This window comes from Silurus aristotelis, assembly GCF_946808225.1.
Source record: "Silurus aristotelis genome assembly, chromosome: 7".
In the NCBI taxonomy this organism is placed as follows: Eukaryota; Metazoa; Chordata; class Actinopteri; order Siluriformes; family Siluridae; genus Silurus; species Silurus aristotelis.
Window position 1 is genome coordinate 24,765,014 of NC_139580.1, and position 72,089 is coordinate 24,837,102.

Consider the following 72,089-nt stretch of genomic DNA (forward strand, 5'->3'; position numbering starts at 1 on the left):
CTTACTCATTTCCTGACCAGTGATCTTAATATTTTGCCATTTCTTTTTGTATATCCTGTACATTTTCACCAGTTTGTATACCCATTTAACCTCTACCACCACACACAAAAATGCCCAGCACCATTATTGTTGTACATTGAAATCTGTTTTTGTTGTACAGTGTAATATTAAGAATGTATCAGTGTCATGCTTGAGCTCAGAGGCGTCGTTTACATGACCTTTGTATTCGGAGGAACCGTTTACTAACTACGTCTGCCGAACATTTCTCTTCTGTTGTTGTGTACAAGTCCTGACCTAGCGTAAATTAGTGTCCTGGTGTTTTCTTAACTTATATTTTGTCTATGAAATATGTTCTTTCAGTCTTTTCTGCCTTGAAAGTGTCGTAAAACAACAACAACAACAAAAAATGTGTGCCACTTGCTCTTAATAATCTGCTGGTTTTGCCCCAAAGGAAATGAATGTACACACTCTGACAAGGCTTCTGATTGTAATGTGAGTAATAAAGTCTTATCTTATCGGAGGCAATGTTTGTTTTTTCCATAAATTCGATTAAATCGTGGTTACTAAAGGCTTTCGCCTAAATTGTTATTCCATCTAATTAACATTTTCCACAGAGCTGTGGTTTTAATGGACTGAATGATACAGTGCACATTAATATCGATATGGTAGTTTGTATTGACATACATATTATAGCCAGAGCACCTTTTCAGGAAAAAGGGTAATGATTTAAAGTATGCATTATAGCAATAGTTGAAGAAAAAAATATGGACTTTGTATTATTGTTAGCAGATAAAACAATGCAGAATATAGTATTATTCTATACCTCTAGTAGGCTTTCATCATCATCATCATCATAAATCTGATCTCTTTAAAAAAATCGAAGCACTAAAAACTTCTTCTGACATTGCACAAACATTCAAGATCCCGATTGTGATTTCCCCTTCACAGACCCCACGCTCCCACGCTTGGTGAATAATTTGACCAACCGGCTTCCTGACAGGTACTTATCAGTAAAAGTGTTTTTGTACATGTGTGTCTATTACAGATGGTATTTTTACTGCCATGATTACTAGCATGTTGACAGTAATGTGATGCCTGTTCTAAGATTTAGAGCTTTATTAGCGCTGTGCTCTCTATTAGAGTTCGCATTTGTGTCCGGTATTGCTTGTATGAGTAAAAAAAAGGTCAAATAAAAGTGTTAACATGATTTATCTTTACAAACAAAATAGCAAAAGGGTGATTTTGTATTTCTACATTCTCTTTATCAGTTATTTACACTCACACCTGGATCACCAAGCATGCACAGCTGTCTTTTTCAACAAATCACATTGAGAACCAACTCAATGATTATAATGGTTTTGACACGCATGCACCCCCACACAGTATTTCTTATATACTAATATATAATATATATTCTTATATATTTCCGATATTCTAAAATATAATACTAATATAGAAACATTTATACATTATTAATCCTCAGTAAACACTTTCCGCAGGATCGTTGTCCAGATCCAATCCAGAAAAATCCTGTGTGGGATAAGATATGACAGGTCTCTATAGTGCAGAATTCCATATACAAGAAAGAGAAAAGTCCTAAAATATGAATTGACATAAATAGATCAAGTGCAGTTACAGTACAAATACTGCACACCAGCTGTCCTTGTGCCTTTGAGAATGTTGCCAGCTGAAATTTTGTACTCAAATAGATAAAAGTATACAGAAACCTGAACATTTAAAGAATGTAAAGCAGGGTTTTCGAATAGTCACATTTCACTTTGACACACTTTCAAATCTTTTAGACTTTTGGGTTTTCTGTCTCTCAATCTCATCATATGTACTGTATATATTCTCAGTAAGTCTTTCATTCTGTTCCTGTCCCAGATTCTCTGAAGTCTGGATAAACTTTTCTCTTAGACTTTTCTCCTCAGAACATGCATTCATATTCATCTTCTACTAGTAAGAGGATCAGACCTATAATTTGCTTTGGTTTAGTGATGAGCGTTTAGATGTTTTGCTGAAATTGCTTACTTCTGCCTGGGAAAGTGGGACAAAGTTGTGAGAAGATTGGCATTCCCAAAATAGTGTCTATTAAAATCCTACATTAACTATGAAATGCCACATTATTTCTATTAAATGGACGCTGAACTTCATAATTCCAGTAGAGACCGATGACATGAAGATTTTCCAGGTTATTAAATATTATGATATTATGATAAAAAAAAGAAGCTTTAAATGTATATTATATAATCTAACATTAAAAAATGTCTAATATAGCAGGTAAGACATGCAGTTGAGAGAGATGCCATTTAAACTGCTGTCAAAGTGCAGAGTGTTTGCTGTCTTGATAGGATAATAGTTGTTTACTTTTCCACAGCAAGAGAACTGCTACGTTTCCGTTCAGGGATACACATGCTATCGCGTACAGGGGAAGGCTTGCTGAAATTAGAGTACAAATTTTGACCTTGTTTATGAGTGACAAGATAATTATTGTTTACATCATTTAAAAATACATACGGCTCCACTACACCGATAAGCGTTTCTATGGAAAAATCTTACTTAGGTTTATACTTAAACACTAATCTGAGTCACTATCCTTGCTTTCTTTTGGCAAATAGAACATGGTAGTATAGTAGCACCATTTATAGTTCAAAACTCCTAATAATGTTTGATGACTAGTGACAGGATGTTGAAAGCAGTGGTGGACAATACCAAGCAAATTTAATTTGTTAGTGTACTTGAATAGTTTATTCGAATATCTGTACTTTACTGAAGTAATTTCAATTACTTTAAGTTCACTACATTTTAAATATCGTACTTTTTACTCTATACATTTTGCGAAATCAGTCGTTCAATTTTATTTACGAGTGGATAAAAACTTTTAGGACTTTCTGATGAATGCAGTAGTAATTGAATGAATGCAGGATTCTTTTTTTTACTGGTGAACAGTAATGGAGTAAATGTAAATCGTTACTGTACGTCAGTAGCTTTTTTGTGTATCTGTACTTAACTGAAGTATTTCTTTTTGGGAGACTTTTACTTTAACTTTACTACATTTCAAACTCAAATATCTTTTTGCTCAACTACATTTTGCAAAATCAGTCGCTCCTTTTTATTTACGAGTGGATAAAAACTGGTCAAGCACACAGCGAACTGCCAATCGGGGTAGAGCCCATGCTCTGTTTTGAATTTAGCAGAATGTAACATACAGTTCAGCATCAGTTCAAAAGCAAGCAGAATATATAAAGAAGGTATAAATGATGAAAGAAAATCCTGACTCGAAATTGCTACGACACCAGTGGTTTTGGGCTCATGATCATTTTAATAGATACAAATCAGTGTTTAACAAATTAATACCTTTCTATTAATAATTGTCCTAATAGGCGGTCTGCTAAGAGTTACATTAGAGTCTTTTCACATAAACTGTAAGTTAATTAAGCAAAGAGTCGTGTGCCAAAAATGATAATAGGAACATTATAGCCATGATAAATCAGAGTACTTAGGATACTAAAGTACATTTGAAGGCAAATACTTTTGTACTTTTACTTAAATTAAAGTTTAAAGGGAACACTTTTACTTTTACTGGAGTCATAGTTTGCCTAGTGTAGTATCTGTACTTTTACTCAAGTACATGGTTTGTGTACTTCGTCCACTACTGGTTGAGAGATGTACATTAGGTGTTTTGATCAGCTGATGTATGTGAAACACCCAATAGCAGATCATGATATTCAAAGTGTCTCTTATGATTTGATCAAATGCAGGAGATGTCGTACGATAAAAATCCCATGGTTCAAAGATATTGCAGGAGAAGGAGAGGTCATCTGAGATCAGCAGGCATTTATGAATGACCTTTGATTGTTAACTGCTTGAAGCACCTCAGTGAAACCTGTTTAATTCACATGCTACTTCCGACCTCCTTTCTCTACCTTGATACCCTTGTGCAAGTGCTTTTATAAGCCTTGTTTTAAAGCCTGATAATTCGGAACTGGGTTACGGAACTCGCGGCTCGAAAATTTGCGGGTTATCATTTGGAACCGAACTAACAGCAAGTTGTGGATTATCTACAAATTCCTGGGAATCCGTAGCGGGACCGAATGTTCAGGAACGTTAGGAATAAAATTTTAAACTATGTATTTGGTCTATATGGAGTGGTAGCTCAGTGGTTATGGTGCTGGATTGATGATCGAAAGGTCGAAGGTTCAAGCCCTGGTATCGCCAAACTGCCACTCTTGGGCCCTTAAGCAAGGCCCTAAACCCTCCAGGCGCGCCATATCGTGAACCCTGCGCTTTGACCCCAGCTTCTAAGCAAGCTGGGAAATGTGAAGAACAAAATTTCACTGTGCTGTAATGTATATGTGACAAATAAAGGTTATTATAATTCACTAAGGTACCATAGGGGCTGCAGGGGGCGTGTCCAAAATTCGCAGATTTTCGGAACTCGCTTAAAACGTAACCCCCACAACTTCCACTGGCCCCCTGTATATGATTTAAAAACAACAACTTAAAAACAAGACAGCTTTATTTTGTCAGAATATAGCTGCATCAGGTAAATTCAGAAGATGTTAAGATGCTGAGTAAATTCTAAACTTGAAGTGTTTATTCAGCAGTGCAAACATACTGACCTTAAATGAGCTTCTGACCTGAGAAAGTTTACTAGAACATCTTTTGGAGAAAACATCGACATCAACACCCACTTAAAGACATGTGTGCACTAGCCTGATAAGTATTCTCAGATTGTTTTTAGTGTGGTAGGTCCATGCTTTTGTAATGTGGGAATTGAGTCATATATTCGAGTCATCTTTTCCTTTCATCTGGTATGTGGATGCTATTACATTCCAGGCACTTAATTAGACATAAAAAAACTCTTTTAAAGCTTTTTTTTCTGGTATATGCATTTACATGTACAATTATGGCATTTCGCAGACATTATTATCTAGAGCTATGTACAAAAGTGCTTTGAGTCCTAATCAAGGAATAGATCTTGATGCTGGTCCATTAGGGCAATGACTGAGAATACCTGAGTCTATAACTCTGTTTGGGAGAGAATATGCATAGAAGAGCAAATATATTTTTGATAGGTGAAGCCTTTACTTACAAGTCCCTTTGAAAAATTTAGGGCTTTAGCTGTCATTTAAAACTGGCTAGTGAATCAACTCTTTTGACATCTAGTGGAAGTTTGTTTCTCCATCTAGCTGCCAGAAGAGAGAAGAATCTTGAAACATGTCTCCAATGTACCGTGAGAGATGATGGGAACAGTTGAGCAGTGGTTGAAGATTAGAGAAAGTCTTAAACACTTCAGGCTGAGGTAAATGCTGTGAGGTAAAGGGGTGGTGGTCCATTGTTGGCGTTGAAGGCAGGCATTAGTGTTTTAAATCTGATGAAGGCAGCTACAGAAAGCCATTAAAGGAAACAGAGATGGAGTGGTGTGGAAGAACATTCGGAAGTGATGTACATTAGAAATATACATTTTCCAGCCAATCTAAAAGGAACTGCTGATTGGTACAGTTAGTCATCTTATTTTTACAGCACAATGCATACAATCAGGCAGATACATGTAAAGTGGTACAGATCATGTTTACATCAAACAAAATGAAGAATGTGATCTCTATGACTTTTATTTGGTGCTGGATGACTGGATAAAGTAGTTTAGAAATGCTAATGTCTGTGGATTTCTATGCACAACAGTCTTTATGGGGAAAAAGAAACATCCAGTGAACAGTAGTTGTGCAGCACAAATTCTTTGTTGATAAGTAACATTCATGTGGTAAAGATATGATATATGATATATGAGTAATATATTAAAAATACAATTAAAACTACATGGCCAAAGGTTAGAGGACAACTGACTCATATGTGCTTTTTCTTTTATTGAGTCCATATTGTGCAGATGAAATAACTTATTCTTCTGAGAAGGCTTTCCACTAAGAGTGTGAATGTGAAGATTTGTGCTCTTTCAGTAAAAGAGCATAAGTAAAGTCAGGCGGTGATGTTGGGTGAGGAAGTTTGGGATGCAGACAGCATTTTAGTTTGGATAGGGTAAGACACTTGAGTTCTTTGACTTCTAAGTTTTTAGAATATTTTATATATTTGCTCCACAGCAAGGTCAAATGTCTAAAACATATACAAATAGTAACACTGACCCTGTTTGGACACATTTCAAAAGCAAATCAGTTCATCTGAAGTTCACAATAATAATTCATGAAAAAAATCCTACAAACAATTTATATTGGAGAGATTTTTTCACCTCCTAGTGGTGAAGGGATAAAAGTACACTCACTGAGCACCCACAGGAGCACTATAGTAATATATGTAGGTCCTTCCTTTGCTCTCAGAGGAGCCTGTATTCTTCTTGGCATTGATTTTATACAATGAGAGAAACATTTCTTTAAAATTGGGTTTGAATTCATTTTGAGGTGATTGCAATTTCTATTTCTTCAGGTACACATTATTGTCAAAGAGGCCCCAAAGTATGCCATTAAACCATTCTTCAGACTATTACATCAACTTTAGTCTGGACTGTTGGCAAAGCAGGTTAGGAGCAAAGATTCATACTGTTGGTCCAAAATGCTTACCTGACTATCTGTGTGCGTTGGGAGAAATCAAGATTTATCAGACCAGTCTTCAGCTGTCAAATAATGGTAAGCCTGTGCCCAATGCCCAAAACCGCCCACGATAAACGAAAAACCGCGATAAACAGACGCCACCCAAAAATGATAAATATTTGATGTATACAGTACTGTACTGTATTAACATTTTACTTCATTTTATAATTAATAATTATATTTTTTGATTAATAAATGTCATTATTTCAACATAAAACTCCATAAAACAATTCCCTATAAGTTTTTTGGTCCATCGTACTATCCGCAAGAGACTGGGAAAATCAGCTAAACAAATTAGTTATGTGGCAAATGCGATTCCGGGATAAACCGGGGGCACGAGATTTGGGTATTACTGTACGCATTTATACAACTTTATAACCACTTTATCTCTGTAAAGCTTCTTTGAGACCATGTCCATTATTAAAAGTGCTATACAAATAAAAATTGATTGAATTTATTTGAATATTTCCAGTTTTGGAAATTCTAAATAAACATACTTCGTTACTGTACTAAGGTAATTTTTGGCTACTTGTAAAGAGAATCAAAGATATAAGCAACATTTACTCTGTATACAACTACATTTATGAGTCCATATATGTACTTTTTACTTCATTATATTTTAGCTGACAATGATCGTTACAGTTTTATCTGCCATGGCTTAATTATTCTGAAGAAGAGGCGGTCACCATTGTCATTTTATTTGTCCATTGGATATTAATGCTTATTCTACTTTGTCACCTGATAGTGTAATCATATTTGTTAATTGAAAATACCTTTTTGAATCATTGCTTTACTACTTTGTCTTTGTTTTTGACTGACTTATTTGATCTTTGTTTAATTCTGTGGTGTTAAAGAGGCTGTTGTGTTGATGTTTGTTGCAGTGTTGAGGTGTACAATTTGATTTGTATTTTAGGAAATAAAACCTCACAAATCAAGTTTTGTTTTGCTTTTTACTAACAGCTGTCTTAAACATCTTTGGGCCTTCTTCTTCTTCTTCTTTCGGCTTCTCCCATTAGGGGTTGCCACTGGGGATTATCTGTCTCCCCCCTGTCCTCTACATCTACATCTGCCTCTTTCAAACCAACTACCTGCATGTCTTCCCTCACCACATCCATAAACCTCCTTGTTGGTCTTCCTCTTTCCTCTTTCCTGGTGGATCTATCCTCAGCATTCTCCCACCGATGAACCCCATGTCCCTCCTCTGCACACATCCAAACCATCTCGCCTCCCTCACCTTGTCTACATGCGCTGTTCCTCTAATAAACTTGTTTCTAATCCTATCCATCCTCGTTACTCCTAACGAAAGCCTTAACATCTTCAGCTCTGCTACCTCCAGCTCCACCTCCTGTCTTTTACTCAATGCCACTGTCTCTAAACCATACAACATCGCAGTTCTCACCACAGTCCTATATGAGTCAAATACTCAAGTACTGTTAGGTATCAATGGGTTAGAGTTAACCTTAAGCCTATTTTCAGGTCCTCTTTACACCTGAATATTTCTAAAACTCCAGTTCATTAGCAACCAGACGTTATTTCTTTAAATGCATTTGCCACACATTCTTAATGAGAACCATCCCAAACACAATCTAGTTTTACTTTGTGGACAGTCATGACTAGGACTGCCAAACGTACCGTATAACACGGAATCGTCCCATATTTCACACATAAATACAGCATTCTGTATTAAACGCCTACGGTTTGTCCCATATAATCTACATGTAGAGTAGAAAAGTGTATATGGGCTAAACATGCAGTTAATGTCTGTGCAGTGTAGCACTACAGCAGCCTAATTAAAGCGTGTACTTATGTATGTACAAGAGGTGTGTGGGTGTGTGTCTGTTTGTGCATGTCTACACGTGCACGCTCGTGATAGAGAGCTCTCTGTCATTGGGTGTTGCTACGTTACCTGGACGCTTCCTAAAGCTGACAGCGTGGCCGCGGGAGGTTTAACTTTACAGCAAGGAGCTTAAGATGGCAACTAGTCCCCCTTGTGAAAAGAGAAAGAAGAAAGAAAAAAACGTCTACACAAATATAAATCAGAATGGGAGACACAGAACCCATGGCTTGGAGAAATATGTCTGGGGAAATATCTACATGGTAAATTGTAAATTATGTAGGATAAATTTTTCTGTAAGCCATGTGTCAATCGATCTCCAGATTTTAAAAACTGGAATTTATTACTAGATCAGAATCAGGTTTATTGGCCAAGTGTGTTGACACACACAAGGAATTTGGTTCCAGCTGTTAGTGACTATCAAAAGCACAGACATAAATATGTATTTTTTTGTATATGTACCTACAATGCATGTATATGTTGTGCATTCAACATATTGACAACATAAAGTACAGTGGTACCACGCTTATTGACCTTAATCAATTCCTTAAAACCGGTCGAAATGCGAAAAGTTCGAAGAGCGAATGTAATTATCCCATAAGAAATAATTTAAACCCAATTAAACCGTTCCCGACCTCCACCGATACCCATTTATTAAACATTTTTGCCCTGTTTTTAGCAGTATTAATACTAAATAATACATAAAATAATACAGGTACATAAATAATACTGTATATAATACAGTAAAAAGTATAAATTATTTTCACAAATTTTAACAAAAAAAAGACTTTACATTTTTAACAAAGTATAATATATACAATATACACGAACTAAATTGTTATATTGACCGCTAAATAACACTTTATTGTTCACAAACTGAAGTTTAATTAACGATAAATGCTCTCTCCACGAAGGCTGAGGCGAGACTTGGAAGATCCTTTCCCTCGCTCCACGTGGGTCGGGGTAAAAAAAGGTTGATAAGCGGGCATTTGGTCGTTCAGCGGGCGAAAATTTTGGTCGGAAAACTGTTCGCTAAGCGAAAAGGTAGATGTCCGAGCCGGTCGATAAGCGGAATACCACTGTATATGCTTTCTGATTCGATTTTTTTTCCTATTTAAATTTAAAATATAAATATTAAAATAAAATTTAAATATTTAATTATTGCTTAGTCAGGTGATGGGTTTACACATACAGGCAGTTGATCTTCCTTGTATTATACAGTTCACTTTGATGCTAATAACTGCTAGCTTAATCCTCATCTCTGGATTTTTTTATTATGGATATTCTCCATAATGAAAAACAAGTGGAGTGACTCAAAGGAAAGATGCTGTTTTGAACTCATTGAAAGTGAACTGCTTATCACCATAAACACACCATGTTATGAATTTGACAAAACTGTACTTCATGATTTTGCTGTTGCAAGAAGCGAGAAGAAGTGCTCATGAAAAAAATGAGTGTGCTCTGAGAAAGCAAAGAAAGGAAACGTTAAAATCGTTTTGCATCTACATTGACTGTAACATTTCCACATACATGTCTACATTTAATCAATGGCTGCCTTTATATAATTTTAGCTGAACTTCTCAAAACCTGTACGTTTCATTGCACATTACGAGTTACGGTTGTTAAAAAATGAAACACTTTAATAAAAAATAAAAAAAGAAAGCTTGCATTTAAAAGAGATTAATCTGTTTCTCATTGTTGCGGTACAATTTTATGGGGGTACAATTTGCTCATGCGGGTGGGTTATCTGTAAAGTGTGTGACATTTTAATGTGACATTAGAATTGTTTTTGAATAAAATTGTACATAAGTAGGTTAAGAAAAACGTGTTGGTATCGGATATTAATTTGAGCATTTAATTCAAGCAAAAAAACACTTGAAATGACATACACTAGGTGGTAAGTAAAAATATTTTGAGCGTCCCTCATAACGTCCCTCATTTTCCTATAAAGAACAAAGTTTTTCACTGATTGTCCTTTGCGGAAGTTGGAAACCCTGACAGTTTTCTCAACGTGTGTCCAATGTGTGGCTTGTTTATACATTGTTATCACCATTTGCATCTTAGATATACTGATTTTGATACTAATCACATTTTGATTACAAGATAAGATGTGAAACACCATAAAGCAATCAGGTCATGCTGAAAAATCACTGAAGGCCCATTTCACCTTCATCCTGATGCCTAATGGGACATGCCATGTAATTGGGTTTGAAACTTTTTTAAGCACGATTTATAGGCAAAAAAATGCGATAATTCATTTTATATTTAGTCAAATTTATGCCTATGAGGACATCAGGGACTGTTGACATGTGGACCGTTGAATGCGCACTTTTATTTTGAAAGATGCTGAACGGAAACCGGAAGTAAACGTTGGTGCTAGTTTATGATTTTTTTCCTGCCGACTTCCGGAACAGCTTTATGGCTAAATAACATAAAGGTTAAACGTTTACACCGGATGTATTTACGGGTTATAACGAAAAATCCCTCGGTGCTCGGAATCAGTTATCAATACGCAGGACTGTCGCGTCTTCCGGTGTGTCTTGAGTCTATTCTAGATAACCGGCTAACAACAACTAGTTGTAGTATGATCTGTATGTTAGCTAGCTAACTTCTCACACGGCGTCTGGGCGGACAGATGAAAGGAAAAAAATACCTAAATGGAGTTTTATTGTATTTTATTATATACTTTCTCTAGCTAAGCTGCAGTGAGAGTCAGTCTTGGTGAATTGGTTAGCAAGTGTGCATCTCGGCTGGTGTTATTTCGGTTCATTGGGAGGCAGCCATGGATCCAGTGGAGCACCTGAGGATGTTCTGGATGAGCTTGTGAGCTCTGGGGGTTTGATTTCTTCTTATTATTTATTGATTTTTTTAATGGGAGCCGCCTGGTGGCTTTTTTGCCAGAGCTGTGGGCGATACTCTCGCAGACGGAAGAAGAACCGGCGGCCCGAATGGAGTCGTTGGCAGGTTACGTTTATAAAGCGGCCAGTGAAGGCAGAGTCCTGACCCTCGCTGCCCTATTACTCAACCATACTGCTGCTGAGACTCGGTACCTGTTAAACTACATCACACAATTGGCTGGCCAACGCTCGACCCCTCTGATCATAGCAGCACGGAACGGCCACGACAAAGTGGTCCGCCTTCTTCTGGATCACTACCGAGTGGACACCGAACAGACCGGGACGGTCAGGTTTGACGGGTAAGACTCATCTTGAATACGTCTTCTACCGATTTCTTATCTTGAATCTCAAATTCTCTATTCTCCTGCTCTTCCAGGTACGTGATCGACGGAGCTACGGCGCTCTGGTGCGCGGCAGGCGCCGGCCACTTCGAAGTCGTGCGTCTCCTCGTGTCTCACAATGCCAACGTCAACCACACCACCCTGACCAATTCCACCCCTCTCAGGGCGGCTTGCTTCGACGGCCGGCTGGACATCGTGCGCTACCTGGTGGAGCATGACGCCGACATCAGCATTGCCAACAAATACGACAACACCTGCCTGATGATAGCTGCTTACAAGGGACACGTAGACGTGGTGCGATTTTTGCTAGAGCGGAGCGCCGACCCGAACGCAAAGGCCCATTGCGGCGCCACGGCGCTGCACTTCGCCTCCGAGGCTGGCCATCTGGAGATCGTGAAGGAGCTGGTGCGCTGTCAGGCAGCCATGGTGGTGAACGGACACGGAATGACACCGCTCAAAGTGGCGGCGGAAAGCTGCAAGGCGGACGTCGTGGAACTGCTTCTCTCGCATGCCGATTGCGACCCTCTCAGCCGGATTGAAGCTTTAGAACTGCTCGGAGCTTCGTTTGCTAATGACCGCGAGAATTATGACATCCTTAAAACGTACCATTACTTGTATCTGGCCATGCTGGAGCGCTACCGCGACCCTGAGAGGATTATTGCCAAACTGCTCCCGCCACCCATAGAAGCTTACGGCGGTCGCATGGAGTGTAGGACCCCTCAGGATCTGGAAGCCATCAGGCAGGACCGCGACGCGATGCACATGGAAGGTCTGATGGTCCGTGAGCGCATCTTGGGATCGGACAACGTCGATGTTTCGCATCCCATCATATACCGCGGTGCCGTCTATGCTGACAACATGGAGTTCGAGCAATGCATTAAGCTGTGGCTACATGCTCTGCACCTGCGCCAGCGAAGCAACCGCAACACACACAAGGACCTTTTGCGTTTTGCACAAGTTTTTTCACAGATGGTGCACCTGAAGGAGCCAGTTCTGGCAGTTGACGTTGAGCAGGTGTTGTGCTGCAGCGTCTTGGAGATCCGTCGCAGCATGGCGCGCTTGGAACCCGCCGCCGAGGCCGAGCGTCCGGCTTGCACGGACAACTACGAGTCCAACATTTTTACTTTTTTGTACCTGGTGTGCATCTCCACCAAGACGCAGTGCGACGGCGAGGACCGCGCGCGCATTAACAAGCAGATTTACGACGTGATTCGACTCGACCCGCGCACCCGAGAGGGCTCGACGCTGCTCCACCTGGCTGCCAGCTCCAGCACTCCCGTGGACGATTTCCACACGAACGACGTGTGCAGCTTCCCCAACGCACAAGTCACCAAGATACTGCTGGACTGCGGGGCGCAGGTGAACTGCGTGGACAATGAAGGAAACAGCCCCCTGCATCTTATAGTACAGTACAATCGGCCCATCAGCGACTTCCTTACTCTGCATGCCATCATCATCAGCCTGGTGGAGGCTGGTGCTCACACAGACATGACCAACAAGCAGAAGAAGACACCGCTGGAGAAAAGCACCACGGGGGTCTCGGAGATCCTCCTAAAAACGCAAATGAAAATGAGTCTAAAGTGCCTGGCTGCTCGGGCCGTCCGACAGCATCACATCCTCTACCGAGATCAGATTCCTAAAAGCCTGGAGGAGTTTGTTGAGTTTCACTAACCGATATTTAATTTTTTTATTTATTTTTTTTTACCTGATCTGATGGTGCTGGGAATTCATGATTACATTTTTAAAACTCTTTCCCAATTTTGTTAAAAGTGCTAGTCACATGTGCAAATCGATTTTTGATGTACAAATTTGTCCGAACTGATCGAAGATTTTCAAAGACAAATCTTTTTTTCCATTTAAAAAACAAAACAAAAACGAAGGCATGATGTACTGATGTGATGATCTTTTTTTTTTTAGGTTGGCTATTGTTTACACTCACTCCATACAGAAATATGTGATGTGATCTACGCTATTGAAACTCATCAGTTCTTTTTAGGGGCCATAAGTAACTGAACTGAAACGGTCATGATTAATTTTATGTGAATTACCAAAAAAAAAAAATCCTCTGCTTTTTACTGACTGCACTTTGCGTAGGATCGTTGTTTTATTAATGTATTTTAATAAAAAGGTCTATTTTCTAAGGAATCTTTAGCAGAGGAAGAGTGTACTACTAAATTCTAACCCCCTTTTTTTTTGCCAGGTTCTACCCAGATTTCTTTTATAAATACACTAAGCTGTGCCTGTGAGAAGTTCTGTCAATAATTTTTTTTATTTGTTCCGACTAATCGTGCCATAGTAAAGACATTTGATGTTTGCGTGACCGTGTGCCTTGTGTGGCCTTATTCTGGATAGTGCTTGAATCTTTTTGCTGAGAATGTTGCATGTCTGTCTGTGTCAGGAAAAGGCAAAGTCAGCAGCTTTGACTTGAGAGCATTTGTTTTCTGGTCTTTGAGAACCGGTGATTGTAACGATTTTTTTTTTATTATTTAATCCGTTGAATTGATAACAATTCGACATTAAATGTTTTGTCATCTCTGCTTCACATGGTCTGTTTTTACACCTCATTCATTTATTAATTCAGTAGGTGCACCTTTTAAATATACTTCATACTGTAATGTGTGTGTGTGTGTGTGTGTGTGTGTGTGTGGTGTCAATTCAGTCATGTAGAAATGTTTATACAAACAGATGCATTTTGCAACTTATCTTAATTTGGTATCTTGGGTGTTTTTTCTTTCCACAAGTTATTAAGATAAAGTTGAACATTAGGCTTTGTGTTTATAAATGTAACCAGCTTATTAATGGTTTCCTTTTTCTTCTTCTTTAAATTGGTGTATTTTCATACAGAGCCAAAATACAAGCAGTTCAGTTATTTATGGCAAGATTTATTACAGATTTCCTCTAAAGTACACATTACCAGCTATAAGATCAATGTCATCTCTTTCAAAAAGTATGTAAATGTTTGCCTTCAAATCACAATACCTGCACCTTACAGTATGGCAAACACTGAATGCAACTTACATGTGATCAAATATGTTAAATATATTCTATTTCAGCTTCGGGATCTTCTTTATAAGTGCAAAAGTATTGGAGCACCGGACTTTTTCATCTATATGTTCCCCCCCTCACACAAAGTTGGAAGCACCCAGTTGTATAGAATTTATTTGTATGTGGTCCCATTACATTTTTCCTTCACTTGAACCTAAACCTGTTCCAGCATGACAATGACCCCGTGCACAAAACAAAGATATGGGTTGAAGTGGATGATTTTGAGTAGTCTGCTATAGAGCTCTGACTTCAACCCTATAAAACACATTTGGGATGAATTGGAATGCTGACTGTACGCCAGGCCTCCTCACCTCACCTACATCACTACCGGACTTTACTAAGACTATTGTGGCTGAATGAGTGTAAAAAATCTTCCCAGATGAGTAAAATATATAATTGTAAATGGTTTTTTTATGTGGAATGGGTCCTGAATTATAGTCAGGTGTCTATAAACATTTGTCCATTTAGTGATTATCAATTTGGGAAGAAACAATTTCATAATAACTAAAGGAAACAATGCAAACAAAAATACCAACACGGAAGTCGTCCCCATGGTTGGCCTTTATTTTGGCTAACAGTAGCTCTTGCATGTTAAACATTGATTTATCTTCTTGTGCTGTATCAAAAAAAAAAAAGCCACTGATAAATGTCAAAAAATTTAAAAAGCTTGAAGTATAATAACTGTTTCGGTTTCAGGGGTTAGACAGTAGACACCAGCTTATAGTACATACGATGTGTCCATCGAAGTTCATTTAACTTTATTTAACGAATCTCCATTAAAGTGGATATAAAATGTGTATTTTATATAAAAGTCGCTATACTCCATTTCAAAAGGAACTGTTTATTGTCAATGATTACTTACTAGTTCAAGTGCATTCACATGAATTAATACTCTAGCGACTATTAAGCGTCTATTGCAATCACTATGATGCAAAATGCATTCTAGTATGCCCTATTTAAGCATTTCTTTGTACTTACATCCTTGACTGTACATTTACATTTACAAATCCCACTTTATTTTCAACTATCATTATTCAAATCCTACAAAAGCGTCTTGTTTAGTCAAGGCCTTGCATTGTTCGGTCATAAGTTACGACTTGTCAGAGATCCGCGTCTTTACTGCATTAGAGCGTTTGGGTTTTGTGAGAAAGTGGGAGGGGCTCAGCAGTGCATGACAAAGTGTCAAATAGTTAGAGTGCTGCAAAGTCGGACCCATGCTCCTGGAGCATCCCTGAGTAACAGCCTCGCGCAGGAATAAGGACGATGTGGGTTTACCGCTGCTCGGTGGTCTTCTCATCTTCTTCACGTTGTCGCTCCCTGTGAAAGAATCCCAGCTAGAGACAAACAGAACGAGTTTTTTCATAATTGTGTTCATAGTCTTAAGAGTCAGTCATCATTAATTAGATGTAAGAAAAAAAATAAAAACACACTATACTGTACCCTTAAACAAAATCTATGCACTCTGTATGTGTGTGAAGTGGCACCAAGCAAAAGCTAAATGTCCCCCAAAGTACAGTATTGTTGAAGAAGAGCATGGAGTATGGCTGCAGCTATCGTGTGTGTCTATATATGTATATATATGTAATATATATGTGTATATAATTATATAATGACAATAATATTAATGAATCAGGAGAACATGCCTTCCATAGAGCCAAAACCAGCAGAGCCAAAAGCTGTAGGCCTCCCAAAGTGCTTCCGATTATAATCCAGATGGGAATTTTATAATCCTCATCCTTTCGAATCTCCAGAACGATCTGCAAGCATAACAAAACAAAAATAAAGGTCTGTGTAGGTACTCACATCCTTTACTTAAGTACAAGTACAGATCCTTATGTTTTAAAATACTCGGGTAAAAGTTGAAGTACTGATTAAACGTTTTTAAGTAAAAGTAAAGAAGTTTTGGCTCTGACATGTACTTAAGTAAAAAGTAGTTATTACTGCTACCTGTTTTAGCTGTTAACTGGACCTCACATCATAGATAGATAGATAGATAGATAGATAGATAGATGTGATAGCCTAGTGGGTTAATGTCAGGGTCCCCACGAGGATGAGTTTGAGTGTTTGATTCCTGGTCGAGCTGGTTGCTGTGTTGGTAAATAAAACTGGACCTTGTCCCCTCTGAAAACATTTCAATTCTGTGTTGGATTAATTTCTTGATTTCCTGGTCTTTAATGAAAGATAACTCCACCAAAAACAATAAAAAAGGCACTTCTGTGGTAGCTCAGTGGGTTACGGCTTGTGCCTGAACATGGTCCTTAATATAGTCCACGCTGGTGATAAGGTTTCAAAGCCAGTCCTACATGCCTTCTTTCTTACTGCGCTGGCATGAAACAAAGTTTGAACCCTCCAAAAAGCACACATGCTTTTCAGCAGTGGTTGCTCAGTGGTTTAAGGCTTGTGCCTCATCTAAACATGCTTCCCAGTCTGATCTCTTCCATGGTTCAGTGGGTTAAGTCTGGTGCTTTGCTGATGGTGAGGATCAGGGTTTGAATCCTGCTAGTTGCGATGTATGTTATGTTCCTGCTTCCTAAATCTTTCTTTATTTTTATATTCTTATGTTGATGGTTTAAAGGTAGATAGACCTGCTCTTAACAACCATCCTGGCCTGTCTTCCCTGATGGTTCAGTGGGTTAAATCAGGTTTCTTGCTTATGGTGGGGTTCAGGGTTCGAATCCTGCTTTCTATCTGCCAGTCACGATCAGGATTCACTTCCTACATCTTTCTTTAGCGATATATTTTTGTTTTTAATGGGTTGAAAAGAAAGATAGACCTGCTCTAAATAAGCTTCCTAGCCTGTCCTCACCGATGGTTCAAGGGGTTAAGGTTGGTATCTCGCTGGTAATGGGGAGCATGGTTCGAATCCTGCTTTCTTCCTGTTATTTACAATGTGGGTTCAACTTGTACTACTTACATCTGTATTCGCTTCCTACATCTTTCTTTACCTTTAAATTATTGTGTTGATGGTTTGAAAAGAATGATAGACCTGCTCTAATCAAACTTCCCTTTTTTTTTTTTCTAATGGCTTAGTGGGTTAAGGCTGATACTTTGCTAATGTTGGTGGTCAGGGTTCAAACCTGGCTTTCTGTTTGCTAGTCATGGGGTAGGTTAAATTCCTGATTCGTACATCTTCATATTCTTGTTTTGATGGGTTAAAAAGAAAGATAGACCTCCTCTAAACAAGCTTCCCAGCTTGTCCTTCCTGATAGTTCAGTGGGTTAATGCTGGTGCCTTGCTAATAGTGTGAATCAGGGTTCGAATCCTGCTTTGTCCCTGCTAGTCATGATATGGTTTTGCTTTCTATGTCTGTCTTTAGCATTATATTCGTGTTGATGGTTTGAAAGAAAAGATAGACCTGCTCTAAACAATCGTCGCAGCCGGTCCTTCCCGATGGTTCAGTGGGTTAAGACTGGTATTTCGCTGTTGGTGGGGTTCAGGGTTCGAATCCTGCTTTCTGTGTTTCTGTCTGGTCTGAATTTCTTGCTTTGACGCATGAAACAAACGATAAACCCCCCAAAAAAAGAAGGTGTATTGTGGGACTTGATAGCTTTGTGATAAAAGCCTTGCCTCTGAGTTCAGAGGTTGCTGGTTCGAATCTGGCTTGTCCCCACACTTGGTACGCTGTGTGGTAAGTAGTGTGTGGTGAGCAATGAGGTAGTTCACTGTAAACAAAGGTTGTGAAGACCTGCTGCTTCACAGCCTCAGAAAAATTGAGGGTGATAGGTTTTTGGCAAAATTTTTCCCTATATATGCAAAACTAAGTCGATACTTTTTTGGACGTTTTTGCTTCATAACCCACTGTTTTCAGCTTCTCAGACACCAGGGGGGCAGATGCCCGGATATTGCTCCCCTGCTTCAGGATACGCCCTCCGAAACCACATCCAACCTTCCACGCAGCCATTTCTGACACCTTCCTTACTACGGCCACCGAACCTTTCACACTCTTAACTTTGAGCCCTGGCCAGGGTTTGAACCGGCAACCTCTCAACCCAGAGGCAAAGCTCTTCCAATTGAGCCACAGAGCTCCTGCAAGAACCTGATTTTTAGGACCTTTTTTCTTTCTTTTTAAAAACTTTTTAAACAATTTAAAGGAAAGCTAAGTGGTAGGAATCGAACCGGATAAGTCAGATAGCAGCAACCACTTCACTGACAATTACACCAACACAGGAGAGGCAAACAAGCCTTTGCTTATTGGACTCTTGGCTTTTCTATAGTTAGGAGACCAGTGTTTTCTCTTAGATCATGATGGTAGAGGGTAAAAACTTCTCCTTCCTGTACATTCTCTCAGTTACTCGAAGTCTATGAGAAGTGACTCAGGAATATGAACCACATCTCCAACACCTGCACCACTGATATACCATGATTTGCCAGCAACCAATTTTAATGATCTTTCATTGTTCATGGTGTCGAGAACATAAACTTCTCTTTGTTAATAACTGGAACTGTTTCTGGGAGCGTCCTAGGTTCTTCCGCCCTGATGGCCTGCACCCCAGCAGAGTTGGAGCAGCAGTGCTATCAGATAACATCTCTAGGATACTTCACACCATCTGACTGGTAAGACATCAGGAAATCTTCAACTATCAGAACACGCATACAACAGACCAAATAGTTACAAGTTCACACACAGCCCAGTTGATTGAAACCGTATCTATTCCTCGGGTAGTAAAACCAAGAATTACATACACAAGATCCAGAAATAATCTTATTGCAGTTAAAACTGAAAAATGCCAGATAAACAAACACAACAAAGTTCTAAAGTTCGGTCTTTTAAACATTAGATCACTTGCACCCAAAGCACTGATTGTAAATGAGATGATCACAGATAATAATCTCGATGCACTCTGTCTCACTGAGACCTGGATTAAACCAGGTGATTATATGGGTCTAAACGAGTCGACACCGTCAGGATATGTTTATAAGCATGAGCCCGTCAGACTGGTCGTGGGGGGGGGGGGGGGGGGGGGGGTGTAGGAACCATTTATAGTGCCTCTCTTAATGTTAGTCAGAGATTAGGATTCAGTTTTAAATCATTTGAAGTGCTCGTTCTTAAAATTGCACTTTCAGACATACATAGAAAACTCGCTCTGGTCACCGTGTACAGACCCCCAGGGCCCTACGCTGATTTTCTTCAAGAGTTTGCTTGTTTTCTCTCAGACCTCTTGATCAGTTTTGATAAAGTGCTGCTTGTAGGAGATTTTAATATTCATGTAGATGATGTAAACGATGCTTTAGGATTATCATTTGTCGACTTCCTAAACTCTTTTGGTCACCAGACCAACCCACCGTTTTAACCACACACTAGACACACGATACTAGACATCACTGATATAGATATTTTACCCCAGAGTGATGACATCACAGACCATTATCTCATACTGTACACACTACCGGTAGAGCAGATTAACCGTGTTTCACCACGGTATCGACTTGGTAGGACTATTGTTCCAACCACTAAGGACAGATTCATAAATAACCTGCCTGATTTATCTCAGTTTCACATTAAACCCATAACTGCTGATCATCTTGATGAGATGGCGAACAACATAGACCTTATCCTCACTAGCACTTTAGACACTGTTGCCCCCATCTGGTTAAAAAAGGTTCGAGAACAAGCACCTGCACCTTGGTATAATAGTCATACGCATGCCCTAAAGAGAACAACACGTAATCTGGAGAGAAAATGGAGGAAAACTAAATTAGAGGTATTTAGAATTGCGTATAAAGACAGTATGCTTAGCTACAGACAAGCGCTAAAAGCTGCTAGAGCTAAAAACCTGAGCAAACTCATAGAAAATAACAAAAACAACCCCAGGTTCCTTTTCAGTACAGTCGCTAAATTAACAACAAATCAGTGATCTGAAAAAAGTGTTCCATCACAGTTTAGTAGTGAAGACTTTATGAATTTCTTCACTGAAAAAATAGATAACATTAGAAAAACAATTGTGGCAGTTCAACCTCTGACAGCATCTCCCGACACAATCGTACCTACAACCCCACAACTACACTGTTTTACATGTATAGGACAGGAAGAGCTGTATGATGCTATTATGAAAGCTAAATCAACAACATGTCAGTTAGATCCAATTCCCACTAAACTACTGAAGGAAGTGTTATATACAGCTGGTGAGCCTCTTCTCAATATTATTAACTCCTCACTATCGTTAGGTCATGTCCCTAAATCCCTCAAGTTAGCAGTTATTAAGCCCCTCATTAAAAAACCTAATCTGGATCCAAACACGCTATCGAATTACAGACCAATTTCAAATCTCCCATTTATGTCTAAGATTTTAGAAAAGATTGTCGCTGCCCAGTTATGTAACCACTTGCAGGAGAACAATATCTTTGAAGAGTTTCAGTCAGGTTTTAGGCCCCATCATAGCACAGAAACTGCTCTAGTTAAAATCACTAACGACCTGTTTTTAGCTTCAGACCAAGGCTACATCTCCCTATTAGTTTTACTAGATCTTAGTGCTGCGTTCGACACTATAGATCATGATCTTCTCCTCGATCGCTTACAGAATTACATCGGTATTCAGGGACAGGCATTAAGCTGGTTTAAATCCTACCTGTCCAATCGTTACTATTTCGTAGATTTAAATGGAGAGCTATCAAGGATAATGCTAGTAAATTATGGCGTGGCACAAGGGTCAGTTCTAGGACCCCTGCTTTTCACAATATACATGCTTCCGTTAGGAAATATTATTAGAAGGCATGGAATTAGCTTCCATTGTTATGCTGATGATACCCAGCTATATATTTCATCCAAACCAGGCGATACAGCTCAATTAGCTCGCATAACTGAGTGTGTTGAAGAAATAAGAGATTGGATGACCCATAACTTTCTGCTATTAAATTCTGATAAAACTGAGATTTTGCTCATCGGCCCAAAAAATAGTACACAGAAGCTCCAGCATCTCAGCCTGCATTTAGACGGTTGTTCTGTAACTACTAGTTCAACGGTAAAAGACCTGGGAGTTATTTTAGACAGCAACTTATCTTTTAAAAATTACATCAATCAAGTTACAAAAACAGCCTTCTTTCACCTTAGAAATATTTCTAAGCTAAGAAATATGTTATCTATATCTGATGCAGAGAAGCTCGTCCATGCGTTTATGACCTCTAGAATAGACTACTGTAATGCATTACTAGGTGGATGTCCTGCATCATTAATAAACAAGCTTCAGTTAGTTCAGAATGCCGCAGCAAGAGTTCTTACTAGGTCAAGAAAATACGATCATATAACCCCAATCTTATCGTCCCTACATTGGCTTCCTGTTAAGTTTCGAATAGACTACAAACTACTGCTACTCACTTATAAAGCACTAAATGGTTTGGCTCCCATGTATCTCTTCAGTCTTTTAACACGCTACAATCCGTCACGCTCCCTGAGATCTCAAAACTCTGGGCTTCTAGTAGTTCCTAGAATAGCAAAGTCCACTAAAGGCGGTAGAGCATTTTCACATTTAGCTCCTAAACTCTGGAATAGTCTTCCTGACAGTGTTCGGGGTTCAGATACACTCTCCCAGTTTAAGTGTAGATTAAAAACATATCTTTTTAGCAAAGCCTACACATAACACACATTACATCACAACCTTGTGCTCCAGAATATATGATCACATGCACATTATCAACTTGTGCTGTTAATATCATGAACAGCAGCTACGCTAATTCCTCTCCACTGCTTCTCTTTCTCTCCCCATCCCGAGGCATCCTGAGGTTTGGCCAGCTCCAGTCACGTCCCACCTCGTGAAGATTATGGACCTATGGATGATCATGGAGAAGTAGATGCCGAGTGTTTAAAGGCCCTGGCATGGAGAAGCTGATGCTGGATCTATGATGATCACAAATTGTTCTGTATTGTTGAAAGATTTATGATCAAACTCTTGATGTCACCCATATGAGGATGGGTTCCCCTTTGAGTCTGGTTCCTCTCAAGGTTTCTTCCTCATATCATCTAAGGGAGTTTTTCCTTGCCACTGTCGCCACGGCTTGCTCATCAGGGACAAACGCACACCATTCACCTTCACTGTTGTTTTCTGTAAAGCTGCTTTGAGACAATGTCTGTTGTGAAAAGCGCTATACAAATAAACTTGACTTGACTTGTTCTGTTTTTAAAAACTTCTTATAATGTTCAATATGAAACTAGAGGTAAGAATCGAACCAGGGAAGTCTTTCATCATAGATCACTAATGGTAATACTTCAAAACTCAAAACTTTGCTAGACATGTAAATAAGCAGGAAAGACAGAGACAAAAACAAAGAGACACAGACACAGCTTAAGAAAAAGTGAGAAACGAATAGAGAGACAGCAAGAGAGAGACATATACAGTGAGACAGAGACATTTACTAAAAGAGACACAGAGACAATTAGATAGAGAAAATAAAGAGACAAAGATAGCGAGATATAGCCACTTCCTGTTGGGAGTGTTTATCCCGAGCGACTCTTAATGATCTCATTTACTAAATGAGCAGTTGTGAGTTAAGGGCTTGCTCAGGTGCCCAAAACTGGCAGCTTGGAGGTGTTAAACATGTATCATATTTACAGCATGTGATATGATAAAGAGCATGTGATGTGATAAAGAGAAGAAGAGGGTGTTTAAATCAGGAAACAAGGAAGAGCTAAAAACTGTCCAGAGAGAACTGAGAAAGAAGATCAGGGAAGGAAAAGCATGCTACAAGAGGAAGATGGAGGATCAGCTGCAGCAGAACAATGTCAGCGGTGTGTGGAAGGGGCTCAAAACCATCACTGGTCATAAGGAACCCAGCTCTCAGGCTGTGGGTGACCAGAAGTGGGTGAATGATCTCAATCTATTCTTTAACAGATTCGATCAGCTACCCTCCCCTGCCCCCATCCAGTCCCCCATGCTGCAATCCCCCCTCTCTGCTTCCACAGCGAGCAGCTCCAGCCCCACCTCTCTCTGCACTGCTATCAGCTCACAGACAATACACAACACACCTAACTCCCCCCCCCTGCCGATTCCCTCCAGTCAACAATCCATCCAATACACACTGCCCCTTACAGAAGCCCAGGTGAGAATGGAGCTCAGGAAGATCGAAGCGAGGAAGGCTGCAGGCCCAGACGGCATCAGCTCCAGGCTACTTAAGACCTGTGCAGACCAGCTGTGCGGCATATTGCTGTACATGTTTGACCTGAGCCTGAAGCTGGGAAAGGTGCCACAGATATGGAAAACATCCTGCGTGGTGCCTGTTCCAAAGACGCCGCGTCCAAAAGACTTCGGAGACTATCGACCAGTAGTGCTGACCTCGCATCTGATGAAAACATTGGAGAGGCTGGTGCTCACTCATCTCTGACCTCTGGTGAGCCCATCAATGGATCCACTTCAGTTTGCCTACCAACCTGGCATTGGAGTGGAAGACGCAGTCATCTTCCTTCTAAATCGGGCTATTTCACACCTGGAAAAGGCCGGGAGCACTCTGAGAGTCATGTTTTTTGACTTCTCTAGTGCTTTTAACACCATCCAACCTGCGCTCCTGAGGGATAAGATGGTGTACATGGGAGTGGACCATCATCTGTCTGCCTGGATACTGGACTACCTCACAGACCGACCACAGTATGTGAGGACTCGTGACTGTGAGTCTGACATGATTGTCTGCAACACTGGAGCCCCGCAGGGAACGGTTCTAGCCCCGTTTCTCTTCACCATCTACACTGCAGACTTCATGTTCAGCTCAGCAACCTGTCACCTACAGAAGTTCTCTGATGACTCTGCCATCGTCGGTCTGATCACGAATGATGATGACAGAGAGTACAGAGGACTTATACAGAACTTTGACGACTGGTGCCAACGGAGCTGCCTCCAGATAAATGCGGGGAAAACGAAAGAACTGGTGGTGGATTTCCGTAGGCACAAACAAACTCTATCACCAGTGAACATTCAGGGAAGGGACATTGTGAGTGTGGACTCTTACAAATACCTGGGTGTTCACCTAAACAACAAACTGGACTGGACAAACAACACTGAGGCAATTTACAAGAAAGGGCAGAGCAGACTCTTTCTGCTGAGGAGACTAAGGTCTTTTGGAGTGCAGGGAGAGCTACTGAAGACCTTTTTTGACTCTGTGGTGGCCTTAGCCATATTCTATGGAGTGGTCTGCTGGGGCAGCAGCATCTCTACTGCAGACAGGAAGAGACTAGACAAGCTGATCAGGAAGGCCAGCTCAGTCCTGGGGATTCCCCTGGACACTGTACAGGAGGTGGGAGAAAGGAGGATGGTAGCAAAACTATCATCATTGCTGCAGAACGCCTCTCACCCCCTGTATGTAACCGTTACATCGCTGAGCAGCTCTTTTAGTGACAGACTGATACATCCTAAGTGTCTGAAGGAGCGTTACAGAAGGTTTTTTCTCCCTGCTGCTATTAGACTTTACAACCAAAGCTGTTCCCAGTAAAACCAGTCACCAAAATACAACACTGTTATTACTTTTTAAGCTGTGCAATAACATTATCTGTGTGCAATATTACATGAATCAGGTACAATATTATGTGCAATATTATTTTAGTATATTCTTTTTTATATATTTGCATCTATTTTTATTTCTTTGTCTTGCTGCTGTAACATAGAAATTTCCCCACTGTGGGACGAATAAAGGTTTATCTTATCTTATCTCGTATCTTATATGTAAGCATATGTACAGTGATTAAATATAAAGGCTATATCAGTGCAGAGACATGTGGACATCATTTAGAGCCTTTGCTATGTTTCCACAAGGACAGTTAATGAGGTGATACCAGAGAAAATGCACCTCTTCAAGTCAAGTCCGGAAGCTTATATATATATATATATATATATATATATATATATATATATATATATATATATATATATATATATATATATATATATATATAATATATATATAAAATTAAAGACATTTTACAGATTTAAATGATGTATTGTTTTTATCTGTACGATCAATAAAGGCAGTAATTTAAGTTTGTGTCGCTATTATGAGGGAAAACCCCACAAAACATCACCCAGAGGGTTAGTTGTGAGAATCATTGCGGATGTTGGTGTTTGATTTAAGACTCAGAAATAAAACAAAAGTTTACTGATTAAAAATATTTTTCTCAGTCATGTTTACATCACTGACTCCCTCTGTCTCATCCACATTAACCCTAAACTTCTTACTGCCTTCAGTGAGAGTCAGGAATTTATACACCAGTGGATTGAAAAAGACGCGCAGTAACAGGAAATCGGTTGTTTGGCTGAAATCAGCGCGCAGTGAAAATAAAAAAATAATATTTCACCAAATCAATGGATTAAAACTAAAGTAACGAGTCTGTTTTGAAAATGTAAGAAGTAGAAAGTACAGATATTTTTGTAAAAATTTAATAAGTAAAAGTAAAAAGTCTGAAAAATAAATAGTGGAGTAAAGTACTGATACCAAAAACCAAAAAAATCTACTTAAGTACTGTAAGGAAGTATTTGTACTCCGTTACTTCCCACCTCTGTAGGTACTGTATACAGTTTATCGACAAAAGTTTGTGATGATATGACCATCAGATTCATGTTTTTTTAACATCTCATTCCACATTTATTCTCCATTTGCTGTTATAATAACCTCCACTTTTTGTGAAGATGTTCCCCTAGATTTTAAAGTAGTTTTTCAAAGTTTTGTGTTTGTGTTCAAGGCTGTTAGTAAACTGAAGTAGGTGAGGGTAAGGAGGCCTGCGGCACAGTCAGTGTTCCATTTCATCCCAAAAATGTTCAGTAGGGTTGAGATCAGAGCTTTATAGCAGACTACTCAAGATCTTTCTCTCCAAACCATGTCAATTATATCCTCCTGGAGCTCGCTTTGTGCACAAGAACATTGCCATGCTTGAACAGGTTTGGTTTTCCAAGTTCAAGGGAATGCAAAATGTTATTATACCACATCCAAAGACGTCCTATACAATTGAGTGCCTCCAGCTTTGTGGTAACAGTATGGAGAAGAACCACATATAGCAGGAAAGGTCAAGTGTCCCAATACTTTTGGCAATATTGTGTATCTTTGATTAATAAATGCAGCCCTATTTTATGTATGTTTTTTTAATGTATTTATGTTTTATGTGCAGAATTCAGACATTACAGAGGCAACAATTTTCTCTACTTAACTATATTATTATTAGTATTATGTCAGAAAGTATGCAGGCACATATGATTTAGCATATTAACTTTTATTCTCTTATATTTTTACTACTTCGCTTTTTTTTTTTAATGCTTTGGCAGTGTTTATTTGTTTGCAGCATTTTTTTGTAGTGCTCACGTGTCTTGTAGGTCTTTCCTCATGCAGGAACACTGTGCTGTTTGGGCTCAACTCGATGGCTGCCGCTATCACCATCTCCAAAGCCTTGAAGTTCATCTAGGCAAAATACAAGAAGTGCATTGTGTTGTTTGTTTGTACAGGTGATTGCTTTCCACACAACCTTTTATCCCAACTATTGGCTGCATTCAAAATATTTGAAATTTTACACGAGTCAGAGCAAAAATAATTAAGATTTCTGATTGGAGAATCCTCATCAAACACTCCCAAGACCAGATGGTAAAATGTGTTCTGCATGCTTTCCTATTAGTTTTATTTTGATAGTTGGGGTCAAACCAGCTGTGTTTCTCATTCTGGCACATACACAGAACTAAACAAGACAACAAAATGTGTCATCCAAAAAGTAGTCTAGGTTATATATGGTTTTGTTGGTATATTGGCTAATGGTTTTAAGCCAATATTTGACAAGCAAAATACAACAAATTCAAGCGAACAAAACATGGCTCCTTTACAGTTTTTTCTCAGTTGTTTTGGGTAGTTTCTTGGATCAGAAATGAAATTCTCAAAACTATTTGTTCAACCTTCAGTCACTTGTGCACATCATAAAAGCAATTTCTCATTGCTTTGAACAAACTGCAAATGCTTCAGTACATGAATTGTTTGCTTATATTCTTCACATTTCTATTTTTGTCTTGAATTAATTAATTGTACAGAAGAATCTTGAATGTCACTAATAAAGAGGGGTGTACAGCATCAAGATCAACCAACGATCAACCAGTTCTCTAAAATTGGTCAAAGGTGAATCTCGTGAACCTTCAATTGGCGAGCAGATACAGACAGAACAAAACACAGAGATATAATTTCTGAAAATGGATGAACAACCAAGAAAACAAACAAACACTAGTATAGTACAGTAACAGTGTAAATCCTGTCCGGTCTCTTACAATTAATATCCCACATACAGTATTGTGTACATTTGAGCTGTTGAAATTCATATATACAATCTTTCTTCTCCCATTAGGCGTCGCCACAGCGGATCATCCGTATTCATGATCCGCATGTTCGATTTGGCACATGTTCTAAAATTCAGCCATGTGCATTTTCAATCACTGTATTCCAAACCATAGTTTACTTACAACATGACTAAACATTTTGACTATTTATTTCTGAACAATGTTTATTAACACAAATCCCTATTTGGAAAAGGGAAGGTCTGGGGTTCAAGCCCCGGTATCGCCAAGCTGCCACTCTTGGGCCCTTGAGCAAGGCCCTTAACCCTCTATGCTCCGGGGGTTCCTTACGAGGGAAATATCAAGGTCCGTGATGTCGGCGTGACGTGGGGCCGCCTTCCCGTGGGCTCACCACCTGCAGGAGGGACCGTAATGGACGGTGCTGTGAGGATTGGGCAGCAGTCGAAGGCGGGGGCCTGCTTAGACTGCTGCCCCCGCGACCCGGATTACGGATAAACGGGAGAAAATGAATGAATGAATGAATGAATAAACTAAGGATTTTGAGAAAAGTACAGGCTTCTGCAAGTGATCTAATGTATGGTGCTGTTTTTTTACTAATTATTCTGAGAAATGCACTTTGACCTGCAAATATTACAGTTTCAGCTGCTTTGTAGCATTTCTATAATCATCTTAAATATTTGCAAACCAGTGAACGCATTCTTAAAACAATTTGTAAAAACAGCAGAATACAGTGGATTTCTTGCAAAAGCCTGTACTTTTTTGCAAAGTAAGTATTTGTGTCAATGAACATTTCATTCCCATCAAAATGTTTAATCATTTTGTCACAGTTTAAGAATTTCTTGATATAAACTATGGTTTGGGTCACAGCAACTAAAAATGCACAAAATTTGAATTCCTTCTTGGCATCTATGAATTTCAGCAGCACAAATTTGTTTATTCGGTTGCATATTTGATTTATATTGATTGCAAAAGACCGGACAGGATTCACACTTTTACTGTACTCTACAATTGTTCGTTTGTATCTTGGTTGTTCATCAATTTTCAGAATTTATGATTCTTTGTTTGGCTCTGTCAGTATACACTCTTTAATTGCATAATCACAAGATTCACCTTGACCTTATTGGTTAATCTAATGCCATACACTCGCCTTCATTAGTGAAATTCAAATTGTTCTTATGATGAGCACAAGTTACTAAACTATGTGAAGGTTGAACAAATAGTTTCGAAAATGTAATTTCTGATCTGAGAAAAGCTCTAAAGCAACTGAGAAAAACTGTAAAATGTGACAGATATCTTTCTAATATTTGATTACGATGTATTAGGTGTCCTAAGATAAATCCCCAAAATGGCCAAAAAAGTTGTTTTTTTTATATGACATTAGGAACATGAAGAGTTGAAGGCACCATCTTCATGAAACAGAGAGAAGACACTGTGAGAAATGAGTCCTGTCTTAATGAACACATTATGTTAGGGTTAGGGCTTGATGCTGCCATATGGAACACATTAAAACCACTGTGAGCAGTAAGGAAACTGAATTTCTGAAAAGGAGCCACAATGCATTAAAGCCCATCTGCTTACTTTCTGTAGTGCATGAAGGTTCAGCCATCCTGCCACAGTCACATGGATGTCTTGCTGAGGTTGAAGTATGAGCCTGCACTGTGCAGAAACAGCGACAGCAGTCGAAGAGTTCTGTTCCAGTAAAACTTTAATTAGGGGTGAGAAGTACACTGAAAAGGTACCGACTTGTAAATAACAGGGATTGTACTGAAACCTGATAAAGCAGGACAAAAACAAGTCAGGTGGACAGGACTCCCGCTCTTTTATCAAATATAATAAGCAGATAATTACCAGCTGTGGTGTGAGCGAGAGGTCTTCATGTGAGGGCACATCTGTCACAGTGACATCTGGGACTGTACACTGAGAGACAGAAATCTTGAGAAAGAACAAATACATTGATTCTGACCATGCTGTAAAACATTACTGATCAGCAAAGGACTTTTACTTTATTACAGGAGAGTAGAACAGACCAAATGGGCAAGCTAGTTTAAATCAGCTAGTAAAATTGCTCTACTGTCAATTTACAATTTATGTAATTAAGTCAGGAACCCACCTCTTGCATAATCACAAAACCAACAGTGATTGTTAAAAAGTGTAAGAAAATACATTTAAAACGATATTTTTTATCCCTTACCTGATCAACATTGAGGTCTGACATGTGCAAAAGATGATTGCCATTATTTGTCACAGAAAAAACATCTACTGTGAGCAGCAGATCATTAAGAGGGAACAGTCCGAGGTTCTGAAGCTGCAGTGTAACAATGAAACAAAAGTATTTCTGACTTCTTGGCATAAATATGTTTACAGTATTTATCAGTTGCTTTGGAGCGTTTCTCAGATCAGAAATGAAATTTTTCAAACTACTTGTTCAACATCAACATCTTTTAGTCACCTGTGCACATCATAACATTTCTCTTTGCTTTGATCAAATTGCGAATGCTTTAGTATGTAAATTAATTGATTGTGTACAAGTGTCTGCTGTTTCCTACATTATCAATTGTTTATGTCATGTGATTAAAATATATTATACTAGTTTCACCTAAATAGTCTTGACATCAGTTCATGACATAAGCCGTTGAATGCAAAATGGTTGTCATCTGTCAAGCTTAAATTTCTGGTTAACTTTTTTTTGGTAAATGTTTCTTGAGTTGATGAATCGTGCAGATGAATCTTGAATGTCACTAATAAAGGAGAGTGTACAGAATCAAATCAAGCAATAATTAACTAGTTCCTCAAAAACAGGTTGAAGGTGAATTCTGTGAACCTTCAATTGGCGAGCGTATACAAACAGAGCAAAACATAGAATTACATTCTCTGAAAACGGATAAACAACCAAAAAATAAACGTACACTAGTACAGTACACTAAAAGTGTGAATTCTGTCCAGTCTCATGCAATCAACATAAATCAAATATGCAATTAAATAAATACATTTCTTCTTCTTCTTCTTTCGGCTGCTCCCATTAGGGGTCGCCACGGCGGATCATCCTTCTCCATACCCCCTGTCCTCTACATCTGCCTCTTTCACACCAACTACCTGCACGTCTTTCCTCACCACATTCATAAACCTCCTCCTTGGTCTTCCTCTTTTCCTCCTTCCTGGTGGCTCCATCCTCAGCATTCTTCTGCCAATATAACTCATGTCCCTCCTCTGCACATGTCCAAACCATCTCAATCTCATCTCCCTCACCTTGTCACCAAAACACCCTACATGGGCTGTTCCTCTAATAAATTCATTTCTAATCCTGTCCATCGTCGTCACTCCCAACGAAAACCCTAACATCTTCATATTAAATAAATACATTTGTGCTGCTGAAATTCATACACGCCAAACGGATGAAATTCAGCCTTTGCATTTTCAATCATTGTAACCCAAACTGTAGTTTATATCGGAGAATACTAAAACTGTCATACTGACAACATTAATCATTTTTATGACCTTGTTTGTGAACAATGACAAAAGGACTTTATTTATTCTGATGCCAATGATCTGTTCATTGACCCAAATACTTATTTTTGAGAGATGATCTAAGGATTTTAAGAAAAAAACAGGCTTTTGCAAGAAATCCAATGTCTTGAAATTTGTATGAATTTTGTTTTGAGAATGCACTGGTTTGCAAATGTTAAGGATGATTTGAGCAATGCTCCAAAACAACTGAGAAAAACTAATACTAAAGCTTTAAGCACAAAAGGAGAAAATGTGATTCGTACTTGGTATGACAGGTTGAAAGTTGGTCCAGTAGCTCCTGCATAGCCCAGATTAGATGTGGATTTAATTTCATAGCGAACAGGGCTGGAATCCCTGAACAGATAGATGGATGGATGGATAGATAGATAATTAAGTAAGTAAGTAAATAAGTAAACAAACAAACAAATAAATAAGCAATTGTGTGCATAGTGAACCTCCTCTTTGAATGCCACTCAGATGTGTTTTATTTACTGATAAGTGAGGAATAAAACATGCTTTATAAGTCATGCAATAACAGGACAATGATCATTGATTGGATGGTGTAATGTGGCTCAGAGCAAAATTATCTTACAGTTACATTCCTAAAGTATATATACTTTCCTAAACAAAATATAAACACATCGAAAGAAGCATTTCAATGTACCTGGCATGCTGTGCATTTCACACCTAGGCCTAGGTATCCTACCTGAATCAATCCACCTATTAATACCATCATTATGACACCACGGCTGTAGAAACTATCAGTAGTATACAGAACACCAGTATAACAGAGCACTGTACCATAGACAGGTATCTCATGCAGCAAGAATGAACGCCATTACTAAAGCAAGAAACCCAATAAACACAAGTCAACAAGTCTGCTTTAACTCGTCTTGGCCGCATTCAATTTTGACCTCATAAATTGTGCATTTTTTTTTCTGTGCATTCTAGTTTTTAATTTAAATGAAGGCAAATTGTGTGTCTTTTTGTGCAAATTATAAGGAAAAGAAAACACGAAAGTAAAAATGGTTCATGAAAAATGTTAACAACTGCTTGAACTGTTTTGCCTGAACTTCGCTAACAATGTCCCACTTTTCTTGAAAATTCCATCTTGTTAATGTCTTTGTAAGTGTATCTGCAACCAAATAAATTTCTCCTCCTCTGTCAGCCATTGTGGAACGAAAAACAGCTTCTAAATCCACACAAATATATTTGAGCTTGTGCATTTTGCAAGATCTGACTAGTCTGACATTCTTTCCAAGGAGGTGAAAATGCAGAAGTTACTGTATGCCTGCTAGATGGCCTCGGAGTGCCAAGGTGAAATCTGATTGGTTGAAGCAACATCCCTCAAGCAACTTTACGCAGGACCCCGCCAACAACGCGATGTGACGGCTAACATCTGATTGAATAAAAACAGTAACCTTCACTTACACTCGCTAGAAGCAGCACACCCACGAGAAACTCAATGTAATGAAGAGAATAAACTATTGGAAATAATTTAATGCATATTAATTTTCAGCAGCGAGCAGAGAACACCTCCTGACAGCCCACTACTGCTTTCATCTAACTATGGTCCTAGCCATGCTGTAATTAAAAATGGTGCAAGACCTTCATAATTAAGCATTCAACAGTGCTGTGGTATTTAGTGTGCAGGATGAATGTGTGGTGGTTATTTAGCATAAGCTGCTCCAGACACAAGATAAGAACGCAAATAATAGTCCATTGTTTGCTTACTGATGCATAACAGGATTTAAAAAAAAAAAAAAAGCGACAGAAAGAAAATTCATATGTTGTCTTATTTCCTATACAAACACTGACAGAAATATTAATAAAAATAAACAGCTGTATTGTGCATGCTTTATGCATAGTTTTATGTATGGTTTATTACCTTGTGAAAAGAATATCAGCCTCATGCCTTAAAGGATGATAAATATTATTGCTGTTGTCTTCGGGAGTCACCTCTTCCCCATCACTACAAAAAATAAAATCATTGTTAGGGAGCTAAACATGAATAAAATCCACAAATCCTGTTTTTTTCACCAATTCATTCACCTGCCTATTATCACCCATCAGCTGGCATTCCCTTACTAAGGACTAAAGGGTTAGGCCTAAGGACTAAGGCCAAATGCATCTTTTCAAAAGTAATGCTCATGCATTACAAAAGTAATTGGAGACATGGAGATCTGCCCTTTTCTCCACACATAACCTCACAATGTCATAGTTATTGACAAGGAAAAAAGAGTTGCCCTCTTGGCTTCTGGATGTGGCATTGTCAAGATTTAAACAATATGTGTTGCACCACATTACACACAGTGAATATGAATGTGCCTTTTCTATGTAATGTCTGAATGCACTTTTTAAACACTAATATATTTTACCTGGAGGCATTCAGCAAAACATGTATGTAATCCATAAAGAGTGATCTGCTCAACTCGAATTCCAACCGGAAGGTCACCTAGAATAAAACACACAGTATTTACACAGCAGTCTACATTATTAAATCAGATCTAAAATAACACATAACGCAACGCCGTCAAACAGTGTCAGGGATCCACCAGCCACACCTTCACCTATCACTCCAAGCAGCTCTCCCACTTACTAATCAGCTACACCTGGCCCTCATCAGTTCCCATGCTACTTAACCCCCGTTCCTTCACCAGCATTAAAAATTGGTAATAAAGTCAATATTTCTAATAAAAAATTATTGAAACAGATTATACATGTACTTTACTACATAGGAAAATAAAAGCCAATCTTAAAATTTCATTGTAGGCACCGGTCGCTTCAACCAGTCTCCTTGTCTTCTGAAGAAAGTTGTTTGGGATATCCCTTAGAACCTCCTGAATCTGCTCTGTGCCTCTAAGTCCTCTAGTGTGCGATGCTTTGTCCTGTACACCTCCTCCTTTGTGTAGCCCCACAGAAAAAAAAATCTCTTCTTGTAGGCCATTAACGACGTCCACGTCGTCCCAGCCAACCTCCTGGAAAATGCTGGTCTAACCATGCACACACAGTAAGAGCAAAATGGGACACCATCCTGCATGCTAATAATTTCGACAAGTTCTATAGCCATTAAATATTGCCTAGTTACTTTTTGCCCACCATGTATTGAACTCGCAGGACTGAAAAGATTAAGAATTCTGCAAAAGAAAGTGCAAAAAGGCTTTCAACAGATTGAACATAATATATGGTAAAGCAGAGAATTAGAAGTAGCAATAAGGAAAACTGATCTAAGTAGACTCTGGATGAATCTTTATTGTAAATAGGATATTTGAAAGATAAATGTCTTGTCTACATAAAAATTTGTCTAAGAATTAGTATTAACATTTCTAAGAATTGCATACTTTATTGGAATCCACGCATAACCATCTAATAGATGAACAACTATTGTATCTGGATTGTAATTGTATAAAGTAAGCTAGAATTAATTTATGTCTCTGCTGATTTTCTACAATTTCGCTGCTGATTTTTGCATTGTTAGCGGAGCCCTGACCTTTCATTCTTTAGCATGTTTATGCTACACTAAGGGATGTAACATCTTGGAAAATTCCAAGGAAAGATGGAAAAATGGAGGAAAATGCCTTCTCAACTAAGAATTCCTATTCATAATTCCTTCAGCATGTGACATCAAATGAACATGGCTGCTCACAGTATGAACAGTAAACAAAGAAGTATATGTTCCATGTATCAGGAGTTTTCTTAAATGAAATCAACACATAGGCATGCTTGCTTGTTGGAAATCCATAATATATACTATTCAATGTCTGACATATTTTATTTATTTCAGTTAGCTTGCCACTCTGTAGCTGAATGCAAAGTCAAAAAAGTATTTAATTGAACTTCTGAGGTAGCAAAGGCAGCATTTGTCTTACCTGAGCAAGAGACCTCAGCAGTGGAGCACTGACATTGCAATTCCTCTGTAGACTGCTGAAGACATGTTCTCCTGCTTCACACTTGATTTCTACATCAGGAGGCATCTGGAATGCAAGAGAATTAATAACCCTTAAATTACTTTCTACTTTAAGCCACTCTATATTCCTAACTCATCATCCCTCTATCAGTCTATCAGTCTAAGGTATTAGCTGTGCAAGTGATACGATTTGACTGGCTTACAGATAAACACAATGTCTCTCCAACCATAATATCAATATATAAGTTAACTCATTCATTCATTCATTCATTCATTCATTTTCTCCCGCTTATCCGTAATTCGGGTCGCGGGGGCAGCAGTCTAAGCAGGCCCCCGCCTTCGACTGCTGCCCAATCCTCACAGCACCGTCCCTTACGGTCCCTCCTGCAGGTGGTGAGCCCACGGGAAGGCGGTCCCACGTCACTCCGACGTCACGGACCTTGATATTTTCCTCGTAAGGGACCCCTGGAGCATAGAGGGTTAAGGGCCTTGCTCAAGGGCCCAAGTTAACTCTATCTATAAAATTTTTTTGATTTTATTTTCTAGAACAACCCTGGCCACCGTGAACGTCCAAAATGTCTCGCATTGTGTTTGTATGTCCTTGCCTTCACAATCAAGCTGGAGAAGTGAAGGTTTGCTGAGTAAGAAATATGAAGCTGTGTGATGTAGGCGTTTTCTCCTCTGTTCTCCAGTCGACCCTCCACCAGCACTCTTCTCCTGCTGGTTTCTACTACACGTTCATTGTCCACCCTCTCCCCTGTCGGGCCACACATTGGGCACGTAGCACACTTTCTCAAAGCACAAAACTGTCTGAAAACAAGAAATGAAACAATATAAGGCTGCCAGAGAGCAATACATAGCAGAATTGTTAAAATTTTTCGAAGTTGATATGGAGCGTTTCTCAGATCGGAAATTAAATCAAAACTACTTGTTTAAGCTCCACATCATGCAGTCACTTGTGCATATCATTAAAGCATTTCTCGTTGCTTTGGACAAATTCTGAATGCTTTGGTACATTTGTTTAATTGATTGTGTACAATTGTCTGCTGTTTTCTACATTATCAATTTTGATCAAAATATATTATACTGGTTCTTATCTGAATAGTATTAACCCTGAAAACATCTAGGCATCAGTTTATTGCATACGGTAAGTCAATGAATACAAAATAGTAAAAACCTGATGTCATAATCTATCAAGCTTATCTTCTTCACATTAAATTGAAAAATTGATTGTAAATGTGTCTTGTATTGTTGAACTGTACAGATGAATCTTCATTAATAAAAATAGATCAAAGGTGAATATTGTGAACCTTTATTTGGCGAGTATATACCAATCAGGCACAACGTTATGTCCACCTGACTTATATTGTGTTGGTCCACCTTTTGCTGACAAAACACTTCTGAACAATAACTTTAACAGCATTAACTTCTTCAGCAATTTGAGCTTCAGGAGCTCGTCTGTCGTATCGGACAACACGGGCGAGCCGTCTCTGGTTCACTACTGATCCTTTCCTGGACCACTTTTGGTCCAAAAAACCCAGTTTTCTAGACATTACAATTTGGCGCTTGTCAAACTCACTCAAATCTTTACGCTTGCCCATTTTTTCTGCTTCTGACACATCAACTTTGAGGACCAAATATTAACTTACTGCTTAATAATATCCCACCCACTAACAGGTGCCACTATGAAGACATAATTGTTATTTACTTGACGGTAATAATGTTATAATGTCATAATTTTATGCTTGATCGGTGTATATATACAGAGCAAAACACAGAATTACAATTTCTGAAAATGAATGAACAAACAGAAAAATAAATTAACAGTAGTATAGTACAGTTAAAGTGAGAATCCTGTCTGGTCTCTAGCAAATAAATATACAGGTTTTTGCATTTGCAAGAAATCCAATGTGTGGTGCTGTTTGTACAAATTGAGAAAAACTCTATATTCAATGTGTCTAAGAACACAAAATCCGTTGCGTTTAAGAGTGCAATTCCACAACTACATACCTACGATCCAGAAGGTCAGTGCTGCTCTGTAGAAACAAGTTAGGTGCACATTGATTATCTTCCTCACACCCATTCCAGAAAGGCAGCTAAGAAATAAAACACATTTAAACAAACATTAGGAAATAGCATTCCAGCAGTAAACAATGTTTAAGACACTTTATCTTAGTGTACTTTTTTTTTATTGAGTCACCTCTAAGCGTAGCGAGGTGGACCAACCATCATCCATTACAGGGCCTTCATCAATGTCCTGCAGACCCACATCAAAATTAAACACTACTGGACGAGTGTAATCAGCAGTTTCCTATAACCACACACACACATACACACACAGACTTTAATACTTAGCCCTTCAATCTATTCAAACATGGAATAATACATTGCAAAAATTCACAAGATGGATATATGGATTTAATATCCTATAACTTAATAGATGTCAGATGTCAGACTCACGTGCACATGGAAGTAGATGTGCTCGCAGTATGGTATGTCTGGTAGGACAGTGATATTTGCAGAAGGCTGTACTTCAGTGTTATCTAGCACTGCTCGGGGGCTGTAGCGTCTTTCCTCAAAAGCCCAGCTCTGTTTCAGAGCTGCAACAACAAGAGGAAGAAATCAAACTGAGATATAATCAAAAATAATAAGACGAATTCTTAATAACTTCATTACTAGCATTTGTGTCTTTGTTTTTTTCTTTTTTTTTAAAAGAAGCATGCTATTATTCCTTTCAACAGAGTTTAGGCTGATGGTTTAATATTTTTATTGTGTGAATCAGTGTTGATTTATTAATTCATAGCGACTTTAAGCACTTTTGTACATCGCTTCAGATAAGGGCATCTGCGTAAATGTAAATGTATTCACGAGTAAAGTTCGAGTATTTCAATATATTTTTATTTAAAAAAAATCTAATTAAAAAGCATTTTAGATCCTCCACCTACATGTACATCCACTATATGAACAAAAGTTTAAACATCTAATTCCACATTTTGTCCCTCTTTTCTGTTATAATAACCTCCACTTTTCTGGGAATAAATTCCACTATATTTTGGAGTGTGCTGGTGGATATTTGCCTTAATTCAGTATTTTTTATTATAAAAATGTAATTATTTAAAAAAGTTTTAATTTGTATTATTTTCAAAATTGTACATAAATACTAAAGACGTTCACACTATGAAAGGACACAAATAGAATTATATAGTAAACAAAAGAGTTTTTTTAAGAAAAAACTTTAATGACAGCTTTGCACACTCTTGGCATTATGTCATCAGATTCACAAAGTAGTCACCTGGAATGGTTTTCCAAAGCATTTTCCAAAAGGGTTGAGTATTTGTTGGCTGCTTTCCTTCACTTTCAAAAAATCTCAATTGGATTCAGATCGGGTGATTATGGAGGTAAGGTCATCTGATGCAGCACACTATCACTCTCCTTATTGCACAAATAGCTCTTACATAACCAAGAGGTATGTTTGGGGTCATTGTACTGCTGAAACCCAAATGATGGTCCTACTAAGTGCAAACCAAATGGGATGGCATGTTGATGCAAAATGCTGTGGAAGCCATGCTGGTTAAGTGTGGCCTCAAGTTTGACTAAATCACCAACGTGTCACCAGCAAAGCACCCTGCTTCATGCTTCATAGTGGGAAACACAAATTCAGGAACCGATTGTTCACCCTCTGTACGTCTAACAATGACATGGCAGTTAGAAACAAAAATCTCAGATTTAGACTAATCAGACCTAAGGAGAGTTTTCCACCGATCTGATGTCCATTCCTTGTGTTTCTTGCCCAAATATGTCGGTCACTTCAACTCCGGGAGGCATTTATGTGGGCTCTAATTTGAGGTGTTGTAAATCAACGATTTTTGAGGTTGGTAAATCAAATAAGCTTTTCCTTTGGAGTAGAGGTAGCTATTGGTCTTTCTTTCCTGTGACAGTGCTAATAAGAGCCTGTTTTATCACAGCATTTGATGGTTTTGGCAAATGCATAATTGTTTATAAGGTATTCAATAAGATTGTGGTCAGAGCTCTATAGCAGGCCACTTAAGATTTTTGAACACTTTTTTTCTCTACTTATAAATGGCCAAATAAAAGGTCACCAAGTGTCAACTTTGGTGGATCTCTGGTTTAAACTGCTACCTACATACTTACAGACCTTCTGTCTATGCACACTTCTTTAAAATCCAGTAGGTCTTCAGATCAGAGATTGTTGATAGTTCCAAAGGCAAGACTAAAGTATTTGCTAAGGTAGTTACACTGAAACTGTGTCAACCACCTTCATTGATTTTAAATCTAAGCTAAATACACATTTGTCTTTGGCATAAACATAATCTCCTGCACTGTTTATTAAATGATGTTATATCTTTATTACTGTACAGCACTTTGGTCAACTTCCAGCTGTTTTAAATTGTGTGTAGTAATAAACTGACATTGGCAATGGCATTATCTGGGTTTAAAAGCTCTCTTCTCTGTGGGATTTATTGTCTAATTAACTAACTTTATATCCAACTTAGGCCCATTTTGCTTCACTGATGCACAGAAGTTGATCACTTGAGAAAATGAAAATTTGCTAGCAAGGTTTAAACCATTTAAGCAGAATGACAGATTTTATCAGCATGTTAAAAAACCCATTAAATCTTTGCCAACAGAATGTTTTGAATGAATTCTGAATAAAAACATTTCAACATCACTTATGTTTTCTTGAAAAAGTAGAAATTTCAAAGGATATTTTTGGCAGAAAAACTTTTTTTCATCATTTTTTCCTGTTTTTACATCATTTATCACCAATGAAAAATAAACAGATATATATCATCCCTTGTCTACCACTAAATAAAAAATTATTTTGGGGTTAATAATTGATCCTCTACTAAAGGAAACACTTCTGACAAAATTTCTCCAAAGATCAGGTTAAATCATCTACTGATTCCGACTGAGAAAATGCCAGCCAAGTGTTAAGCCTGAAGCCTAATATGAAAGAGGTGTGTGTGTGTGTGTGTGTGTGTGTGTGTGTGTGTGTGTGTGTGTGTGTGTGTGTGTGTGTGTGTTGTGTGAGAGAGAGAAAGAGAGAGAGAGAGAGAGAGACAGAGACAGAGACAGAGACAGAGACAGAGATTTTTATAAATTAGATCCAGATGGGGACTGAGAAAGAAAAGAAAAGCAGACACTGTTTTACGCTGGTTTCTATGGTTGTGTTTGCTGTGGCATAATACTACATTAGGAAAAAAATTCCATTATAAAAAAGTGATCCTTCATAAACACATCTGATGAAGATTTCACACAGCTTCAGTTTAGTGGAAAATACTACACAATATTTCTTGCCTGTGCTCCTGTGTCTATAGACAGACAACTGGTTGCAGAGACAAAAGTAATATAAATTGTCATCATGTCTCTAAGATATTTTTACAAAGTTGAGTAACTGTAACTACGTACCCACTCTTTGCATGTCTGGCATCGGAGTTCGAGCCTTTACCGTGATACAGACCAGGGCTGCCATGCAGGTCACCTCTTTTCCACCTCGTACACAGTCTTTGTTAAACAGGTTTATCTTTGATGGCTCAAAGTGAGCATCGAGGTGAACACGAACCACGCTGCGAGACCTGCTCAATTAAATCAGAAGCGAGGAGTAAATAGTTTGTTGTCTTTATAAAGGTTTTATGCTTGTCACATGTGCTTTATAGCACAGTGAAATTATTTCTCCACATATCACAGCAATGTTAGGAAGCTGGTGTCAGAGCACAGGATCAGCCATTATATAGTGCCCCTGAAGCAGAGAGGGCTAAGGGCCTTGCTCAAGGGCCCGAAGAGTGGCAGCTTTGTGATACCAAGGCTTGAACCAATCACTCTCACACACACATACACACACACACACACACACACACACACACACACACACACACACACGTTACCGAACAGAGCCCCTATGCAGTGGTATTAGAAGATTCATCTTATGAGTTTCTATGAGCCATGGACTCACCAGAGTAAGACGGCAGCACCGAGAGCACCCACAGACAAATCAGTCAGTCCATCTCCATTAAGGTCCATCACACAATGTACACTGCGACCGAAGTACTGCAGGCCTGGGAAAATGTCTACAGCAGCGATTCTCTGACATAAAATATATTACAAAGAAGGGAGAAAAAAAAAGCATTTAGAGAATAAGAAATCTATGGCAGTGTGAATTAAAGTAATGTCAATCCATAACAACTTTGTATTCTACCTGCTTATACTTTGGCTGAATCCCATTGTGGTGGCTGTAGAAGAGATAGATTGCACCACCGTGATCATCCTCTAGAGGGGCACCTACCACCAGCTCACCATAACCATCTCCGTTCACATCTGGCATGGAGGACATGGCTGAGCCGAAACGAGAGTTATAAGCCCTATCTGATGGCTCAAGAAAACCTTCCAGGTCAACAGGTCCCTGCAAAGACGGGAAAATGAAAGCAATTAGAGGAAGAATATAGAATATGTTTTGCAGTGTTTGGGGCATCCAGGAAGCTCAGTTTTAGAAAAAAGAAATGCTTTTTTACTACTGACCTGATGGTCTAATCTGTAAATGTAGACTCTGCCTGTTTCCCAGCCTCTGCTGAAGTACATAGGAGCAGCCACTAAAAGCAGATCAGTCAATCCATCCTCATCCTGATCCAGTGGAGTTACCTCACTACCATAATATGAGCCAATCTACACAAACACAGAAACAGTCAACAAATATTAAAACAATAAACTTTTCTTGATCATTTCGTCACACATCAAGTCCCCTTTGTAAGATGTTCAGAGACACACAAGACACACAGTCTGACAGCAATTCACCTTCTTATACACACACACACACACACACACACACGAGCCGCACATGTTCTATAGCGTCAGCTCCCATCTGGACTAAGGGGCTGAGTCTAGACCTTTACACGATGTCTTTCACTTCTAAATGTGTTCTTCGTTAAAAACCTCAAAAACGCCTCCAAACAACACCGCTATTACCAATCAAATGATGATACCACAGTAACCTTGGATACCGAGATCAATGTCCATCTGCAGTAAATGAAGAATGAGCGAGAACATAATTGTTCCGATACACAGTTCTTGCCAGTGTCAGGCCTTAAAGCCTCTGGTTTTGGACTGGCTAAATTTTTCTGTGCACTGATAACTTTCAGTTTAGGAACTATTCCAAATAAGAAAGAAAAAGGCCTGCTTGGTTAGACACTCCACTATACCAGAGGTAATAAGTAACAAAGTACAAATACTTTGTTACTGTACTTAAGTAGATTTTTCTGGTGTCACTACTTTACTTCATTATTTATTTTTCAGACAACTTTTTACTTTCTTTCATTTTTTTTTTTTACACAAAGATTTGTAGCTTACATTTCCAAAAGGGTCGTTACTTTAGTTTTATTCTATTTGGTGACATGATCAATATTTTTTTCCACGATTAGGCATAACATTATGACCACCTGCCTAATATTGTGTTGGTCCCTTTTTTAAAGTCCTGACCTATCGAGCATTAACAGCAGTAACATCTTCAGCAATTTAAGCTACAGGAGCTCGTCTGTTGGATCGGACCACACAGGCCAGACTTCACTCCCTACGTGCATCACTGAGGCCTTGGCCGCCAATGACCCTGTAGCTGGTTCACCACTGTTTCTTGATTGGACCACTTTTGATAGATACTGACCACTGCAGACTGGGAAACCCCACAAAGCTGCAGTTTTGGAGATGCTCTGACCCAGTCGTCTAAACATCACAATATGGAACTAGTGAAATTGTCCATTTTCCCTGCACATCAACTTTGAGGACAAAAATGTTCACTTGCTCCCTGATTAATCCCACCCACTAATAGGTGCCATGATGAAGAGATAATCAGCGTTATTCACTTTACCAGTCATAATTTTATATTGTCACAATGTTATGCCTGATTGGTATACATTTACAAATACAGTAAAATAGTATAATAAGATATATATTGAAAGAGTAAGTAAATCTGTGAGCATATTTACCTGCTGTCCTGTTAGAGAGTGTAGTATGGTAAGGTTGCCCGTGTTGGTAAGAGTAAAGATGATCACTTTGCCTGTGTGGTTATACCGAGGAGCTCCTGCCACATACAGCTGGCCATAATGTGCTGACACTATTGAGGACACCACATAACCTAGAGTAGAAGAAATACACACAAAACATTCACCAAAACTGCCTCATTTTCAGAAGGCTAGTTCTCTAATGGTGGAACCGTACACTATTTGGACAAATTTTTTGAATATCCTATTCCCCATTTGCTTTTATAATACCATTCACTCTTCTGGGCCCTTTTAATTAGATCTTGGAGTGGGCTTGTGGATATTTGTGATCATTCAGACACAAGGGTGTTAGTAAAGTAACGTACTGATGTGAGGTGAAGTAAGGAGATCTGAGGTGCAGTCAGTGTTGCATTGCATGACATTCATTTGAGAAAGGGTTGTTGATCTCAGGTTTCCACCCAATCAAATTTCGATATTTAAAGCAACAATTCAAAGTTGTCTCCATTATGGTAGAAGGTGATTCCAGAGTTAGGTGCAGGGTAGTTTTTAAATATTGCTCATTTAAAATTCAATATTTTATTTGTACTTTTATTTTAATTTGCATAAATTTTTTCTTATCATCTATGGTCAGTAATGATTTCTAAAGAGTAATCATTTTGATTTATGATTGTTGCCTCAATTCATTTTAGTTATTGTCTTTTAAACCAATGCATCAGTCTGAATCTTTTCAATTACTTTTCTATTAATATTGTTTTTGTTGCATTTTAATAGAGAAAACCTTATATTTAAATGTTTAATTCAATATAGTTTTATTCACAAACATAATGTACTGCATCATACCACATGCACAGTTTCCAGTGGTGGACAGAAACAAAGTAAATATATTTTTTTTTACTGTATATACAGTAAGTAGATTTTTCATGTAGAAAATGAAGTATTTCCATTTGGGGAGACTTTTACTTTAACTTCACTACATTTCAAAGTTAAATATCGCACTTTTTATTCAAATAAATTTAGCAAAATCAGTCATTCCTTTTTATTTATGGGTGGATAAAAATGTTACTGGTCAAGCACACAGCAATCCACCAATTAGGGAAGAGAGCACTCCGTTTTTGAAGTAGTTAAAAAGACCGTTTTGGGCTCATAACTTTATTAGATATCAATCAGTGTTTGAATCATCAATATCATTCTATTCATAGATTGGTGTGCTTAGAGTGATATTAGAGTCTTTTCACATAAACTAAGTTGATTAAACAAAGAGTCTTGTGACAAAAATGATAATAGGGACATTATAGCCATAATACTATAATACATAGCCAACAAACCATAGTACTCTGGATACTTTTGTACATTTGAAGGTAAATACTTTTGTACTTTTACTCAAGTGAAAGTTTAAAAGGAACACTTTTACTGTAGTAATATTTTACAGAGTGTATCTCTACTTTCACTCGAGTACATGGTTTGTATACATCCACCACTGACAGTTTCTGTCTCTCACCCAGGTAAGCTCCGTGGTTCTTCAGCTCCTCAGGAAACTCTTTAAGGTATGAGGACTTAGGAGGGATCACGTTACCATTCTGTGTCTGTTTGAGGACTGCGCCATTCCACTCATAAGCCCCTACAGCACCTACCAGAACACCATCCTAGACACATGAACACACAACTTTAGGTATTTGTAGAATTGACACTTAAGCAGTTTATTCAGTGACCATTTTTCTATTATCAATATTTTTCAGTATAAACGGCAAACATGCATCTATAAAACAGAAATCTTTAATAAATTCTTCCTGCAGCAGGACTTTGATTTAATGATCTAAAAAAAAAAAAGGGTAGTACTGAGTCTGGACTGGAATAAAATCATCTACTTTAACATAGTGTGCTCTGGCTGTTCTCTCTTACATAACCTATTTGTAATGGCAAAATATTTTGCCCTTATAAATGAAAAAGCAGATACCCATCAAAAAGAAAATACAGATTATCCCATGGTTCGACTTGCGATGGTTCGACTTGCGATTTTTCGATCTTACGAAGACGATAGCGATACGACAAAATCGGAAAAATATTAACGTTTTGCGATACGTTGGATGCGAAGCTGGGATGAGCGAATCTCCCGCCCTGTGAGATGCCCCACTCTCGCTAGCAGTTGACGGAGTAAAGTTGTCTCGGTGTGTATTTTTTTCTGTTTCAAACAGTTTCAAACAGGTGGAGTGGTGAAAAAAAAGAAGAGAAAAGCCATCAGTTTAGAGCAGAAAATAAAAATTATAAATCAGCATGAAGCAGGAAAGGCCGTCACAGTCATAACGTATCTCCATCATAAGTAGAGGACTATCTGTAGTTTAGAGTAATATACAACTTCTTTCAATTCTGTAATGGCTTTAACAGTTATCTAACTGGTATTCTGCATGTGAAAGGAGTTATACAGATTTTAGAAAATGGAGCAGGTGTGCTGATATTGACTCACTGTGGCAAGAAAAATGTGCATGAAATTTTTCTTGCCACAGTGAGTCAATATCAGCACACATTAACGAATACACAGGTTTTTTCTTAAATATAAGGAAATATAAGAAATAGAAATACAAGGCAATGAAAAACAGAGAGTACTCTTTCAAATAAGTATAATATAGAGAAGAATAGCACAGCCAACCTATTGTATCATATTTGGGGCCATGTGTGTTTGTGCTCTTGCCAGAAAGTCATCACCGTATTACCCTCAGTACCCTAGCGCTTAACCCGAACTTAACTCTGTTACAAAATGTTTTTTCCACTGCTAGATCAATTCCTTAATGAAAGAATTTTGGCTCAAGTTCACAGGTAAATTAAAAACTGCACTGACACTAGAGTCAGTGCTGCAGCTGTCAAGAAATAAAGGAGAACTGTGCAAAAGCTCCCAGCTCACACAGCAGCCAACTATTCTTTCATAGATCGTCGACGTGGACAGTTTGACTGACTGCCACAGCACATTTGCACAGTAAACTCCCTCAGCAATATCAGTTCTATGATACGGGCTCAGATTCTATGATCTCAGAACCTGTTATGTTTCTATAATGATTTATTTTTTCTATTTTGTGTCTGGGATACAACTGAGGAAAGAAAAGGTTTATATGGATTTTTAAAACAGAAACAGCACAGTATATTTGTTTTTACGCTGGATGCCCTTTCTAACCCAACCCTCCTCATTTATCCGGGCTTGGAACCGGCAATAAGGTTTGTGCAACCCTAATGGCTGGGGTTGGTTCCCTGACCGGGGACAGGCAAACAATATTTAATCAGACATAATCATAATCACAGTCAGTCACTACACGGTCCCAATAAGACCTGAAAACAAAATCAAAAGTCACTCTATTACTCGTTTTCAAAATAGGAAAATCTTTAAACCTGATTCTATGTTTGATCTTAAGCTTTTAATTCCATCCTCAAAATACTTGTACAGATTCATGAAATTCCATGATCTTCTGCACCTCAGGAGGACCATGTCTTTTTTTTCCAGTGAATGAGTCTGAACCAAAGACCACCCTCAGCCAAACAGCAAATGAAAGGAAAATATCCCTGAAAAATGGTTTCTGAAAAAGTGAAAAATGATATGTGAAGTGGAAAATTACTTTTATTCAGAGGGGACTAGGTCTGCAAATGTGATCGTTTAGTGTCTCACAGACTGGAGTGTTTGGCATTAAAGGTAAACAGGAGAGATTTAATATTCCACTTTTGTGCCATTAAGCCAGGCTAGTAAACCAAAATCTCAAATTACAATGATATTTTATTTGTATAAAATTTTGATTGAGAATGCCAATATTTATAATAAAATATATGAAGGCTATATTGTTATGTAACATTTCATACAGTAGGTCACAAGCCAATAAAACAAAACCCATTTATTCTTTTAGATTCAAATGTATAATTACGAGCAGAAAAGCCAACAACAATGTGTTTTGTTTTCATGTCCCTTATTGAAGGGGCCTGACTTCAACAAAACCATATGTGGACTGCTTTTCCTTTAAAAGGGAGAGTGAGAGGGAAAAAAAAACTTTCCATTACATTATCTTCACTCTTAAACTGCCACTGTTCAGAGTAGCAACAGGAATCCAACAGTGTGAGGTACTGTATGACCTTGTAATATTTTTTCCCAGGAAAGTGCTTTTGTCTGCACTGAGGAGAGTCTCCATAAAGCAACTTCAAATTAGACCAAGAATTGGACAGAAAGTTTCTACATGCAGCCTTTTCAATTTCAAATTATTATATAGATGATAAATATACATAAAAAAAGGTATTTTGTCTTATATGAAAAAAAGCAGTGATACTATATACAGTACTTTATACTAATTTAACATATTCTATTATTTGCACTCTAGAATATTTTTATTGTCATTATACTTATACAATGTTGTGTATGTACAATACAATAAAATTAACATGCTCATATATTGAAAATCAATATATAAATGAATATCTTGGAAGCAAAAAAGCTGAATTCAACTAGTACATTTACAGAATTCGGCAGGTGCCCTTATCCAGAGCGACTTACAATTTATCTCATTCATACAACTGAGGAGCTATGGGAAAAAGGACCTTTTTCAGGTCCCTGAAATGGGAGCTTGTTGTGTAGTATCCCAATGATTTTGCCACTCAGCCACCCACTGCCATATACTAATTACATATGATCGTAAGTTATAACATTAAATTAAGCTAGACCCTATTTATTATGGCACTTTTCTTGCTTTCAGCTCAGGCGAAAAATATTTCCCCCAAGTTAATTTTGCACTTCATTTACATACACTGTCGTGTCCCTGATTCAGGAATATTATTTGTGACAATTCAAAACTATCAGAGTGAAAAAAATCTATGCTATTTATTAGTCAGTCATATATGATTTCCTTTAAAGCAGAGCTGATGTTCAAGGAACAAACTTACCTCCACGATGTGTGAGGAAAAACCTGCCTGGGACATCTGTAGTCCAAAGGTAGTTCCATTTTGACTTGTGCCTATGGAGTCATGGTAGATTTTTATGATTCTAGTCTGATAGGCATGAAATTCATAAACTGCCGATACATACAGTAGAAACACATAGCACAAAAGTATTCATTGTAAACATTCTACGTCTTCATATCAGACAAAGTATTTATATAAACATCACAAATCTTTTTATAGTGATTGAACTAAACGTTACCCTCTAGGCTGAAGATCTTCTCCCCCAAGGCATCCACAATGTCCTTCAGAGCAGATTCATCTGTCACACTGAAGAAATGTTCTTCGGGGTCAGTGGCAATGAATTTGATCTCTTTCAAGAACGCTTCGGGGTTGATCCCACGGCGGTTGTAGTAGCCAAGCACCTGAGGACACCATCATGGAACTTGATCCTCATCCACAGCCTCAGGAAATACCATTGTAACCAAGATATATCAGATAAAACCCGTTAACTACAGAGTAAATTTAGTTCTGCAAGATTACCTTTATGCTGTAGGAGTGATTATACTGTGCAGACTGTATCTAAACAGTCTGTGATCACCATCATTAGCCTTGAAGAATATAATTTGAGCACAGATCATTGAAATCCAATGATTCTGATAAAACTACCGAAGAGAATATTTCAGGCAAAGAAGACATGCACTGGACCAGTGCTAAAGGTGAGGTAACTGAAGACACGTGAATTAATAATAAAGGTGGTGATTCTTCTTCTTGTGTTTCTGTGAAGCTAAGTTCAGAGAACTTTCTGCAGACAGACAAGACATAATATTAAGAAAATTCTGAAGCCTCTAAATCTAGTGACTACTGCTTCAAAAGCCAGAGATCCAACTGCCAATTGTGGTTAAGCTTTGGGATGTAAGATTTAGGAATTTTGGCCTATTTACAATAGAAAATAATAACTGCAAGTTACTAACAGAAGAACATTTTAAAATGTGGCTTGGCTGTGTTTTTTGTCCTCGTGTAGATGAATCTTACAGCCATGAGTGCCCCTTCAACAAGAATTCAAGGCACTGAGTAAGATACTTGTATGTTTTGGGAGGCAGTACAAATACTCATAACTCTGAGGATAACAAAACTGTCTGCTACAATTGTAATAACACAATAACCTCTAGTTACCATATCACATTTACTGAGTATGTGTAAAAGAGCAAACCCCCTTATGTTCAGCAATAGCGGGTTGTATAGCTATTATCAATCAGGTAGCTCTTGCTGAAACTTTAGCGTTCTCTGTGCATTGGCAAGTAGCTATTTATTCGGATACTGTTACCTCTTTAGCTAAAATAAGTTTGCAATGAGAAACCAATGCTCACTATTTTCTCACAAAAGCAGAGAAATGCCTTTCTTCTTCAGCAAGAAAGAAACCTCCAATACAATCAACGTTCCTTATCGGGTAAATGAACTTACAATCTCTTGCTGATACACTTTCTTTTTTTTATTAACTGCCTGTCACCACAGGCTTCTTTAATAAAGTTGAGGTGTGGGCAGTGCTCAAATTGAGTCAACTCTTATGGGAGTCACCAGTTGTTGTGTAATTCATATAGTTTTTATTAAAATAATCTTGGGGACCCCCTAAGTCTATTTTTTACTTGTCATGGGGGGGTCCGGATCCCCCTCAGCCACCCTCAATTTGAGCACTGGGTGTGGGGATGTATGTTAGCTGGTGTACCGCATTTACAATTAATTTCCCACTGTAAGCCGGTGTGGAATATGTACTGAAATCATATGTTTAAGAAGTTCTGTATAAGCTTTGCTCCCATTTATATTCACGAGATCACCAGAAGAGATATTTCCCAGAAGAGTAAGCTGATCATGTGTGTCTATGTAGACATTAACAATGCAATGCTAAAGCCAAGTTAAAAAATAATTAATTGCTGGAAATGTTATCTGAGAGGCACACTGCCACACTGGTGCCTGAACATGGGAGCTACTTTAAAACAATGTAATGTAGACATGCATCACAGCCCTTTGTTCAAATCATCCAGTCCTTGACCACAATGCAGAAAAAGCAACAACAGGCTTAAATTCCCTGAAGTATTCTGATAGCATTTCTGGGACCCAGAAAATATAACCAAATAAACGATGCTAGAGCATGTGGAAGCCAAAATTCCAGTGGACACTTCAGAGTCTGTCCTATGAGTTTGAGGCTATCCAGTTTGCTTGGGAACACACATCCAATTAAGCTGACATTGGGGAACAGGCACAATGTTGTCTTGACAGTGAAAATACTAGCCAGTCCTATAAGAAGGATCTGGCATTTTGTTAATTTGATCACCTGGTATTTGTGTAAGGAAACACTTGTGTAAGGAAACGAGCACTAGGAGCTGGAGTTGGATCTGGGTGCAGGTCTTTTAGAGCTGCGCAGAACCAATGAAATTTGGGGGTAGACTGCATTAAATGCTCAAAAAAGTAGAATTCCAAATGCTGATGAGTACTCAAGAAGGTAAACATAAGTCCTAGGTAGATTCAGGCAGACACAGACAATGAAATTCGATGAAGTACTGTAAAGGTTTTTTTTTCGGTGTAGGTAAGATGTGATCAAAATTACTTAATTTCCTTGTCGAGCTCTCGGTGGACGTTCTTTTGTAAAACTCATAGCATGATACTTTACACGTTTTTCACCAGTTTGCTGTGATCATTGGCAAAAAATGTTCAAGGTAGTAGCACTCGCCTTTCTCCTTTCTGTTAAGGCCAAGCAGAGCCACTCATATAAAGAACAATTACATGTCACTATTAAATTTTTACTCAGATCACCTTTACAAGAGCTGGGACAACATGACAGTATCACAAAATGAATAATAAAAAAAACTCTTTCTATGCTGTGGGTTTTAAGCATTATTGAGTAAATAAAACGTTGCCAAAGTGTTTGTACCTACATTAATCCCATGGCTTTAGCAAGTTATGCATTGCAATTAATAGTCCACAGGCAAACTACGATAAAATACTAAATTCTTTTTGAAGAGAATTTAAAATATTACATTTGAAATATCAAGGAATTAACAAAAAATATGGTTTCGATCAGCTAGCAAAACATTATTGTGAACTCCCCTTGTTTGCACATTGATCATGTAATCTTAGCTTGTAAACAATGACACCTGATGTGAAATTTATATTCATTGAGTAGCAAATACATGGTTAAGGAAAAGCAGACTCACAGCGATTCCATACATCGTGATGTTGTCTTTCTCACTCTCTTCAACTGCTTTTGTCAGGTCTGGGCTATCATGCGATTCTCCATCAGTTATCACAATCATCACTTTCCTGGCATCTGGACGTCCCCCTCGCTTAAATGCTTGGGAACTACAATTGACATTAGAAAATAATTTATTCCACAGTAATTAACAAAAATACAATTAAAATTAATTGCATTTGTAAGAATTTTGAAACCAGACTCTGAATAGTGAAATCATAACTAAAACAGAACATGGCAACATGACTGTATACAAAACATGTCTAATATTTTCAATATGAAACAAGACATAAAATTCCCCAAAACAAAACAACATGGCCTGCATTTGGTATACCGTGCAGTACTGATCCCGAGTGCTGTGCGAGTCTCCTCTCCTCCACGTTGGATAATATTCTGGGCTGCACTCACCACTTCCTCAACTGTTTGGAAGTCATTTAGATGGAACTCATGAACCACTCTCTCTCCATACTGCACAACTCCAACCTGTGGAAAGCAGAAAAGCAGGACATAAAATATCTAGAGCAATGGATTTCTGAGTGTCAATGAAAAGTACATAATTAAGAAATCCATGTTAATGGGTTAAATCATGACCCATTTAAATCAAAAGTTAAATTTTATATTATATACCTAATCTTAAGTAATGATCAGCTTGACTGGTAATTTGAATTAAATTGGTATATTTGTAAATCGGTTAATCAAAAGCAATTATTTAACAAAGTTCATTTGTCTGGTGCATTTTAACAATAGACACTGTTGCAAAGCAGAAATCTGGATGTAGATTTAGATCCCAAATGAGCAAGCCAAGTTCCACAGTGGCAAGGAAAGACTCCTGGAGACCACACAAAACCTTGAGAGGAAGCAGACTCAAAAGGGAACCCATCTTCGGGTGACACCCGACAGTTTGATAATAAATCACAGTATACAGTTGGAGAAGAGTAATAACAAAAAGCCAAAGCTCTGGACTGCGAATGATTTAAGCTTATCAAATACTAATTCAAAATTCTTTATAACAGGCCTGCCCAAGATAAATGACAATTTTAATAGAAAGTCTTTTGTGAGTGCCAGGATTAGAAATAAAATCACTAAGGTTGCCATAAATATCCAAAATGGTATTGTATATGTTTAAATAATGAGCCTAACATTTCAAAAATGTTGGATTACTTTCATACAATAAATATTCTGAGAAGGTCTGTGGAATGTTTGTCTGTCTGCTGTGTTTTTTAGTAGTCCTTTGAAAAATCCATTTTCTTTAAAAAAAAAATATTGTGTTAATTGTAGCAATTTAACTGGACTTCAAAAGTTCTCAAATGTTTTAGGCATATGCAATGTTTTAAATGGTATGGTGCAGCATATCAATACTTAATCATGCTCATACTCAATACTTATCAATACTTAATTCTAAATCACAAATACATGATGTAGTGTGATATATAATATCGTAGCAGTCAATAACAATAAGAACAACAATATACATATGCTGGATTAAAGAACACATTATACCAAAGATGACCAATCTAGGGCCCACGGGTGACCTTTGATTTGGGCCGTCATGGACATTTACAAAAAGAGGAAAAATGTAAACAAAAAAATTTTTTTGGGAGAATTTAAATAAGGACTAACATCATGTCTCTCATTATAGGTCACTGAATATCTTTATTAGGCAATAAACTCTACTGTAAAATAAATTAGATTGCTTCTCAATGCACAAAGTTTCACTGATTTAGAACTTTAAAAATAAAACTGCATTAGTTAAGCAGATTACAGAGTCATGTTTATTGATGTATCTTTAAATATTGAATCATAAATTTGAGGGACTATGGCAACTTTTATTTGGTTTGCTTGGTATAATGCAACATTTATTTTCAGTCTATAGCCCTCAATCAAGTTTGATTATAGTCCCATCATAGTTTAGGCATATATAATACAAATAATATTGCATGCATTATACACATAATATATGCCATACAGTGCATTTTTATTCCAGATATCCAAATTCCAACCTATACCAATTCAGTTTATATTCAGTTTAAAACATGACTATGACTAACATACCTGAATCTGTCCTGGACCAATAGAAAACTTTTTGAGGACATTGATTAGGAAGTCCTGCACCTCAAACCAGGGGTATATGGAGTTTGAGCCATCCAGCACTATGACTATATCCATATATGTTTCACATCCTGATAGAAAAAATGCATTTTGTTTAGAGCATTAAGTCAATTAAATTTTTACCAAAATTTCTAATCTAAACTAATGGGCATACAACATTCTGAAGGCAATAAGGAATGAACACAATCTTACTTTGAAAGGCAGGTGCAATGCTGTGTGAGAAGTTAAAATTGCTGTCAACACTGGAGCAGATTCCTGTACTGTATAAGGATGAACCGCATTCGTATGACCATAACGGACCGCAAGCCTGGAGTACAAAACATCTTATAACACACAGAACCAACCTTATTTCCAGTCCAAATTGTTATAAGATTCAGAGCTACATGCAGGTGGAAGTGTAACTTTATTGTGTTATACTGGTTTACATTTTTCCAATTTGTGGCTAGCTGCTATTTTTGTGACCAGAAATGAACTTGCCATACTGATGTGAACAAAGTGGCAAAACATTGGGTGTAACATCCCAACTTTGTCAGCACAGTGGGATTTTCCAACAAATTTGTTCCAGCTTTCCTTTCTTTTAGCAAACAGTATTAGGAATACAATTTAATAATATATTTTGGTACATAAACGAGCCGCACACCTTGCATTAAAGCATGTCACCTTCTTTTTAAAAGAAAGGAGTCGATTATTACTGGACAGCACGCACAAACATCACAGCAATGTATTTTAGGTTACACTTTACAATACAGATAATAAACAGGTGTTTTTTATTGTGCATTCCATGAGGAGGATCATTCAGCACCATCCAATGCTTTTTGTAGTGTATTTCATATAGTGCACTCTTAATTTATATTCTTTTTCATAGAGCAAGCTACATTTAGCTTAACCTTAAATGTTACTTAATGCATTACTTAAAAAACAGGTACTAAAATGTAATTAAGGTAGCCATTGGTCACACATGAATTCATGTGACTCATGGTGTAGTTAAGGTTAGTTTATGATTAGTATATGCCTTAACTCATCATTAGTTCATAATAAAGTTACATTTAGTTTACATATTAGTTCATGCTTATTTATGTACTGTTATTGTAACTTTTTACTGTATTTATTACAACCCAGCCCCTTTTTACAACTATGTAGATTTTCAGTACAAAGCTGCCAGTACTGGTGGTCACAAAAATAACAAGCATACATGTCTAATCTGCTACACTTACAGACTCCATTCCTGTAATCTTGCTACCAGCGTTTATGCTTGCATTATAATCGTTTAACCAGGGCTTATAAATAGCATTATTATAAAAAATCATACCTACCACAAAACTGTTATCCTTTGGATTAGAGGTTAGGGACATCCCAAGTCTCATTTTATCCTTGTGTTCGAATACATTTTTTAGGGTTGTTCCTCCTTTAAGGATAAAAATAAATGATAATATTAAATTCAGTGAAAGTTTTATTTTGCAGAAAAGTATTTCACCAGGAATCCAGAGAATACCTAAGTTGAGGCGTGAACAACTTGTCTCACTCGAGCTATCCAGTGGGCACTTGTACACATCACCGGTCTCATTTTCACCATTCTTCTCAAATGGTGCTCCCACAAGGAGCCTATAAGAAGACAAGGCAAAACACATATGCCATGACTAAGATTTATAATAAAAAACATTACTCAGTTTATAATCATATTACAGTAGAATTTATCCCGACGATGTAATCTGTGATTCAGACGTTTTGCAAAATGCAATAGTTTATATAAAGTAAATGCAAGGTTTTATTCACTCTTGATATTGTTAATTTATTGGCAAATTATAATAAACCTTGCCTGAATTCTCTTGACTTTGCTCTTTACTTATCTTTACTACATTTCCTGAAATTAAAAAGTCATACAGTTTAGGTCATTTGAATAGCTGCAGATCGTATGAGACAGAGTAATGAGTACTGCCACATTGTATAGGAGCAACTTCACTACTTGCATTTTAAGAATAAGTCTTATGAAACTAATGATTTCCAGTAGCCTTGTGCCAAATAATAACACATGGTAGACAAAAAAAATATTAAAAACTGAATTTCTTGGCACCAATCAGCAGAGCCTCATTTCGTGGAAAATGTATCCCTGCTCATAACTTCTTTATCCCTGAATCATAGGAAACCAAAAACGTCACAATCACAATACCATATGTGGTCATAGAATGTGGAATACTGAACTACACAGATTTTTTTCTAGACCAGGACATACTACAGAATTCCTGAATCTGGCGTGCTGCTATGGATTCACGCGCATTCCTGAAGCATCACATGCCAGGAGGTTTGCGTTCTGCCACTGTGTTAAGTTAAACTATGATGAGATGCACAGTGGGACTCTTGAGGGAAAAAAACAAACCACAACACATACTTTCCAGAAGCCACTATTGCTACATGAACTGAGCAGGCAGGTTGGTAGACAAGTGCAAATACTTTCCACTTATTTACCTGCAAACATCAAAGGACAAAACATTTTGTATTCCTGAAGGAATGCAAGTTAACCATCAGGACTGAGAAACCTCAAGCACGAAAACAGGAAGAAGGTTGCCAGCTGGAGTTGAACTGGTGTTACCCTAATTGAGTTACACATTAAGTGTTGTCTACAGAGTTTTATGATACACATGTGGAGCTGACTCAAAGATAATAGTTTTAAACGATAATCAGTGGCAACAACACAATGGACAACTCAGAGCACTTTAAGCACTTTATTCAAAGCAAGCTATTAAAACAAATGAGATTTTGCACAAAGACCTGAAAAATTGGCTTGCAAAGGATGAAAACAAACAAATAAACAAACACACATCCAATTCAATACCATGTGCCCAAATATTAACTTATACCTTTTGTGGAATCATTATGCAGATAAATTACATACATTCAATTCATATTTAGTGTTTGTCACAAAGATGGGCTCAACGAAGCCATGATTATTAGCATCATCAAATTATCAACCTTTTAAAACATGAATCCATTTGTGAGACTTGGTTTGACAATTTGATTTTGGATCCGGATTCAAGTGAAATTGATGGTTCCAAACAAACACCATGTGGAAACTCAATTTTGCATTCGTTCACCTGAGACTGATTGAGCTGATTCTCCTATTCTGGCAATAAATATTTGTGTAATATAAGTGTCCTGAACTTTTATTGTTTATTTCACCTTACCTGGACTGTGTGACAGTTTATTGATGTGAAATGCTCTGAATGAAATCAGGCATGTATTGTGATTGTTTGCTCAGAGGTCTCTGGCAAAGGCCGAACCCAGACTGCCTGCCAGGAGACAGCATTTGGGACTAAATTCAAATCACATAAACTGCTCTGAAAAAATATGACAGGGATGTGTGCTTTACTGTATTATGCGTTACTAGAGTTTTTCGAAGAAATTTGCCATAAATAAAACATCCTCGAATAATATGTAATATACTGAGAAAATTATATATAAATTTTTTTATTTCTAGCGTAAAACAACATTTTGATGCTGAAAAGTCTCAACAAGTCACATGCTGAAACTTTTCATTTTTCTTAACTAATCAAAAAACAGTTTTACCTTGTTTAACTTAAAAATTTCATGCTAGTACTACAAATGGTTGCCCTTTCTACGTATTTCACAGAAACCCGAAATATCTATTAGGAATCCTCACAAATATTTTGTCTAGCACACACAAAAACGTTCTCAAAACTTAAAAGATTTTCTGGGAAGTACCACATAATTTTGCTAGACATATTACTCAGTGAAAAATATCATACCATTTCTGACCAAGTGCCTCGTGTTGCTGCACTGTGTAGCCAAACTGTGTATCTTTGGGTCCTTGGATGATCTGGGCATTCTTTGTGTCAATACTGAAACAGTTTTTCCTCCCTTAAAAAAGAAAAATATAATAAAAAGGCACACATTCACACTTCTTCAGTATAATGACTTAGATAAGAAACATTTCCTACAATTTTCATCCTTGAACAAGAAGTCATATATATACACAGCTGTATACAGTGAATGAAGTAAATAACACTGATTATCTGTTCATTATGGCACCTGTTAGTGGGTGGGATAAATTAAGCAACAAGTAAACATTTTGTCCTCAAAGTTCATGTGTTAGAAGCTGGAAAAATGGGCATGCGTAAGGATTTTAGTGAGTTTGACAAGAACCAAATTCTGATTGTTTGACGACTGGGTCAGAGCATCTCCAAAACTGCAGCTCTTGTGGGGTGTTACCGGTCTGCAGTGGTCAGTATCTATCAAAAGTAGTCCAATGAAGGAACAGTGGTAACCCAGGGACAGGGTCATGGGCGCCAAGGCTCACTGGTGAACATGAGGAGCAAATGCTGGCCCATGTGGTCTGATAGAAGAAGTTAATTCTTGTAATGCTCGATGGGTCATTATTGTTTTGGAAGCAAAAGTGGGACCAACAAAATATTAGGCAGGTGGTCATAATGTGTATTTTATGCCTGATCGGGGTATATACAGGACAGGTTAAGATATAATATATGAGCTAAACAAAAGCAAGTATAAAAATAAACTACAAATAGATTTGGTCTTTCATATCCAAATATCCCTTGTCCTCTTACCCAGTATCTGATTCAGTGATTTAAAGGCATCTGTTTTTAATTAAATAGTTTATCTGCAGAGGTCAGTGAAATGAATACAGGAAGACTTCTTTACTAGTGCCAAGTGAGACTAAAATACCATATCACGCTAATTATTTCAATCTGCTTTATATATTTCATTTCCCCAGAAGGAAGCTGTGAAACCTGAAAATAGATGGAACCGGCTCATTCTCTGACCAAACATAAGGTAAACCGGTCAAGATGATTCTTCATCTGGTATCATGCTGTCTTCTTTCACTCTCTGTTTCCATTTCTTTCTTCTTTTGTCTTCATTAGCTTCAAATGTTCTCTGGGTCTCCATATGTCTCTTTTAAGGAGTATTAAACCAGTGTGCTTCGATCTTCAACCAATCTTGGGAATTGTTCTTAGGCACTTGTTGAGTATGATGAACTCATACATGCAATGTCTGATTATTAAAACTCTAGAATTGTTTACCCGCCCAGTGCACCTGTTCTTTACTATGTATCCCATCAGTTAGTGCAGTTAGGTATCAGTTAGGTATGTATAAGATGTATAAAACAAAGATGCATAGTTAGGTTTTGGTTACATTTTGGTAATACTAATTAAATTGCAAAAAAAGAAATGTAGGTGTTCATCATCTTTTGAGGTGCAGTGTAAACATGCCACTAAGTGACAAGCCAGGAGTTAAAACTGTGACCCAGTAGCAAAGTTGTCATCTAACCTCTTGACAGCACTAGACAGATTTCTTCCTACAAGCGGTTTACTTCAATAGATCCCATATTTAAAATCCCCATACTGCATTTCATATTACCATATGACCACATCATCCCCATCTCACATGCATATTGGTTTGATTAAATCTACATCATAACACATTTTTCCTTCCTACAGCTACATATGTACTCTGTCTTACCTGGGAGCAGGAAGCAGATGGACAGAAGTATGATGAAATAATGCTCCATAAGTGCAGTCGTGCAAAGGTGAGTGTGAGTGCGTGCACGCATGTGTGTGCTGGTTCACAAAACTTTCTGTGATTGGTTTGCTAGACACAACTACTCTGCTGCAGCAGGACTAAATGTGAGGAGGAGTGGCTGACATCAGCAAGGAGGTGCACTGAAACTGCACACTCTAGAATGACAACGAGGCACACACACATTACAATAAACACGTGCCATCAATGTGAGAAAGACAGACAAAAAGAGAGAGAGAGAGAGAGAGAGAGAGAGAAAGAGAGAGAGAGAGAGAGAGAGAGAGAGAGAGAGAGAGAGAGAGAGAGAGAGAGAGAGAGAGAGAGAGAGAGAGAGAGAGAGAGAGAGAGAGAAGTCATTTAAAGTTTCTCCTTGAAGGACATGGACATATGTCATGTTAATTTAAGAGATATCTATGAAACATTGTTTTTTTCCACTGTTTAAAAATTGCTGTAGACAAAAATCCATCTTTCAGTGACAAACAAGGAAACTTTTGCTGCTCAAGCACTTTATGCTAACCAGTCTACTGCCCTAGGCTTTGCAGGTAGGTTACAGTAAACACACTGGCTACAATTCAGGAACGCTTTACACATCCACTTGGTGCTGCTAAGGATGGTTCTACATGAACAGCCAAAAGATCCATGAGGTTACTGTGGAGGGTTAAACTCAAGAACCATGAAAATGAATTTGGACTGTAATTAATAGAAACATTCTGCTACAATGCTGCAAATTAGGGCTGCAATTGCTACTAAATGTATCCATCAGTAAACAGATAATAGCATCAACAATGATAGAACTATAATGAATGGACATTCGGTGTCAACCAGATGTTAAGGAGTTTCCTTTTAAATCTGGATCCTCACAAACGTTTCTTCCTCATTCCATCTTAGGGAGTTTTCTGAGCCATTGTCAACTCTGGTTTACTAATTAGAGACTAATTTATAGGGACTAATATTGCATTTGATAAAACTTAGCATTATAGTTCAGAAGTTATTATTTTTATGTTGTTGTTGTTTTTTTTATCTGTGCAAATGAACTTAATTCTCAACTGCAGTGATTCATCAAAAACAGCCCATTAGACTGAGCATGCCTGCTGAAAATTATACTGGAAAACAAAGGAATGTCCTGGAAGCAGGAGGCAAGTCAGTAGCTGTAACCACACCAAACGCACTGACCTTATTGGTATATTTCACAGCTGTGACTCAGAATTTTGAAAAGTGCTTCCAGACTTACCTTGGCTATCACAGGAGGGTTGACTTAATATCAAAGAAAGGCCACTTAACTGGCACTGGAGGTAAAGAAGTCTATAAGACCATGTGTAGGAAGAGTCTTAGACAAAGTACAGCATTCAAATGATATTATTTTGTAACCTACAGCATGGTAAGATATGAATAAAATATAGACAAATTATTGAAAATCCTCAGGTCTCATTCACAGCAAGCAAAAGAAAATATAGCTGACACAAACCAGACATACAGTAGAAAGCTCCTAATATAGACTTCTCTGGAAGATAATTCACAATAATCAAGCAAATAGAAAAAAGATTATACTACTACTAATAATAATAATAATAATAATAATAATATTACATAATCAACCTTATCAACATTACTTATTAAATTGGACTTATGCCTTATTTGCCACTATATGATTTAAAGTTTTTATAGCATATGCACAAGTTTATAAAATACAATGATTGTATTTCTTAATACAAAGAAAAATACAAAGATGTATATTTCTTAGATGTAATATAATATGATCTAATGCAGACTTTAACAAAATGATAGTATGGAAAAGAAGAATTATGAATGAATAAACTACAAACCCAATTAAAAAAAAGTTGGGACACTGTACAAATTGTAAATAAAAAAAAGTAATGCAATAACTTACAAATCTCATTAACTTATATTTCATACACAATAGAATATAGATAACATATCAAATGTTGAAAGTGAGACATTTTAAAATGTCATGCCAAATATTGGATCAATCCTTTTGGATTTCATGAGAGCTACACATTCCAAAAAAAGTTGGGACAGGTAGCAATAAGAGGCCGGAAAAGTTAAATGTACAAATAAGGAACAGCTGGAGGACCAATCGGAACTTATTAGGTCAATTGGCAACATGATTGGGTATAAAAAGAGCTACTCAGAGTGGCAGTGTCTCTCAGAAGTCAAGATGGGCAGAGGATTCCCCCAATGCTGCGGTAAAAAATAGTAGGGCAATATCAGAAAGGAGTTTCTCAGAGAAAAATTGCAAAGAGATTGAAGTTATCATCATCTACAGTGCATAATATCATCCAAAGATTCAGAGAATCTGGAACAATCTCTGTGCATAAGGGTCAAGGCCGGAAAACCATACTGGATGCCCGTGATCTTCGGGCCCTTAGTCGGCACTGCATCACATACAGGAATGCTACTGTAATGGAAATCACAACATGGGCTCAGGAATACTTCCAGAAAACATTGTCAGTGAACACAATCCACCGTGCCATTCGCCGTTGCCGGCTAAAACTCTATAGGTAAAAAAAGAAGCCATATCTAAACATGATCCAGAAGTGCAGGCATTTTCTCTGGGCCAATGCTCATTTAAAATGGACTGTGGCAAAGTGGAAAACTGTTCTGTGGTCAGACAATTCAAAATTTGAAGTTCTTTTTGGAAAACTGGGACGCCATGCCATCCGGACTAAAGAGGATAAGGACAACCCAAGTTGTTATCAGTGCTCAGTTCTCAGTTCAGAAGCCTGCATCTCTGAAGGTATGGGGTTGCATGAGTGCGTGTGGCACATCTGGAAAGGCACCATCAATGCTGAAAGGTATATCCAAGTTCTGGAACAACATATGCTCCCATCCAGATTTCCTCTCTTTCAGGGAAGACCTTGCATTTTCTAACAAGACAATGCCAATTACAACATCATGGCTGCGTAGAAGAAGGATCCGGGTACTGAAATAGGCAGCCTGCAGTCCAGATCTTTCACCCATAGAAAACATTTGGTGCATCATAAAGAGGAATGCAACAAAGAAGACCTAAGACAGTTGAGCAACTAGAAGCCTGTATTAGACAAGAATGGGACAACATTCCTATTCCTAAACTTGAGCAACTTGTCGCCTCAGTCCCCAGACATTTGCAGACTGTTATAAAAAGAAGAGGGGATGCCACACATTGATAAACATGACCTTCTCCCAACTTTTTCCGAGATGTGTTGATGCCATGAAATTTGAAATCAATTTATTTTTCCCTTAAAATAATCCATTTTCTCAGTTTAAACATTTGATACGTCATCTATGTAGTATTCTGAATAAAATATTGAAACTTCCCCATCATTGCATTCTGTTTTTATTCTAAATTTGTACAGTGTCCCAACTTTTTTTGGAATCTGATCAATTGTATTACAAAATTGTAGTCACCATAAATATAAATAGATATACTGCATATACACTATATGAACAAAAGTTTATAGACAATTGACATATGTGCTTTTTAATTATCCAATTCCACATTAAATCCCCATTTGTTGTTGTTAAAATAACCTCCAAAAATAACTAGATTTTGTGGAGTGCTTGTGAAGATTTATGCTCATCCTGCCACAAGGGTGTTAGTAAAAACAGCTACTGATGCAGGGTGAGGAGGCCTGGGGTGCAGTCAACATTCCAACTCATCCCAAAGCTGTCCAATAGGGTTTGAATAAGAGCTTGATAGCAGGTCACTCAATCTTTTTTAAATCATATCTTCATGGATCTGGCTTTGTGCACAGGGACACTGTTATGCTGGAACAGGTTTGAGTCTCCTAGATCAAGTTAAGGGAAATTGTTATGCTATTACATTTAAAGTCATCCTATGAAATTGTATACCTACAATTTTGTGTGTGTTGATGGTGTAGATAAGTTGCATTGGGTGAAATTCATGACACAAATGTCCATAACCCAACATGAAAATTACAATAATTAAGGCACACCACAGTGGTATCCATAAGCCAGACACCAGTTGCTCCCTGAGAATTATAAAAAAAAAACAAAAAAACACTAAAGCCAATCAGATGTCCAGCTGGTCTGGCCTGCAGTTAGACTCTCCATGCCAGATCTGAAAGTTTTTTTGATGCTAGCAGATTTAGAGACACGAGTGATTGCCAGCACATGTCAGTGCTCTCTTCATGAAAACCGAATTTGTCAACTGACCTCACTGAAGTACTTCAGAACCAGATCACATGTGCATATTACATTTGGTGACATAATGCAATCATAAACATATTTTTAGCACTAAGTTGGAATTAGTTTTATTTGTATTCTTTCTGGAAAGATCGTTAAAAGGCTTTTCAATGCAGTGTTACAGCCGTTTGGTTTATTGGCTGTTATATAGTGTATTCTTCAATTTTGACAACTTTAAAACTGCAGTCACCATTAACTAGTACTGCATCAATTTGAATCCATCTCATTATGAAGCCAACACAGCAAAAATTCTTGATCATCGTGTAATAGTAAAAAGCTGTGGGAAATCAGACAGCAAAGATAGACAGACAGCCCACACACAGGCCATCTGGGCAAACTTACATTGGCACACACACAGAGAGAGTCAAAGAGAAAAAGCGAGAGAGAGAGAGAGAGAGAGAGAGAGAGAGAGAGAGAGAGAGAGAGAGAGAGAGAGAGAGAGAGAGAGAGAGAGAGAGAGAGAGAAAGTTCCCGCTGAAGCATGCACTGATGAGTTCATGAGGAACAAACACACAATGACATTTTTCTTTTATTCAAAAAGAGAAACGACATAAACAGCACATAATCTAAATGACGTCATGTCATATAAATGGTTTAATTGTTTAATGGGTTTCTTATATTTTCTTTTCTTTTGGTAAAAATATATAAAATTAACTAGGTTATTTTTCTGAGTATGTCTAGTTAGAACCATGGTTTACAGTCTCAGAGATATTTCCTATTTGTTTCTGCTTTGGTTTCATAACTGAGTGCTTATGTGCTTATGTGTTTTATGCGATTCTTGGTAAATTTGTTCTTACCAAAAGTCCATTAAAGGCGGTAGATCATTCTCACATTTAGCTCCTAAACTTAGTCTTCCTGACAGTGTTCGGGGCTCAGACACACTCTCCCAGTTTAGGTGCAGATTAAAAACGTATCTTTTTAGCAAAGTCTACACATAACACACTCACATCACATAACCTTGTGCTCCAGTACATCTGATCAAATGCACATTATCAACTTAATAGCATGAACAGCAGCTACGCTAATTTCTCTCCACTGCTGCTCTTTCTCTCCCCATCCTAAGGCATCCTGAGGTTTGGCCAGCTCCAGTCACATCCCACCTCATGAAGATTATCGACCTTTAAAGAAATAGATGCGGAACTCGCAAAATTCACGTACCACCAAATGATGTACCAGTGCCAGCTGGATTCCACTTCATGTGTGGAGTTTTGACATTGGACCTCCTGGAGTGTTTAAAGGCTCTGGCATGGAGAAGCTGGTGTTGGATCTGTGATGATCGCAAATGTTGAGCTATTTTATGAGTTGCTCAGTAGCTCCTAGTTTTATAACCACAAGGACTGTATAAGACTGTAGAAAGAACATTACTTATAATCACACACTCTAGTGCTCATGTTAGTTCTCACTCTCCAGTGTTCTGTATTGTTTAAAGACTATAATCACACTCTTGTTGTCACCCAAATGAGGATGGGTTCCCCTTTTGAGTCTGGTTCCTCTCAAGGTTTATTCCTCAAGACATCTAAGGGAGTTTTTCCTTGCCACTGTCGCCATGGCTGCTCATCAGGGATAAATGCACACCATTCACCTTGACTGTTGATTTCTGTAACGCTGCTTTGAGACAATGTCTGTTGTGAAAAGCGCTATAGAAATAAACTTTACTTGACTTGACTTGACTTGACTTGACTTGACTTGACATGGTAAATGAATCTGTTCTCATGGGTGTCCACATGAGGGCGGCATAAGAAAAGCAAGAATAACATACATTTTTAATGTAGCATTGCATTTTTGTGCAATTCACTGGACAAATGCAAGAAAGTGAGCTGATGACTCATGCTTTCATTTACACCATGTGGATGGCCAGGTGTGTGTGCATTACTTACCTGAGCAAAAGATGGCACCAGGATGCAGTATGGGAAAAGGCAAGCCTGCTGAGGCAGTATGATGCCCTGGGCAATGTTCTGCTTGGAAACCTTGGGTCATGTGGGGATTAATGTGGCACATTCCTCTTACCTAAATAGTTACAGACCAAGTAAAAGATATTTGAAAGATTTCTTTAAAATTCTTTTCCATGATGTTACATGTTTCCTTTTTTTCTTCAGTTTTTTCATGATTTTTTTTCTGACTCCTGTTTTGCTTTTTTACTCCCATGGTGTTCTATTCAGATCTGGGGTCTGGGAAGGCCACTAAAAAACATTGAACTCATTGTGATTTTCATAATTCTGGTTTATTTGTCTTTACTTTGTTGCATTGTGCGTTATCACGTTATAAGTATCCATTAGAAGATGCTAAATTGTGGTCATGGAGGGATGCGCATAGTCAAAAGCAATACTTAAAAAATCTGTGGCTTTCAAGTGATGATTGATTGATATTAATGGGTCCAAAATGTGCAAAGAAAAGTTCCCACACCATTAAACAACCTCCACAAGCCTGTAATTTTAACACGAAACAGGTTGGCTCTATGGATTCATCAGACCAGAAGTGGAACCTGATCTTCTGCTGAAGTAGTTCACTGCCTCAGCGTTGTGCATTCCTCTATGCTTTTCTGCTCAACAGAAATGTAAACGTTGGATATTTGAGTTACTGTGTGCTTTTTGTCAAACCAGTGTATCCATTCTGCATTGACCTTCCTTTCTCAACTGCTTTTAAACTTCGTTTCCATCTGCTTCACTCTTGATGACTGGATGTTTTATTTTTATTGCCACATTTTGAGTAAACTCTAGAATTTGTTATGTCTAAAAATCTCAATAACAGTTACAAAATGCTCAAACAAAATGCTTATATGGAACCAACAACTATACCATGACCTGATGTTGCTGGCCTATATCTGCTCTGCATGATTTAAAGTTTTGCACTGCTGCCACATGATTGGTTGATTAGATTACTGCATTAAAGTTTAGATGTGCAGCTGTTCCTAAAGAACATAATGAGTTCAGTATATTATTTATTTATTTCTTTTTAAATCTTTGTGTTTGATGGAGTTTATATATATATATATATATATATATATATATATATATATATATATATATATATATATATATATATACACATATATATATAAACTCCATCAAACACACACATATATATATATATATATATATATATATATATATATATATATATATATATATATATATATATATATAAATATATATATATATATATATATATATATATATATATATATATATATATATATATATATATATAATTATTTATTTTTATTTCTACACATACCTACTATAATACCCTAAATATGGCCTATTCGTGAATTGCATTTCTCATGTCTTAAAATTTGAAGGGCTCAATGTCTAACAATTAATAGCCTTTGGTCTCCACCTTGTGGTTATAAATATATGTTGTAATTTTTTTCTGCTCTCTCTCTCTCTCTCTCTCTCTCTCTCTCTCTCTCTCTCTCTCTCTCTCTCTCTCTCTCTCTCTCTCTCTCTCTCTCTCTCTATGTATATTGTTTTACAAGCAGTGGCGGGCCGTGCATTTGGTACCTGGGCCTTCAGTGGGGACTTACTCGACTTAATCCACCTCTTAATAGCACCACTATCACGTCGCAATTATAGAAACCATCAATACAATATAAAAATGCAATAGAACAAGGCGTGGCATTACAGAGAAAGAGGAATTTCAGATATAGAGGGTAAATACCATTTTACGAAAGCAAGAAACCCAGACTCCAAACCTCTACACTACAACCGCAACTGTGCCACCTACATCATCTGGAGCAGTTCAGAATCAATATTTGTCTAAAAACATGACAAAAAGCATAAAAACTTAATAAAATACAACCTACTCACCAGAGATGCAGACTCATAATTTGCATCGCTCTTTAGAGGCTGTAAGCCAGTAGTACCGTTCGTATTTACTGGTCTGGATGTGGTGAACAAACCCTTTCTCGTGCTGAGACAAGCTAGCTAACTTCGGGGTTGGGTGACCTCTCCTCACGATGTCTAGCTTTTCTTCAAAAAAATTTTTTTTTAAGTATTTCTAATAAAAAATAATAATTTCCGTATCGCATAAAAAAAAAGACTCAGATGTATTAATGTGTACAGTGCACTATACATGTTTTGCCAGTCAAACTTGGCTGTAACAGTTTCCCTCTGACAAACCAATCAGAGGACGGGAAAATGCTGATGATATTCTATTCTATTTCTTAGGGATACTATGGTTAAAAAAAAAAAGAGTTTGAAGGCCCTGGGCAGATTAGATTGACATGGCAGCACATAGAGGCTCAAATCTGATTGGACATAAAATCTAACATACACATAAACGTACTGGAAGCAGCGAAGAGAAACTCTGCGAAATTGAGAGAATAAACTGTTGAGAATAAATGTATACATTTTCATTGAACAAATATTAGAAATTAGGTTGTAAATGTAGGTAAGTGCTTCTGATAGTGTTTAGGCCTGCAGAGAAGGCTTTGCTGGCCCTGATTGCCCACCACTGTTTACAAGTTACTGCCACAATGCATTAGACATTCATTAGGCAAGACAGAAAAGAACAATATTCATTCAGGATGCAATAAAAAATTCTCCAACCTTTTTTCCTTAAACTCATAAGCTACTGCAGCAGTGCCCCTTATTTATTATGATGTAATTCTGAGAACTACAGGTGCTGTTTGTCTGTGTGTGTATATATATATATATATATATATATATATATATATATATATATATATATATATATATATATATATATATATATATATATATATATATATATATATATAATCATGTGTATTCCTGCAGCTAATTGGGAGTTTTCTGTAGCCAGAAAGATTAAAGTAATGCCTAAACTTACTTTTGAATTATGTAAAAAAACAAAACATTTATTGACAGAAACTGAAAGCTTCCTGTCACTTTCCAGGACCTTTTTTGTCTTTTCCTGTTTTCCTAGTGTATGAGGCTGCACATGATTTTAATTTCTTAATTACCAATTATGAAAACCAAGATTGTTGACCTGTGAAAGTCAGGCAGTAGTTTTTTTTCTTTTTTTTTTTTTGCTCCATATATCTTTTATTTGCGTCTGTTAGGAGGATGCCTTGTAAATGAATTATTTTACAAGATAATACCCCCAAAGCATACACTTCATCCAAATCAACACAGATTTTGTGAAGAAAAAAAACAAACAGTCAAAAGTATTTTGCAGTTTAATTGTCACCTTCTTTGAGTTTTAGCCCTTTTAAATACCTGTAGATCTTATTTACATACTGTAATATGACACAGACTGTCTGTAGATGTACATCATGCATTACTATACATTGCAACAACTATGCATGATGTATGCATATTGCATGTGACCCAATCTAATAATGCTGGGATACTAAGTGTGTTACTGCAGGGTATGAATACTTTACAAATTGTGGGTATCTTCTAAATGTAGGCCACCATATTCATACTTTAACAGTATTTTTTATTTTTTTTTATTGTAAGTTAATAGGCAAATTGAGAAAACATGTCTCTGTACCTGGAATTAGCCAATGCTAGACATTTTACTTGAATTTGTTAAACATTATGATGGCACAAGGAATTCATAATCCACCAACAGATGGCAGTAAGGATTTATAGGTTTTGGATGAGCAAATGGATTGATACGTTTTCCTACATTTTTTAATTTTGAGGTGCAGTAAATTCACGAAATTTCCCAAACATACGTGATTTCAACGCTATTCCATTAGAGCATTTTGATTCCTGCTGTACATAAGTAGTCCGACCCTTTGCAACAGCACTTGAAAATTAGCTCGGGTAGTATTTTTCAGATCCTGATTTGCTGCTTGTTCAGATTAAGTGAATAGCCAAGTTTACAATAAAATTTCTCATTTCACAAAGCCGAAAATATCAATCAAATCGTTCATCTTCGGACTAGATTAAAAACACTGCCAAAGAATAAAAGCCTTAAAAAATAAAATAACTTTCTGAAAATGTATATCAGCATTGCTTTGTCTGGGTAGTTTTTCTTTCTGTTTTGCTTTATAGTTAATCTGGCCACCAGATGGGTTGGTACAATTTATAGTCAGAAGATGAATAACAGTAGCATCATGGAACCAAGCTGCATATCCAATGAATCACAGTGAGAAACCTAATCACAGACATTTAAGTAACACATAAGACAATAACATTTTCTAAAAAGTCAACTGAAGTGTCTAGCGCATTACAAATCGGGAATTATCTATAGTGTTGGTAAGAACAAAATTGGAATGACATTCTGAGAAAGTCTATTATAGAAGATGAACAAAAAAGGCATTGTTTTTAAAAAAAAGTCGACTGTTTATTTGCCAAAAGTCTGTGGTTATTTGTCAACTAACAACACATCTCTTTAACATGCCCTTCCAAATGTACTTTTTCCTCTTTTTGCGGTGAGAATTTGTGATCATTCAGCCAGAAAAGCATTAGTAAATTGCAGTGATGACAAAGAAAGAGGAGGCCTGGAGTGCAGTTGGTATTCAAGTTCATCCCAAAAGTGTTTAGTGTGGTTGAGGTTAGGGTTCTTTTTCCAGTTTAACTCTGGCAATCCATGTTTTTACACACACTGTTGTGTGCACATGCCAATATCATGCTAAATCTATCTATCTATCTATCTATCTATCTATCTATCTATCTATCTATCTATCTATCTATCTATCTATCTATCTATCTATCTATCTATCTATCTATCTATCTATCTATCTATCTATCTATCTATCCATCTATCCATCTATCCATCCATCTATCCATCTATCTATCTATCTATCTATCTATCTATCTATCTATCTATCTATCTATCTATCTATCTATCTATCTATCTATTTACAATGCACATAAATCATACATTGTATGACCAAACTATGTGCACACCGGACCTTCACAACCATATGCAGGCCTTATATAATGTGTAAAATTAATGATGAATCATGACTACTAACTAATGAATGGTTATTTGGTGATTTTATGAAGTGGTGAACTTTGTGCCAAATCAACTATTCTAAAAACTACTTGTTCAACCGCCACATTATTTAGTCATTTGTGCTCATCAGAAGAACATTTCTTGTTGCTTTGTTCAAATTGCAAATGCTTTTGTACTTTCATTTAATCAATGTGTACAAGCGTCTGCTGTTTCCAATATTATAAGTTGTTTATGTTCATGTTGATCAAAATATATTATACTGGTTTCACCGAAATAGTCTTAACCCCTAAAACATCTCAGCATCAGTTCATAGCATAAGTCATAGAATGCAAAATAGTTAAACCAGTTGTCATCATCTGTCATCTAAAATTTTGATTAAACTTTTTTTTCTTGTAAATGCGACTTGAATTGATAAATTGTGCAGATGAATCTTGAATGTCACTAATGAAGGAGAGTGTATGACATCAGATCAACTAATAAGCAATTAGTTCTCTATAACAGGTCAAAGGTGAATCTTGTGAACCTTCATTTGGAGAGTGTATACAGACAGAGGAAAAACAAAAAATTATAAATTCTGAAAATAGATAAACAGCAAAGGAACTAACTAACACTTTTACAGTACAGTAAAAGTGTGAATCCTGTCCGGTCTCTTGCAATCAATATATATAAAATATGCAACCAAATAAATGAAATTTGTGCTGCTGAAATTCATAGATGCCAAACAGAAGTAAAATGTTGTCACTGTGATCCAGATCATAGTTTATATCACCAAATCCTGAAGCTGTGCACCTTCATACTCACAACATGACTAAACATTTTAATGATTTTGTTTGTGAACAATGACAAAGGGACTTTTCATTCCGATGGGAATGAATGTTCATTGACACTAATCTTTTGAGAGATGAACTAAGGATTTTGAAACAAATAAAGGCTTTTGCAATAAATCCACTGTGTGTGCTTGTATGAACAATTAATGGTTTGCAAATATTAAGGATGATTTGAAAAATGCTCCAAAGCAACTGAGAAGAACTGTGAATGGTGCAACATTCCGACACAGGGAAGTTTACAGGGAGGATTGCAGTGACCATAGATTTGTAGGGTTATTGTAAACTGGAATGATAAAGATCTTACTTCAAAATAGTCTGTAAAAGCAGTTGCCTTAAAATGAAACACGTAAGTCCTGAGATTCTTTGCGCTCTTTTCTGCTTCATGGAAAAAGTGGTCATGACCCCTCTCAAGTTGACCTAATAAATACCTAATTAATAACAATTTATTGTAACTAAACGGAATGAGGCATCTGATGGCACTGGGGCTTTCGGAGGATGTCGGAAAAGCCAAAATAAGCAATAGAAGGAGAAAACAGTTTTAGTTATGAAGCTTATGTGTTTAAAAAGAGAATTTAACCCAAATAGTGCCTTCACATTTCCTAGGGAAAAAAAAAACCCACAATCAGCATTTTAACATTTAAACTGAAGACATCACATGGGTCAAGCTACACTATATGGACAGAAGTATGGAGTTTTTGCGTAAAAAAGTTGAAAGCACACAATTATATAGTATATTATAATGATATATTTTGAACTGGGAGTCCCAAACCTGTTCCAGCATGATAATAATGAAGATATGCTTTACAAGGGTTGGAGAGAAACATCTTAAATGACCTGCTATAGAGCTCTGACCTTAAACCTATTGTACAACTTTGCGATGAATGTGAACGCTGACGGCACCCCAGACCTCCTCACCTCACCTACATCAATACCTGACTTTACTAACACACTTGTGTTTAAATGAGCACAGATCTCCACAATCAAACTCCAAA

At 37.5% G+C, this 72,089-nt stretch overlaps 3 protein-coding genes across 6 annotated transcripts in view; 2 read left to right on the top strand and 1 right to left on the bottom strand.

Moving 5' to 3' along the window:
• rxfp3.3b (relaxin family peptide receptor 3.3b) overlaps positions 1 to 521 on the top strand; it is a 32,139-nt gene extending 31,618 nt beyond the window's left edge. For all 4 annotated transcript variants that reach the window (XM_083546463.1, XM_083546464.1, XM_083546462.1 and 1 more), the window contains one exon: positions 1 to 521. This exon is cut by the window's left edge and continues 1,843 nt beyond it. The gene's annotated coding sequence lies outside the window, so the exon portion shown is untranslated.
• Positions 522 to 10,775: 10,254 nt separating this feature from the next.
• fem1b (fem-1 homolog b) lies at positions 10,776 to 14,214 on the top strand. Its single transcript, XM_083546338.1, has 2 exons — positions 10,776 to 11,632; positions 11,710 to 14,214. Exons 1-2 carry the CDS (start codon positions 11,385 to 11,387, stop codon positions 13,343 to 13,345), a joined length of 1,884 nt encoding a protein of 627 aa, XP_083402464.1. The 5' UTR covers positions 10,776 to 11,384; the 3' UTR covers positions 13,346 to 14,214.
• A 1,048-nt stretch (positions 14,215 to 15,262) lies between these two features.
• On the bottom strand, positions 15,263 to 59,278 carry itga11b (integrin, alpha 11b). The gene is made up of 30 exons (XM_083546205.1): positions 59,120 to 59,278; positions 57,391 to 57,502; positions 55,122 to 55,231; positions 54,943 to 55,034; positions 53,822 to 53,936; positions 53,573 to 53,700; positions 51,855 to 52,003; positions 51,486 to 51,630; positions 48,536 to 48,698; positions 48,280 to 48,350; positions 44,873 to 45,017; positions 43,360 to 43,508; positions 41,903 to 42,046; positions 41,583 to 41,786; positions 41,340 to 41,470; positions 40,796 to 40,962; positions 37,826 to 37,965; positions 37,566 to 37,676; positions 37,376 to 37,461; positions 35,971 to 36,175; positions 35,328 to 35,432; positions 33,837 to 33,913; positions 33,347 to 33,430; positions 31,722 to 31,812; positions 30,146 to 30,259; positions 29,803 to 29,886; positions 29,533 to 29,643; positions 26,987 to 27,082; positions 16,363 to 16,476; positions 15,263 to 16,053 (listed from the first exon to the last, which is right to left on the bottom strand). Exons 1-30 carry the CDS (start codon positions 59,208 to 59,210, stop codon positions 15,991 to 15,993), a joined length of 3,597 nt encoding a protein of 1,198 aa, XP_083402331.1. The 5' UTR covers positions 59,211 to 59,278; the 3' UTR covers positions 15,263 to 15,990.
• Positions 59,279 to 72,089: the final 12,811 nt, after the last annotated feature.

Excerpts from the sequence above, each read along its gene's own strand:
- fem1b (XM_083546338.1), top strand. The coding sequence starts at position 11,385 with ATGGAGTCGTTGGCAGGTTACGTTTATAAAGCGGCCAGTGAAGGCAGA. Across the intron at positions 11,633-11,709 it reads GGGACGGTCAGGTTTGACGG|GTACGTGATCGACGGAGCTA; the intron begins GTAAGACTCATC and ends CTGCTCTTCCAG.
- itga11b (XM_083546205.1), bottom strand. The coding sequence starts at position 59,210 with ATGCGTGCACGCACTCACACTCACCTTTGCACGACTGCACTTATGGAG. Across the intron at positions 55,035-55,121 it reads TTGTTCACGCCTCAACTTAG|GAGGAACAACCCTAAAAAAT; the intron begins GTATTCTCTGGA and ends TTATCCTTAAAG. Across the intron at positions 43,509-44,872 it reads GAACCACGGAGCTTACCTGG|GTTATGTGGTGTCCTCAATA; the intron begins GTGAGAGACAGA and ends CTTCTACTCTAG.